This window comes from Ornithorhynchus anatinus, chromosome X1 (assembly GCF_004115215.2).
Source record: "Ornithorhynchus anatinus isolate Pmale09 chromosome X1, mOrnAna1.pri.v4, whole genome shotgun sequence".
Taxonomy (NCBI): domain Eukaryota; kingdom Metazoa; phylum Chordata; class Mammalia; order Monotremata; family Ornithorhynchidae; genus Ornithorhynchus; species Ornithorhynchus anatinus.
Window position 1 is genome coordinate 118,416,289 of NC_041749.1, and position 70,638 is coordinate 118,486,926.

A 70,638-nucleotide genomic window follows, 5' to 3' on the forward strand; every position below is an offset into this window, starting at 1 on the left:
AACAATATACCAGACACATTCCCTGCCCACAACGAACTTACAGTCTAGAGGGGAAGATACACATTAATATGTTACAGATATGTACATAAGTGCTGTGGGGCTGGGAAGAGGAGAAATATAAAGGGAGCAAGTTAGGGTGATGCGGAAGGGAGTGGAAGAAGAGGAAAGGAGGGCTTAGTCAGGGAAGGCCTCTTGGAGAAGATGTGACTTCAGTGAGGCTTTGAATCGGGGTGGAGTCAGCGTCCAGATGGCTGATGCAAGTTTGGACCTTTTTTTTTTAATGCCCTAACCTCCCTATGTTCTTTCAGCATGTTCCCTCTGGTCTCCCTGCCAATGTCTCTCTCACCTAGCACCTTTCCTCATCCCCTTCCCCTCCCAGCATGCTGCTCCCCATCAGCTCACTCCCATCTAACCTTTTCCAATTTAGGAGAAGCAGTGTGGCTTAGTGGATAGAGCACAGGCCTGGGAGGCAGAAGGGCCTGGGTTCTAATTGCGACTCGGCCACTTGTCTGCTGTGTGACTCTGGGCACGTTACTTCACTTCTCTGGCCCTCGGTTACCTCATTTATAACATGGGGATTTAAGATTGTGGGCCCCATGTGGGAACAAGGACTGTGTCCAACCCAATTAACTGGTATCTACCCCAGAGCTTAGAACAGTGCTTGGCTCATAGGAAGTGCTTAACAAGTACCATTATTATTATTATTACTCCCCGTTCCCTGTCCTCCCTCCCGCCCCCCCAAACCTCAGCCAAGCATGGCCTGTGGAACTCTTGATCCATCATGGAAAAGCTTCCCTTCATCCTTGACTTGTTCCCGACCCAGTCACTGCTCCTGCTCACCATTACCAACACCTGTCCCTCCTCAGATAACACTGTCACCCCTGCTGCGCTCTCATTCATTCAGTCTTATTTATTGAGCATTTACTTTGTGCAGAGCACTGTACTAAGCACTTGGAAAGTACAATTTGGCAACAGAGACAATCCCTACCCAACAACAGGCTCATAGTCTAGAAGGGGGGATTCCAAGGGAGATTAATCTTCTCTTCCCTAAAATTAAATGGGAAAGGAAAGAAGTTGGACTTTTTCTTGCACTCCCCCCATTCCTCTTTGGTGCAATCCTACCCCTTCAGTCCTCTTTCCCTGCCTTTGAAGTCCACACTATCCACCCCTTCCACTCATTCCATTACTTGCTGCCATTATTAACCACTCCCTGGCCCCAGCTCCAACTTTCAGAACCACTGGGACCCCTTTTTCACTTTCTTTTTTCTCCATCCTTAGACTTTTGGTGACTTCAATATCCTGACTACTTTCCCACTGCTCATTTCTTCTAACTCTGTCAATCTGCTGTCCTGTGCTGTTTTGTCCCACTTCACCCCCTCACCAACTTGGCCACACACTCGATTTCATCATTGCCCCAACCTCCTGATCTGCCTTGTCTTTCACACATCCCACATCCCACTCCTGCAAATCTTACCTGTCCCCTGATCAGGACCTCCAATCTTTGACGTCGTCTAATTTTCTAAAGTCATCATTCCCCATTTGGTCTCCATACCCAACCTACTTCCTCTCGACACACAAATCCACACACTCAACTCCACCCTCTCAACTAAACTCAATTCCCTCACTCTGGCCCTCCTTTTAAATTTATTTAAATTAATGTCTGTCTCCCCTTCTAGACTAGAAACTCATTGTGGGAAAGGAATGTGTCAAGTCTGTTATATTGTACTCTCCCAAGTCAGTCAATCGTATTTATTGAGCACTTCCTGTACAGCGCTCTGCACACAGGAAGTGCTCAATAAATATGATTGATTGATAGTGTATTAGTATTGGTGGTAGTAGTAGGAGTAGTAATATTAGTAATGATACTAGTAGTAATAGTTGTAGTAGTAATAGTTATAATAATCTTAGTAGCAGTAGTAGTAATAATAATAATAATGTTGGTATTTGTTAAGCGCTTACTATGTGCAGAGCACTGTTCTAAGCACTGGGGTAGATACAGGGTAATCAGGTTGTCCCACATGAGGCTCACAGTTAATCCCCATTTTACAGATGAGGTAACTGAGTTGCAGAGAAGTTAACTGACGTGCCCACAGTCACACAGCTGACAAGTGGTGGAGCCGGGATTCGAACCCATGACCTCTGACTCCCAAGCCCAGGGTCCTTCCACTGAGCCATGCTAGAGAGAAGCAGTGTGGTCTAGTGGATAGAGCATGGGCCTGGGAGTCAGAGGCTCTGGGTTCTAATCCTGGCTCCACCACTTTGCTGTGTGACCTTGGGCAAGTCATTTTAGAGAAGCAGCGTGGCTCAGTGGAAAGAGCCCAGGTTTGGGAGTCAGAGGTCATGGGTTCGAATCCAAGCTCTGCCACTTGGCAGCTGACTGTGGGCAAGTCACTTAACTTCTCTGTGCCTCAGTTCCCTCATCTGGAAAATGGGGATTAAGACTGTGAGCCTCATGTGGGACAACCCGATTACCCTGTATCTACCCCAGCACTTAGAACAGTGCTCTGCACTTAGTAAGCACTTAACAAATACAAACAAATACCATTATCATTTCACTTCTCTGGACCTCAGTTACCTTGTCTGGAAAATGGAGATTAAGACTGTGACCCCCATGTGGGACAGGGACTGTGTCCAACCTGATTTGATTTTATACATCCCAGCGCTTAGAACTGTGCCTGGCACATAGAAAGCATTTAACAAATACCACAGTTAGTAGTAGTAGTTGTAGTATTGAGAAGCAGCGTGGCTCAGTGGAAAGAGCACGGGCTTTGGAGTCAAGGCTCATGAGTTCGAATCCCAGCTCTGCCACTTGTCGGCTGTGTGACTGTGGGCGAGTCACTTCACTTCTCTGTGCCTCAGTTCCCTCATCTGTAAAATGGGGATGAAGACCGTGAGCCCCATGTGGGACAACCTGATTCCCCTGTGTCTACCCCAGCGCTTAGAACAGTGCTCGGCACCTAGTAAGCGCTTAACAAATACCAACATTATTATTATTATTATTAGTTATAGTAATAGTAGTTGTAGTATTTCTGCTAGCCATACGGTCTTCGAATCAAAATCACTAGCCTAATGGCCAAGAGTTGATGTCATCCCCAAGAGTCTTTAAGTCCTGGGTCTCCACAGTTGATTTTACTTGGGAGCTGTACCAGCTGGCACCCAGTGAGGCCTGAAAAGCATTTTGAGGGACAGCAGATTCCCATGAATCTAAGGAGAGAGGCAGGGTCCCAAAAAGCACTCAGTTGGAAGACAAGGAAAGCCTCAGAGGGCCCAACTCCCAGCAGCCCCCAGCTAGGAGCAGCCACTCTGTCACTAGTGTGTGAGAGAAGGGTACACACACTGCTGTCTAGCCCTGATTATTCAGTAAACATTTAAAGATGCGCTGGAGGCCACCATCCAGGATTGGCCAACTGTAGCAGCCAACAAATACCTTGCCTTCCACAGGGATGGACAGTTCCTTAATCACCTCTGGCAGTAGAAGACATTGGCCCCACACTACTGTTGGAAATGATGTAGGCCATGTGGGCCCTGGCCCTTTGAGACTCTCCTCCTGTGCTGTAGGGTCTTGAAAGGCTATGAGAGCAAATGGATGAAGAGATGATAGAAAGTGTGGGGGAAAGAGATGACCAGAGGCTTACCAGGAAGAGACCTTCTCTGTTTGCAGCACTTGCTTGCTGGGGACTGACGAAGAAGGAGGGAGCGGGTCCCACTTGAGGATGGGGAGTGGGATGTCCCTTCCATCTATATGCAACTTCTTCTCAACCTGAAAAAATGAGGAAAACAGAAGGGAGAGGAAAGGAGTCAGAGAAAGGGGAGAAGATGCAGCTTCACCTTTAGCTGTAAGAAATTTCCAGCTTCTTCCCTACTCCCCCACTCTGCAGCCAGGCTCCTTTCAAAGCTGCTACCACCTCCACATCTCAGACCAGCCGCTGTTCCAGGTACCAGGAATCAGGTTTGTCCAGCTGGGATTGCTCAGTCCCATCAATGAGATTCAGGCACAGACCCTTCCCTCAGGCCCCCAGCAGCCTCCCGCCTTCCCAGAGACCCTTGGGCCAAATATTCAGGCTATGACCTAACTCCAGTCCACACTTTTCAAAGTTGGTTTCTTCGTTGGCCTATTTGCCGCTGGAACCCTTCTCCCAGAATCCCCTGCTCCCAGTCAAGAATGTTCCAGTGGATGGAGTTGTAGTAATTATAGTATTAAGTACTAACTATGGGCTAAGCATTAGGGTAGATCAGATCAGATGCAGTTCCTGACCCACATGGGGCTTACAATCTAAGAGGGAAGGAGAACAGGTACTGTATCACATTTTGCAGATGAGGAGGCTGAGGCCCAGAGAAGTGAAGTGACTTGCCCATAAAGGGCACACAGCCCGTATGTGGCAGAGTTGTGAGTAGAAATCGGATCTCCTGACTAGAGACTAGACTAGATGAACTTTCCAGTTGAATCAGCTTCATGGACTGCCATTAGGATGCTAACAAAATAGCACATTAAAAGTCTGGGCCTTGCTGTAATCAAGCTCATACAATAGAAGTGGCTGGACACAGGAGAACTGCATGAGAGGGTGTGGATGGCTCAGTGCAAACCAGTACCACTAATGCAAATACGGCACAGGCATATCCCCTGCTGGTGGTAAGACATACCTTGCCCTTCTTCACCACTGTTGTCGGAGCACTGCTCACCTGAATGACAAGGGGCCAGAAACAGTGCCCGACTGCATTTTCATCGATCCAAGGGGCAAAAGATTCTTCCTCTCACTGACAGTTTCACCACTGGCAGGTTACAGGCCCTTCAGGGGAGAGATTTCTCTCCAAAAATGCAGAGCATTATTAAAGACAGTGAATTGAAGATCACAGTCTATACCTTGCCTGGAAACTTTAGCTGATAATGGAAGAAAACATTGGTTTTTCTGGCAGTTTTCTTCAGAATGAATGTTAGAGGCCTAGCAGTTGAAAGTGAGCTACCTACACCTGGAAGACAAGAGACCCCCTGTTCCTTTCTCCCACGCTAGCATGGCACAGTGGAAAGAGCCCGGGCCTGGGAGTCAGGAGACCTGGGTCCTATTCCTGGCTCTGCCACTTCCTTGCAGTGTGATGTTGGGCAAGTCGCTTCACTTCTCTGTGCCTCAGTTGCTTCATCAGTATGTACTTAGTTTATGCAATTAGTTCTGTGGCCTTTGGACATTCGACATTAGCCCCACTCTCAAGCCCACAGTATTTATGTCCATATCTTTAAATCATATATTGTAAATGATTTATTTATAGTAATGTCTGCCTCCCCACTCCAGACTGTAAGCTCCTTGTGGGAGAGGAACATGTCTACCAACTCAGTTGGATTGTACTCTTCCAAGTGCTCTACATACAGGAAGCATTCAATAAATACCATTGATTTATTGATTGAATGAGTGATCTTTTTCAAGGTCAGGCATGGGGAGATTTAGCACCTACTAAGTAGTAACATCCTTTCTCTGACTCAACAGGAAAGTCAATTCGGCAGGATGGAGTTTCAGGCACCTTCTCACTGAATTCAATTAGGAGGAAGTTGCAATGTCTTCAGAAATTGCATTCATTCTAAACGTTTCCCCTTCAGCAGGGATCTGAACCTTGGTCTGAGGAATTCGACTTCCCAACTTGTAGATGAGAAGTTGTGAACTCTCAAAACCCTTGGCACTGTTTTTGAAATGCAAAGGGCGACCTCGCACTGTGGATCAGCACCCACAGTGAGCAGAAAATGAAACTGAACCGCTCAAAAAACCCACAGCCCCTGTGTGATCCCCGCTGACTTTGCTGAAACTTGCACTTGATATGTGAAGCACTCTGTCTGAAATCATTAATCCAAAAACAATCACAGAAAGAAAGCTTAGCTTTCCAAGCAACCATCCAGAAAAAGAAAAGTCAGTTAATTAAACAAATCATCAAGCTATCTCCACAATGGCTCTCTCTCTTTGAAGTCCACACAAGAGGGGAGGAGAGAAAAAAAATCTCATCAAGGGGTATAATCATAACAACCCCAAAATAACTTGCACACATTTCCAGAGACTCACCCAAATGCATTCCCTTTTGAGGGAGGTAGCCTTTCTGTGGCTTCAGAGGCTCCCATGGCAGACCACCCTCTACAAATTTCCTCCATTGCCTGTTTTGTAAAATAATTCAAAGAACTCAACTTGTAGAAAAATAACCTTGCATTTGTCTCTTTATGTGTAACTTTGATGAATTTTTCTTTGGTGTTTTGGAAACATTTGGGGCATACTTTTGGGGTCTCTTTAAGTCTTACCTCAATAGCCCAAACTCACAACCCCAGTTTATTATTGCTATTATCATTACTAATAATTGTAATATTTGTTGAGCTTCTACTCTGAACATAGCACTGTATCAGGTGCTTGGGAGAACACATGATTGAAACAATAAGCATGGTCTAATGGAAAGCGCATGGGACTGGGAGTCCAGAGACTTGGATTCTAGTCCCAACTCTACCACTGCTGTGAGACCTCGGGTGGATCACAACCTCTCTGACCTTCAGGGTCCTCCTCTCTAAAATGGGGATCCCTGTTCTCCCCACTTGATTGTAAGTCCCATGTGGGACAGGGACTGTGTCCTGTTTTGATTAGTTTCCCAGTGCTTAGTAGTATTTTGGCATAAAGGGAGGACATAATAAATACCTTTCAATTCAGAGCTTACTGACCAGTTCAATCAACCAATTAATCAATGGTATTCATTGAGCACTTACTATGTGTAGAGCACTGAATGAAATGCTTGGAAGAGTACAGTATAACAGAATTGGTAGACACATTCCCTGCCCACAAGGTGCTTAGAGTCTAGAGGGGACAATAGATGTTGATATAAATGAATAAATTATGGATGAATGAATGATGGTATTTGTTAAGCACTTACTATGCATCAGGCACTGTTGTAAGCACTGGGGTAGATACAAGCTAATCAGTGGGACATACTCCCTGTCCCACATGGGGCTCACAATCTTTATCCCCATTTTGCAGATGAGGTAACTGAGGCCCAGAGATGTGAAGTGAGTTGCCCAAGGTCACACAGCAGACAAGTAGCAGAACTGGGATTAGAGCTCAGGTCCTTCCCAGGCCTGTGCTCTATCTGCTGTGGGGCTGAGGGTTAGGTGAAATTCCTCTCTTCCAATTCTCTTCTTGACCCCCTCCAATCTGGCTTCTGTCCCCTTCACTCCACAGAAACCGCCCTCTCAAAGATCATCAATGATCTCCTTCTTGCCAAATTCAATGGCCTTTACTCCATCCTAATCCTCCTCGACCTATCAGCTGCCTTTGACACTGTTGACCACCCTCTTCTCCTGGAAACCTCATCCAGCCGTGGCTTCACTGACACTGTCCTCTCCTGGTTCTCTTCTTATCTCTCTGGCCACTCACTCTCAGTCTCCTTCGTGGGCTCCTCCTCTGCCTCTCACTCACTAACTGTGGGAGTCTCAAGGTTCAGTTTTAGGTCCTCTTCTATTCTCCATCTACACCCACTCCCCTGGAGAACTCATTCGCTCCCAGGACTTCAACTACCATCTCTATGCAGGTGATACCCAAATCTACACCTCCAGTCTCACATTTCCTCCTGCCTTCAAGACATCTCTACTTGGATGTCCTTTTGTCACCTCAAGCTTAACATGTCCAAAACAGAACTCCTTATCTTCCCACCCAAACCGTGTCCTCTCCCTGACTGTTCCATCACAGTAGACAGCACCCACATTCTTCCTGTCTCACAAGCCCGTAAACTTGGCATCATCCTTGACTTCTCTCTCTCATTTGACAACATATTTAATCCATCTCTAAATGCTGTTGGTCCCACCTTCACATCATCGCTAAAATACACCCTTTCCTTTCCATCCAAACTGATACCAAGTTAATACAATCACTCATCCAATCCCACATCGATGACTGCATTAGCCTCCTTGCTGACCTCCCAGCCACCTGTCTCTGCCCAATGCAGTCCATATTTCATTCTGCTACCCCGATCATTTTTTTACAAAAGTGCTCAGGATATGTATCCCCACTCCTCAAGAAACTCCAGTCGTTGCCCATCCATCTCTGCATCAAACAAAAACTCCTCACCATTGACTTTTAAGCACTCAATCACTTTGCCCCCTCCTATCTCACCTCGCTGCTCTCCTACTACAACCCAGCCCAAAACTTTGCTCCTCTAATGCTAATCTTTTCACTCTATCTCGATCTTGTCTATCTCGCCACTGACCCCTTGCCCACGTCCTCCTTCTGGCCTGTAACCTTCTCCCTCCTCAAATCTGACAGACAATTACTCTCCCTCCCTTCAAAGCCTTATTGAAGGCACATCTCCTCCAAGAGGCCTTCCCTGACTAAGCCCTCCTTTTCTCTTCTCCCACTTCCTTCTGTGTCACCCTGACTTGCTCCCTTTGTTTATCTCCCCTCCCAGCCCCACAGCACTTATGTACATGTCTGTAATTTTTTTATATTAATGTCTATCTCCCTGCCTCTAGACTATAAGCTCATTGTGGGCAGGGAATGAATCTGTTATATTGTTATATTGTGCTCTCCCAAATGCTGTGCTGTGCACGGTGTGTACGGTCCTGTGCATGCCTGTCTACTTGTTTTGTTTTGTTGTCTGTCTCCCCCTTCTAGACTGTGAGCCCGTTGTTGGGTAAGGATTGTCTCTATCTGCTGCTGAATTGTACTTTCCAAGTGCTTAGTTCAGTGCTCTGCACAAAGTAAGTGCTCAATAAATATGATTGAATGAATGAACAAATACGATTGAATGGATGAATGAAAGTCATCCAGTACATGTGTGCACACAGATGAGGGCAGATTCTGTCAATCAATCAATCAATGGTATTGATTGTAAGCATGATTGATTGATTAAGCACTTACTGTGTGCAGGGTACTGTATTGCGCACTTGAGAGAGTACAGTAGCTTAAAGTACATGTCATCGAGTCCAAAGGACAAAAGGTAGGCTAAGACAGTTACTCTAACACAATTAGAACACATCTTTAAAAATTGATCAGGAAAGGATATTGGAGTTTATGAGATTGCTTATTCCTCTAGGTGCCAGCATTCAGTCTGTTAAATTCTGAACGGAGTTCACAGTCATTTCTCTAAAGATCATGCTGGAAACAACTGCAAATTCAGAATTAAAGTAATCCGATCTGGGTGTGATAAAAAGCATGGAAAACAGGTTTCAGACCTTGAGAGTGAAATGAAATTTAATCCTAGCTAAATTTCTCCGACGGAAACAAGTTGTTTTAATAGCATTTGGAACATGTATTTTTTTTTTAAAAAACCCATCTTATGGATTCCCAGTAACCTGCCACTTCCTCCATCACTTGGGGGACTGTCCAATTCATCTCTTTTCCTAATGGAGCCCTGATAATGCCAACACTGGAAGTGTTCCTAGCCATTTCTATTGCATCTCTACTTCAAGCAGCTCAAAGTACTTAGAGACTTTATCCCATTAATTCCCACATCATCCCTGTAAAGAATGGAGCAACTTCATTCACCGTACACAGTAGTGCACCAGGCCACCACTCTGGATCATCATTTCCCATCTGAACTGTGAACTCTGATGTTTTCATTGGTAGGTGAAGATACGGGAATGTCAATAAGCAAGTGGACTGACTGATGGAGGTCAGAAGTGTGGGTTCAGCCTTCATCCTGGGTCCTCGGACTGTCAAGATTTTTCCCCAACTGGCAACCCCAGGTGGGTGACCACCCCCTCACCCCTCAACCCCATAGTCAATTGCCTTGCCAGCCCCTCCCCCACAATTACCCCCCACCCCAGGAACATCAGTCCTGTTCAGGCTAAATCTTGCCATGGCTGTTTCCAAAACCCTCTCTTCTCACCCTAAATCAAAGTCTGGGGAGGCAGCCAGGTCTGATGGTGATTGATGATTATGGTATTTGTTAAGTTCTTATTATGTCTCAAGCACAGTTCTAAGCACTTGGGGTAGGTACTGTTTTTGCAGGTCGGACACACAGTCCTTGTCCCACATGGTGCTCATGGTCTAAGAGGGATACTACTACTCCTCATATCAGTAAAATTAAAACAAAGATACTTCCCAACATCCAAATTCCCTCCCCCTTCAAATTTGCCAGACCACTGCTTTCTCCACCTTCAAGGCCCTCCTGGATTCCTACCTCCTCCAGGAGACATTCCCTGATTAATTTCAATCACTAATAATAAAAATAATTGTGGTATTAGTTAACCACTTACTATGTGTCAGGCACTTTACTAAGCACTGGAGTAGGTGCAAGGTAATTGGTTTAGATGCTCAGTGGAAAGAGCATGGGCTTGGGAGTCAGAGGTCATGGGTTCTAATCTCGATTCCCTCACTTGTTAGCTCTGTGACTTTGGGCAAGTCACTTAGCTTCTCTGTGCCCCAGTTACCTCATCTGTAAAATGGGGATTAAGGCTGTGAGCCCCACATGGGACAACCTGATTACCTTGTATCTACCCCAGCGCTTAGAACAGCGCTTGGCACATAATAAGTGCTTAACTAATACTATCTTCATTATGATAGAAGCAGCGTGGCTTAGTGGAAACGGCACAGGTTTAGGAGCCAGAGGACGGGGGTTCTAATCCCAGCTCCTCCACTTGTCTGCTTTGTGACCTTGGACAGGTCACTTAACTTCTCTGTGCCTCATCTGTAAAATGGGGATTAAGACTATAAGCCCCACGTGGGACAACCTGATTACCTTGTAAACTACTCCAGCACTTAGAACAGTACTTGGCACATAGTAAGCGCTTAACAAATACCATTATTATTATTATTTTATTATTATTATTATTATCCTACAGAGGGCTCACAGTCTTAATCCCCATTTTCCAGATGAGGTAACTGAGGCACAGAGAAGTTAAGTGACTTGCCCAAGTTCACACAGTGGACAAGTGGTGGAACCGGGATTGGGACCCAAGTGCGTCTGACTCCCAGGCCCATGTTCTATCCACTAGACTATGCTGCATTACAGGTTGTGCCACTCTCATAGCCTTCCAGCCTTTGTATGACTATACTTATTCAGCAACCATGGTTGTTGTTAAGTGCTTACTATGTGCTAAGCACTGGGGTAGATGCAAGATAAGCAGGTCAAATCCTGTCCCTGTCCCACATTGGGCTCACAAGTTAAGAAGGATACTACTACTACTCATGCTAGTAAAATTAGAATAAAGATACTTCCAAACGTTCAAATGTGATTCCCTAACCAATCTGGCACAGCATCCTAGTTTTCTCAAAAGAGCTCATAGGTAGTCTCTCTCAGTTCTCTCATCTGTAAAATGGGGGATTACATTATCTCTCCTAGTTAGACAGTGAGTCCCATATGGGACAGGTGCTGTGTCTAACCCTTCGCCCATAGTAAGGGCTTACCCAAAGTAATAATGATAATAATAATGATGATGATGATATTAATAATAATAATGATAACTCAAGGTTGATTCTCCTTAGTGCCCATCTGGTATTTTGGCCAGGAGAACAGCAGTTTCCTTAGATTCGGCTGTTCGCGGCAATCAGCCTGTCAGTTGAACCCATTAGGAAACAGAAACTTATTGGCATGGGAAGGAGTTAGGGCAGATAGTGTACCTACTTACTCTGTTGTACTCTCCCAAGTACTTATTACAGTGCTCTGCTCACAGCAGGAGCTCAATAACTAGCATGGATTTTTTTTGAGAGGGTGAAGTTGCGGTGTTCAACTCAAGGAAAATAGCCTATTATAGTGACCTGCACTTAGCAATGATTTAAAAGTGGCTGTAATGGACCAAGCATTCCACTTTTGGAGTTTACCAGATCGATCCTGTTCAGTCCTGTGGAACTGGACTAGAAGATAAGCCTACTTTTGTTTGATAATTTTGCTGTATGAACTCAAGCCCCGAATTTTGTTTTGATATACCTCTAATTCGAGCTGTGCTTTTACTGAATCTAATTTCTGTGGAACTAATTACTTGGGAAAAGGTCACAGATGTGCTATGAGTCTTATTCAGCTAGAAAGATATCAGCACTGTGTGATATTACCTCAGGTTCTGCGAAGATATCCAGACAGATAGAATAAATCATCAGCACACACTGACTCTCCCATTTAGTAATTAGAATGGAGAAAATTCCCGACATAATTATTAATAGGGGTGATTTCTGAATGGGCCAGCGTGTGAAAGAGACCATTAATATGTGCCTGAATTCAGTCAGACAGCAGGTTAGAGGGTTATCTAGTGAACTACAGGTTGGGTGGCTACTGTTCTCTCAGGGATGAAACAATTATGTTTCATTTCACAGAGAAAGGCTGCAGGTGGTGAGGCCAGAACAGAAATTTAAACAAACGAATTGAAGCACAAACTCCAATGATGAGGGGCATCGGTGAACCCCTGGGAGACCACAGTCATTGACAGATTTGCTATTCGGCGATGGCTCTCCTCCTCCGCAGACCCTGGGGATGGGTCCGGGGAAGAACAGGGAACTGTGTCCAACTCTGCAAATTGCAAATGTGACCCCACAACAGAAGGGGATCTTGACATGTCGAGGGGGGTTTGGGCATGTGTTGCCCTTATGGATCAAATCACATGCAAATCCAGTTCACTCTTGATGCCATCATCTCCAAATGAACATGCTAACCCCCCTCAAATATAAACAAGCCCCCCAGTAGATAATTTCTGATTTCCAAGTTGGGATCAACTTTTAACCAGTACATGTAAGCAATGGAGAAAGTGTGTGTGTGTGTGTGTGTGTGTGTGTGTGTGTGTGTGTCTGTGTGCCTATTGAGGAAGTCAGGAAACTTAGCCTTTCACAAGTTTTACTTGGCAACTTGACTGACTCTTCTGGCCATTAACCAAAAGCGACCCTATGTGTGAGGATGATGGTGGGAATGACGATGATGTTGAGGATGCTGATGATGACAAAGGTGCAGAAGAATCTCCTACTGAAAATGATGGACAAGCCTTGTTCCTGAGCCTTGAGGATGGAGACCCTGGGTGGAGGAATTGGTGACAGTGCCGGTGGTCTGGCCAAGGCCGCTTGTCCTCTCCGGTCCCTGCCGGTTGTGTTCCCACTGGGCCCTAGAGTGCAACTGGTGAGCAGGCTGGCAGGGGAGCAGCACACTGTGAAGTGACTAGGTGTTTTTTCACATGCAGGACCCATTTACGGCCAAAGTGACCCCAGTACAGTGGGATAATACAGCAGGCAGTTGCCATGGTAGCCACGGCGGTCTTTGCCATCCACATCAGGCAGCTATTTTTTCACAATTTCTGCTGAATCTTTCCACCTCATTGAACATCCTAGATGTACATATCCATAATATCTATATATTAACATCTGTGTCCCCCTCTGAGTCTAAGTTCATTGTAGGCAGGGAGAGAGAACACATTTACCAACTCTGTTATATTGTACTCCAAGAGAAGCAGCACTGCATAGTGGTTACAGCTCGGGCCTAGGAGTCAGAGGGTCATGCGTTCTAATCCCAGCTCTGCCACTTGTCAGCTGTGTGACCTTGGGCAAATCACTTCACTTCTCTGCACCTCAGTTACCTCAACTGTAAAATGGAGATGGAGACTGTGAGCCTCATGTGTCCAATCCGATTTGCTTGTATTCACACCCGTGCTTAGTACAGTGTCTGCCTAGTAAGAGATTAACAAATACCTTTTATCATTATCATTATTACTAGTCTTCTAAGCGTTTAGTGCACACAGTGAGGTTTCAATAAATACCATTGACTAATTGATTGGTTCTTTGGTCAGAAACTTTCAGCACTGGGGGCAGAGACTGTCATATCATTTTTTTACTCATGGGTGTCCAGTTCTTTCACTGCTAACCCACTGATGTAGATGCTACTCATAGGGGCCACCTTACAGATGGTAGCAATTGGCAACGGAACCTATGTGGTTTAAAGAGAAAAAAGATGGCAAGTGGCCATTCTCATGGGCTTCTTTCACTCATGAACCAGTGTTGGATGGACCATGTACTGCGTTGGCTTCCTATAGAGTGGTAACAGTCATATCTTTTCCTGAAAAACAGGGTCAGTCCCGGCCATGAAAATGCTTCAGCAGCTCACGAATAGCATCTCTTCAAACTTGCGATCAACCCATCAGAAGGGAGTCAAAGTTCACAACTCGAGGGTATAATAATGATGGTAATAATGATGGTAGTTGTTAAGTACTTACTATGTGCAAAGCACTGTTCTAAGCACTGATATGCTTGTGCATGTGTGCTTCATACATTCATTCAATCATATTCATTGAGCGCTTACTGTGTGCAGAGCACTGTACTAAGCACTTGGGAGAGTACAATACAGCAATAAACAGACACATTCCCTGCCCACAACAAGCTTACAGTTTAGAATGGGGGAGTTTATGGTCTAGTGCTTATTTGATTATTGTCCATTCAATTTAATGTGGATCACCCTAGGTGTGCATATTTTTATGTCTGTCTTTCCTGTTGGAGGCAGGAATGCTTCATCCCCTGCACTGTAGTTTCCCAAGCACTTATTACAGAGTTTTGCACCCAAGTGCTTGCTCAAGAAATGCCATGATGACTCCTGCTATTGCAAGATGATGGGTAAAGGGTTTCAAATTGGCCCCCTATGAAGTGGGGCATGTCAGCGGTGCAGCGTGATGAGATTGAGGTGCCAGCTTTCCTTGAGAAATGGATCCCTGCACTTCATATGCATCTCTTTTTGTGGCCTAAATCAGTGTGTGGAGCACTGCACTAAACACCCGGGAGAGTACAATAGCACAGAGTTGGTAGACACATTCCCTGCCCACAAGCAGCTCACAGTCTAGAGGGGGAGGCAGACACTGATATAAATAAATCTATTATGGATATGTACATAAGTGCTGTGGGCCTGAGGGAGGGGTGAATAAAGTGAGCTAATCAGGGCAATGCAGAAGGAAAAAGAGAAAAGGAGGGTTTAGTCAGAGAAGGGCTCTTGGAGGGAATGTGCCTTCGAAGAGGATTTGAAGGTGGATTTGAAGGTGAGAATAACAATAATAATAATAATGTTGGTATTTGTTAAGCGATTACTATGTGCAGAGCACTGTTCTAAGCGCTGGGATAGACACAGGGGAATCAGGTTGTCCCACGTGGGGCTCACAGTCTTAATCCCCATTTTACAGATGAGGTAACTGAGGCACGGAGAAGTTAAGTGACTTGCCCACAGTCAGCTGACAAGTGGCAGAGCCGGGATTCGAACCGATGACCTCTGACTCCAAAGCCCATGCTCTTTCCACTGATGGGCCTGGGAGTCAGAAGGATCCACGTTCTAATTCTGGCTCCGCTGTCCGCTGTGTGATCTTGGGCAAGTTACTTAACTTCTCTATGCCTCAGTTAACCCATCTGTAAAATGGGGATTAAGACTGTGAACCCAATGTAACAAAGGGACTGTCTCCAACCCGATTACCTTTTTATCTACCCCAATGTTTAGTGCAGTGCCTGGCACATAGTAAGGACTTAACAAATACCACAATTATTATTATTATTATTAAGGTGGGGAGAGTGATTGTCAGATGTGAAGAGGGAGGGGGAAATTAAGAATGGAATGCAAAGGGGAGGGGGTCACCCCTCCCTGCCCTTCTTCCTGCTCCTTCTTGCTCCTCTGGATGTGACCTCCAGATAGCTCGTGACGTGATTGCAATGCAAAAATGTTTCATTCATTCATTCAATCGTATTTATTGAGGGCTTACTATGTGCAGAGCACTGTACTAAGAGCTTGGAATGTACAATTCGGCAACAAAGACAATCCTTGCCCAATAACGGGCTCACAGTCTAAAGGGGGGAATAATAATAGTTATGGTATTTATTAAGTGCATACTATGTGCCAGGTACTGCATTAAGCGCTGGGGTGGATACAAGCAAATTGGATCCCTGTCCCACGTGGGGCTCACAGTCTCAATCCCCATTTTATAGATGAGGCAACTGAGGCACAGAGAAATTAAGTGGCTTGCCTAAACCCACATAGCAGACAAGTGGTGGAGCAGGATTCGAACTCATGACCCTCTGGCTCTCAGGCCCTGCTCTATCCACTAGGCCATGCTGTTTCCCCAGACTTTTAAGCTAGCCTCCTGAATCATTTTCACGTTAATTTCCCACATTTAGAATGTAAGCTTCTGATGGGTAGGGAACATTTCACTTCTTTGCTTTGTACAGTACACTGCAACAAGTGGATGCTCAATAGATATTACTGCTACTACTACTACTATTAAAACTACTCTAGTTTTCTCCAGCCTATCCCCTCGAAGATTATTCCCCAAACTTCTCTATTAGGCGGGTTCCTGGAAAAATTGTCCTATTTCCTTATAAAATCAGATTTCCCCACCTGCAGATATTTGATTTAAGGTGAATTATTTGCTATCTTTCAGATACAACAAAACTATGGGAAACAGAGGACTTTTAATTTCAGCAGAAAGAAAGAAATTGAATGAAAGAGACATATCCTTCCAGGGTCCCATCACAGCATCTCTTTCTACCGTTCATAAACTAAAGAAAAGTTGTGACATTGTGCAGTGAAAATATGAATAAAGAATGCTCCTTTTACTTAGCATTTGTATGACTCTTAACAAACATTAGCTAATTAATTTTCACCCCACCTAGAAAGGTAAGCCTTGCACCTCTTATTATCCACATTTTACAGAAGTTGGAACTGAAAAAATCTGAAGTGCCTATCAGAAAGGTTAAATGACTTGCCCAAGGTCACACAGCAAGTCCTTTGAGGTAAATGGAATTGGAGTGAAGATGCTCAGCTTTTCAGAAAGAGACAGTGTGGACCAGAGAAAAGAGCACAGGACTGGGAGTCAGGAGACATGTTTCCAATTTCAGCTCAGGCATTTGCCTGCTGTGTGACCTTGGGTGTGTCACTTAATTTTTCTGGCCTCTCTCCTCTGTAAAATGGGGACTAAATCCTGGTCTTCCCTTCCCCTTAGATTGGGAGCCCCATGTGGGAGTGTGACTGTGTCTGACCTGATTATCTTGTATCTCCCCCAGCGCTTAGTACAGTGCTAGGTATATAGTAAGTGCTTAACCAATCCCACATTTTCCTAGGCACAGAACATTGAATGATCTCATTCTAAAGACCTGCTCCCTAAACACCCCCCTACATTCACTTGTCCAATAATGTAGGGATGATATTTTTGACAAAACCTGCATTCAGGAAAACCAGAATTACATAGTCCGTGCATCTTGACTGATGTCACACACCATTCCATTCCATTCCACCCAGGCAGACAGGTATTCTTGGCACATAGAATACCTATCTGGGTTCTATTCAAGACACCTCATGGAAGCCCTCACTATGAGAGACACAGCTCTACTTGTGAAAAAAAAAATCCAGGAGCAGGTGGGTACTCGAGAGTCATTTAATAAATAAGTGTTGAGGAGGAGGAAATGAGGAGACTTCTGTTTCTGACTCTACCTGAACAAGACCCAAGACAATACTGCCTAAGTTTTCTCCTTTTCTCTGGTCTCTTGGAAAAAAGTTGGCTTCTAGTAGTCAATCATTTATTGAGCGCTACTATGTGCAGAGACTGCACCAAGCGCCTGGGAGAGTACAGTACAGCAATACAATCCGGTAACATTTATATTTACATTTTTCAGAAGCCACAAGGCCTTAATGTTACATTATTGTTAGCTGGGGGGTGTGGAGAAGCAGTGTAGCCTAATGGATAGAGCATGGACCTGGGAGTTAGAAGGAACTGGGTTAGTTCAGTCTAATCCCAGCTCTGCCACTTGTCAGCTGGGCTGATCTTGGGCAAGTCACTTCACTTCTCTGTGCCTGTTACCTCATCTGACAAATGGGGATTAAGTCTGTGAACTCCATGTGGGACAGGAACTGCTTGTATTGATCCCAGTGCTTAGTACAGTGCCTGGCACATAATAAGTGTTTAACAAATGCCACCACTACTATTAATCCCGGCATTGCCATATGCCTACTGTGTGACCTTGGACAAGTCAATTAACTCCTCTGTGACTCAGTTTCCTCATCTGCAAAATATAAATTCAGTACTTGTTCTCCCTCCCACTTAGACTGTGAGCCCAGTGTGGGGCAGGGACTGTCTGACCTGATTATTTTGTGTCTACCCCAGCATTTAGTAGTCAATCAGTCAGTGGTATTTATTGAGCCCTTACTAGGTGCAGAACACTGTACTAAGCACTTGGGAAAGTACAACAAAGTTGGTAGATGGCAATCCCTGCCCACAGGGAACTTACAGTCTACAGGGGAAGACAGACATTAAAATAAATTGCAGATAAAGGAAATAGAGTATAAGGATATTTATAGACGTGCCATGGGGCTGGGAGGAATATCAGAGTGCTTAAGGGTACACAGCCAAGTTCATATTCAACAAGAGGAAATGAGGGCTTTAGTCATGGAATGCCTTTTGGAAGAGGTTGATCAATCAATTAATGGTATTTATGGAGTGACTGAATGCAGAGCACAGTATAAGCACTTAGAAGGGTACAGCATAATACCCTTAGAGAAGCAGCATGGCTCAGTGGAAAGAGCACGGGCTTTGGAGTCAGGGCTCATGAGTTCGAATCCCAGCTCTGCCACTTGTCGGTTGTGTGACTGTGGGCAAGTCACTTAACTTCTCTGTGCCTCAGTTCCCTCATCTGTAAAATGGGGATTAAGACTGTGAGCCCCACGTGGGACAACCTGATTCCCCTATGTCTACCCCAGCGCTTAGAACAGTGCTCGGCACATAGTAAGCGCTTAACAAATACCAACATTATTATTATTATTATTATAATAGAGTTGGTAGACATGTTCCCTGCCTACAAGGAGCTTCGGTGTAGAGAATGTGATTTTAATAAGGCTTTGAAGGTGGGGAGAGTAGTGGACTGTTGAATATGAAGGGGGAAGGAGTTCCAGGCCAGAGAGAGAGCTCACCGCACCCAGCTAGCTCAGTCGGTAGAGCATGGGACTCTTAATCCCAGGGTCGTGGGTTCGAGCCCCACGTTGGGCGGTCTGGTTTTTGTCTCCCCCGATTAGACTGTAAGCCCGTCAAACGGCAGGGACTGTCTCTATCTGTTGCCAACTTGCTCATTTCAAGCGCTTAGTACAGCGCTCAATAAATACTATTGAATGAATGAATGAAAGGGAGGATGTGGGCAAGAGGTAGCTGGCAAGATAGATGAGTTCGAGGTATGGAGAGTACATTGGTATTTTAGAACAGAGTGTGCAGATTGGGTTGGAAGTCATTGGTAGCAGTAGCTGGTAGTAGCAGTTGTTATATAGTAAGCACTTAACAAATACCATAATAACCACATAATAATATTATTGCTCATTGTGGGCAGGGAATGTGTTTCTTGTTGTACTGCACTCTCCCAAGCACTTGATACAGTGCTCTGCACACATTAAGTGCTCAATAAATATGATTGAATAAATAATTTAATATTATTGATAATATTATTTTAAATATTTAAATATCTGTATTCCCCCGAAGAATGTAAACTCCTTGTCTGCATGGATCACGTCTACCAACTTGTATTGTGTTCAGTCAATCAATCAATTGATCATTTTTATTAAGTACTTACTGTATGCAGAGTGTATTAAGTACTTGGGAGAGTACAATATAGCAGAGTTGGAAGTCACATTCCCCCCCCCACAATGAGCTTATAGTCTAGAGGAAACATTATACTGTGTTATTATCATAGTAATATAATATTATGATAATAATTATTATTAAAGACAAAGCTATAAAGAGGTAGAAGCCATATTTCATTGATATTCGTTTGGGAAAAAACAAAGTACTAAATCACCTGCTGCATAAGATCACGCACAAGTATAACAAAATTATTTTTTATTAGAGAGGGAGAGGAGAGCCTTATCCGTCCTTATCTAAAGATGGAAAATTCCTCTTCCCATCTAATTACACCTCATTCCGTTTTTTTTTCCCAATATCAAAGTTGTAGTAAACCATTGACTGAACCCACGCTGGGTTCACTATAGTGTACCAAGTGCTTTGGTGACTACAAAACAGCAAGAGATGCCCACCAGGAGATTACATTCTAATGAAGTAGTTTACAGAGATAATGCTGAGAAAGAGCTGGATTCGAAGACAACTACCACCACTGGCATTTCTCATGGATTTTTTTTTCCCCTTGATACAATTGGCTGCAAAGGTATTAGTAAATATATTTATTGAGCACTTACCGTGAGCAGGGCATTCTTCTAAGCCCTTGGGAGAGGACAATACAGTAGAGTTGATAGACATGATCCCTGCCCACAAGGAAATGGCTCCTGAAATATGACAAAGTCCTCTGCCTGTTGAATAGTCCAACTTCCTTTGTTGTTCTGCTCAGTAGCAGCTCATTCATTAGTTAACTTTGGTCGTGGGAGAGAGGAGCCTGTGACTCTCTGTGCATTTCTAGAACAGGCAGGCTGGGGAATCATGAGAAACCTGGGCACAATATGCAGTCATGAAAAAAGATGAAGTTTTTTTGTTATTTGATATTTGGGGAGCAATTCCTCAAAATCATTAGTATTCAGTGCCCTTGGCCCTCACTAGTTGATGATTCAGAAATAAACCATTTTTGGTTCAGGCACCATAGTTTAAGTGACTAGACTCCTAATTGCAATCAATCAATCAATGGAGGGCATTTATTGAGTGCTTATTGCATACAGAGCACCATACTAAGCCCTTGGTAAAGTAATAATAGGAACTGTGGTCTTTGGGGTAAATGCAGGATAATCAGGTTAAACATGGTTCCTTATCCCACATGGGACTCACAGTCTAAGTAGGAAGGAGACCTGATATTGAATCCCTATTTTACAGATGAAGGGACTGAGACACAGAGAAGTTATATGACGTGCTAAAGGCCACCAAACAGGCAAGTAGCAGAACTGGGATTAGAACCCATATCCTGTAATTCCCAGGCCCCTGCTCCGTTCACTAGGCCACACTGCTTCTTACAATACTATGGAATTAAAATAGAGTACAGTAGAATCAGTAGACATGATCTCTGGCCTCAAGGAGGTTGCAATCTAGTAGGTAAACTAGATGGATTAGCCATCAAGCAGTCAATCAATGTTTTTTTATTGAGGGTTTACAATGTGCAGAGCACTGAACTGCACTGCAGAGAGTACTGCAGAGCACTTTGGAGAGTACAATACACTACAGTCAGTAGACACAATCCCTGCCCTTAAGAAGCTTTCACTCTAATGGAGGGGCTTACAATCTTGGAGACGGAAAAGAAAGCAATATATAAAGGGGAGGAAGGAGAAAATGGATAGGGGAAAGGCCCATTTCATATCTAGAACCTAAAGGACAGATTTCCAGACTCTTCCCAGCAGAATTAAGAAGACTAAATTACTCCAGCAAGTGGCTTTAGCCCAGTCAAGTTCTCATCTGAGCTGAAATGCAGATTGCATCTTTCGATGTTTTCAAACAATGCCACTGTTGTTTTCCGATAATTTCCTAAATGGATTGCCAGAAAACCCGATTTGGGAACCGCCACCAAAAGCAATGATTGCAAAACCGCCTATTGGAGGAGTGGAGCGGAGCGCAAACCACTTGGTAATCAAACGATAAAAGATTGATTTCCTCATCCGTGCTTCTCAGGACCGACAGACAGTCAACTTAGTGGAACATTAGCTCTTCAAATTGCTTTTAATTACAGGCCTGGAAATAAATATGCATCATTAGCATTCTCAGGTTGAATACAAGGGGATACTTCCAATTCTGTAAAGGCACTTTTCCAAAGGTGATTTATACACTCATTATATGCTATTGCCTTTAACATGTAAATTAGTAATCAAATATTTTAACTGGGTGAAGAAAAATAATTTGGCTAACTACTGTTAGCAGCCTAAATCAGAGTCATAGGGTTTCAAAAGTCTAATTGGTGAGTTTTGAAAAAAAAATCTTTCTAAAGGGCATATTGGTACATTTTTCAAGTTTTCAAATCTTCTAACAACATCTGAATGCATATGAAATATATTTGGAAGCTAAATCAAATTGGTGACAAAAATGTTTTAGTATGCTTAATTTAACAAACTTCTTTCTCATTATATGAACTATTAGAATGAGAGAACTTTAATTAACTTATTGGATCTTTGGTCACATGTGTGAAGTGATAATCTATCATTTTAATAGGCTGTTTTATGAGAATATTTTTTATAAATGCTTTAGAGAGTGAACCAACAAATTAATTTCTAATAATTCCCTATTCATGGAATACCTCAAATATTATCCATCAAACTCTGCTGTTTAATTACACTTCTGTAAATGTACATGCTGAAGAAGCAAATATCTTTTTTATTAATCTCAAATTTTATTCTTCTTTTATTCCAAATAATTTTGGGCAAACAAGCAATTTTACTTAGATTTAATAGCTACTGCTGAACCCTAGATGAACATTTGAACAGAAATCCGATTATTCATGTCTGAAATAGTGAGAACTCTCTGTCCTTGGGAAGTCTGGTTTGGAAACTGTTGAGCCGTTTGACTCTGCTCACTGACATATGGAGTTGATGAGGGAGGGATGAAGAATGGGGAAAGACCTAAGAGAAGTAAAATTGTTCCCATCGGTCAATCATTCAATCAGTGGTACGTACTGAGTGTGCAAAGCACTGTGTTAAATACCTGGAAGTGTATGACAGAACTGGTAGATGTGATCCCTGCCATCAGGCAGGGACTAGAGTTTATAGTTTACAGTCCAATGGAGCTGACAGATATTAAAATCAATTACAGGTGGAGAAGCAAACTAAGTATAAGGATGAATACTGTGGAGAACTACCAACTTGTCACTATGAGCAGGGAAGCGAATAGGAGGCAGGGATTTTAGAGGAAGGAAGATTGGGAGTGGGGAGGATTCAGAGAAGGAATATTCATTCAATAGTATTTATTGAGCGCTTACTATGTGCAGAGCACTGTACTAAGCACTTGGGATGAACAAGTCGGCAACAGATAGAGACAGTCCCTGCCGTTTGATGGGCTTACAGTCTAATCGGGGGAGATGGACAGACAAGAACAATGGCAATGAATAGAGTCAAGGGGAAGAACATCTCGTAAAAACAATGGCAACTAAATAGAATCAAGGCGATGTACAATTCATTAACAAAATAAATAGGGTAATGGAAATATATACAGTTGAGCGAACGAGTACAGTGCTGTGGGGATGGGAAGGGAGAGGTGGAGGAGCAGAGGGAAAAGGGGAAAAAGAGGGTTTAGCTGCGGAGAGGTAAAGGGGGGGTGGCAGAGGGAGTAGAGGGAGAAGAGGAGCTCAGTCTGGGAAGGCCTCTTGGAGGAGGTGAGTTTTAAGTAGGGTTTTGAAGAGGGGAAGAGAATCAGTTTGGCGGAGGTGAGGAGGGAAGGCGTTCCAGGAGCGCGGGAGGACGTGGCCCGGGGGTCGACGGCGGGATAGGCGAGACCGAGGGACAGTGAGGAGGTGGGCGGCAGAGGAGCGGAGCGTGCGGGGTGGGTGGTAGAAAGAGAGAAGGGAGGAGAGGTAGGAAGGGGCAAGGTGATGTAGAGCCTTGAAGCCTAGAGTGAGGAGTTTTTGTTTGGAGCGGAGGTTGACAGGCAACCACTGGAGTTGTTTAAGAAGGGGAGTGACATGCCCAGATCGTTTCTGCAGGAAGATGAGCCGGGCAGCGGAGTGAAGAATAGACTGGAGCGGGGCGAGAGAGGAGGAAGGGAGGTCAGAGAGAAGGCTGACACAGTAGTCTAGCCGGGATATAACGAGAGCCTGTAGCAGTAAGGTAGCCGTTTGGGTGGAGAGGAAAGGAATAGGGCAGAAAGCCACCAGTCTGGGTCTTTTCAGGCTTGGCGGGGAAACTCTCAGTTCTCGTCAGTGGGCTGGGGCTGGGAGGACCACAGGAGATTATGGTTCACCCAGCTGTGGGGGCTGTGGCCGCCATCCCGTCCATGGAGAGCCTCCCAGGCTCCACGCTGCAGCGGACCTCGGGACTCTGGTGTGGCAGGAGCTGCTGCCCGTCAGTCCACCACTGCCTCTTCACCCACTGGGCTGGAGCAGGGCGCGATGGGGACCCTCATGGCTTGTGGGCCTGACAGCGGTCTCTCTCATTGGTGGAGGGCCTCGGGACCACATTGTCAAAGGAGCTGCAGGGCCCCATGCTGCCCTTGAGGAGCTCGTAATCTAATGGGAGAGACAGTGAGGTACAAACCCTTTGTCGGGAGAGGGAACAAAAGAGATCTCAGGGGGAGTAGCAGAAATGCAGAAAGATGAAGATGGGGAGAGCTTGGGGTCTGGCAGATTTGACGGGGGAGAGGAGCTTCCAGACAGGGGGAGGCATGGGAATGGAGTCGGAACCCGTTCCACTTGACCAAGGACTTTGGGTGGAGTGAAGTACCCCAGCTGGGAAGGAGCCAGTGAAGACAGTGGGGCTCCAAGATGGGGAAGCTCGTGGGCAACCTTGCAGACAATTCATCCAACCATCCAACCATCCATCGCTCGATCACTCAATTCCTCTTCCTCACTCCACTGCGCCACTCCTTGCTCCCTTTCACTGTCTCTCACTGCCTCTGGCCAGACCCCTCAGGGGAACCTAGAACTGAGTCTTGCAGGACACCCCCTGCTTGGAGATGAGAGGTCAGGGAGGAGCCAGCAGGTGAAACTATAAAGGAGCAGTCTGAGAGGCAGCAGAAGGACCACATGGCAGATCATAGAGAACATGGCCTATGATTCATCCCCTTCTGCTTCTTACCACAATCTGTGCGGGTCCCCGGTGGAGGAAACCACACAAGACACTGTACAGTGGGGCCTCTAACCTCTGCCCCTGTCACAGGAGTCAGCTCTGGAGGGAGGGCCTGGGTGACCTTGGCCCTCCGCCCCCACCATTGGATTCAGGTCCCAATGAAGTGCCTGGGCGGCCTATGCCCTCTGTTCTCACCACAGAGTCCAGCGGACAGGAATGTTTCTATCAACTTTTGTTGCATTGTACTCTTTCAAGTGCTTAGTACAGTGCTTTGCACATAGTAAGCTCTCAATAAATACCACTGATGATGAATGGACACAGACTGACCCTTGGGCCCTCCCTCAGTGGCAAGAGTGTGGCCTGGAGAGACTACTTAAGAATTATGCTCTGTCCCAGTATTCTCTACAGTACACGTCTCTGGGAGTTAACTCTACCCTCTCCTCTACCTGGCAAAATTATTTCTCCATCCTTATTAACTCCCATACCCCTTGCCCTTGCCAGTTGTTTCAAATATTTAAATCCTTCCTCAAACTCCCTGTCCTCTGGCCTCCTCTAACTCTTGTCCCTAATGACCTGGACAGGTACTTTATTGAGAAAGTTGAAATCATCAGACGTGAGCTCCCTAAAATCTCCTTTGCTCCTCTCCAATCCTTCCCTCTGCCTGCCCTTTCTTCGACTCTCCCATTTCTCCCAGCAGTCTCTGGAGGAGAACTGCCTTCTCTCAAAATCTACTCCCTCTACCTGCACATCCAACTCCATCCTTTTACACCTTAACAAAGCACTTTTCCCATCCTGTTTTCCCTTTCTGACTGCCATCTTCAACAGTTTGCTCTCTAATGGCCTTTCCCCTTATTGCTTTCAAACATGCTCATGTTTCTCCTATCCTAAAAAAAAAAAGCCCTCTCTTGACCCCATGGCTCCCTCCAGTTATCGCCCCACCTCCCTTCTACCATTCCTCTCCATACTCCTTGAATAAGTTGTCTACATCTGCCATCACAGTTCCTCTCTTCCAAATATCTCTTTGATCTCCTCCATTCTGGCTTCCTCCCCTTTCATTCCACAGAAATTGCCCTCTCAAATGTCACATTTGATCTCCTTCTTGCTAAATCCAACAACCTCTACTCCTTCATAATCCTCCTCGACCTCTCAGCTGCCTTCAACACTGTAGACCATCCCCTTCTCCTGGAAACATTATCCTACCTTGACTTCACTTACTCTGTCCTCTCCTATCACTCTGTCCACTCATTTTCCATCTGCTTTGCAGGCTCCTCCTCCTCTACTTGCCGCTGCCTAACTGGTTCAGTTCTGAGTCCCCTTCTATTCTCCTTCTATACCCACTCCCTTGCAGAAGTCATTTGCTCCCTTGGCTTCAACTACCATCTCTGTGCAGATGATTCCCAAATCTACGACTCCAACCCTGATTTATCTCCTTCTCTGCAGTCTCGCTTTTCCTCCTGCCTTCAGGACATCTCTACTTGGACGTCCCACCGACATGTCAAATTTAACAAGTCCAAAACAGAACTCCTTATCTTCCCACCCAAAATCTGTCCTCCTTTGACTTTCCTGTTATTGTTGACAGCACCACCATCCCTCCCGACTCACAAGTCCATAACCTTAGCATTATCCTCTACTCCTGGCTCTCACTCAACCCACATATTCAATCTGTCACTAAATCCTTCACAACATCGCTAAAATCCACCCTTTCTTCTCCATCCAAACTACTACCAGATTACTCTAACCACTTATCCTATTCCACCTTGACTACAGCATCAGCCTCATTGCCGACTTCCCTGCCTCCTGTCTCTCCTGACTCCAGGCCATACTTCACTCTGCTGCCTGGATCATTTTTCTACAAAAATGTTCAATCTACATTTGCACACTCACAGAAACTCTCTTTTCATTGGCTTTAAAGCACTCCATCATTTTGTCCATTCCCCCCCCCCACACACACACACACTCACCTTACCCCCCTGATTTCCTACTACAACCCAGCCTGCACATTTCACTCACTTAATGCCAACCTACTCACTTTACCTGGATATCATCTACTTGACACCGACCTCTTGCCCATATCCTGCTTCTGGACTGGAACACCTTCCCTTTTTATATCTGACAGACAATCATTCTCCCCACCATCAAAGCCTTACTGAAGACATATCTCCAAGATGCCTTTCCTGACTAGGCCCTCATTTCCTCTTCTCCCACTCCCACCTGTGTCACACTTGAACTTGGATTTGCTCCCTTTATTCCGCCCTCTCTCTGCCCCATAGCACTTACATACATATCTGTAATTTCTGTATTTACATTAATGCCTGTCTCCTGTAAGCTTGCTGTGGGCAGGGAATGTGTCTACAACTTTCCCAAATACCTAGAACAGTGGTCTGCACACAGTAACTGCTCAATAAATACAACTGATGGATTTATTATTACTACTACGAATACTAATACTAGTACTAGTACTACCTCTACAAACACTACAAATACTAAAACTACTACTATTAGTACTACCACCGTTACTAATACTACTGCTAGTCTTACCAACTAGTACCTCTACCACTACAAATATTCCTACTACTACCCATTAAACACTTGATATTCACCTCACAGCACTTATATATATATCCATAATTCATTCATTCATTCATTCATTCATAGCAATGTCTCTGTCCCCCTCTAGTCTCTAAGCACCATCTGAGCCAGGAATGTGTCCACTGGCTCTGTTTTATTAAACTCGGCTAACTGTTTAATTCAGGGCTCTGCATTCAATAAGTGCTCAATAGTTACCTTTGAGTGATAGACGGATTGATTTTTTTCTGTATTTTCTGTCTGGGCTCCTGGGACTCAGCTGAGCCAATCTGGGTCTCGTCAATATTTCCCCGGCCAGGTCTGCCAGGCTGCACTCTGGCCTAATTCTCCATGACCCAGTGCTCACTGCTGACACCTTGAACACCTCCTTCTCCTCATCTGGAAACACCATCAGGCCTCCGCTTTGCTGACCCAACACTCCGACTCCCACGCAATCCTCCTGAAGCCTCTTAGACTGCTCCTTGGCAGTTTTATCAGCTGGCCTCTCCCCCACCTCTAGTCCCGGAGCTGGGAGTGTCCCACAAGGCTCTGTTCTGGGTCTCCTGAGTGGTCTGGCCAGAGGGGGAGAGACAGGGAAAGAAGGAGGGGTAGAGTAATCGAGGGATGGATGGATGGATGCATGCCTGGGAAGATGGATGGAGAGATGGATGGATGGATGGATGGATGGATGGATGGATGGATGGATGGATGGTGGATGGGTGGATGAATAGGTGGATAGATTGACTCCAAGACTCTCCACCAGCTTTCCCATCTTAGATCTCTACGTTCTTCATGAGCTCCTCCCCAGCTGGTGCATTTTTTTAAAATGGCATTTTTTAAGCACTTATTGTATGCCAGGCTCTGCAATAAATACTAGGTAGATATAAGATAATTGGGTGGGACATAGTGCCTGTCCCACAGAGGACCCACAGTCTTAATGTCCATTGAACAGATGATGTAACTGAGGCATAGAGAAGTTAAGTGACTTGCCCAAGGTCACACAGCAAATGGTAGACCCGGAACTTCACTCCACCTCAAGTCCACTATGAAGTAGAATGTGTTTTCCACTGGCTGATGGCTGACCCCTCGCTCCCATGCCTCCTCCTCTCTGGAAGCCCCTTGGCCCCCACCCCCCACCATCACATCAGCCAGACCCCAAGTCTCCCAATTTTCATTTTTCCGCATTCTTGCTACACCCGTTGAGATCTCTCCTGCTCCCCCTGTAGACAAAGAATTTGTGTCTCCCCATCTCTCCCACTGGATTACAAGCTCCTCAAGGCCAGCTCAAAGTCCTAGAACTCCTTCAACACTGGGGCCCCGAGGACCTCCACTGGCCAGAGATACCTTGCCCGGCCCCCACACCCTGAGCGGTCCCTTCGTGCCTGACTCTAACACAGTGGGAGAAGATGCCCAGCAGCTCCTGCAACACCCATTAATCAATCGATCCATCAATCCATCCATCAGTGGTCTTTGTTCAGCACTTGGTGCTCAGCACTCTACTAAGCATTTGGGAAAATACAAAACTACACCTGGTAAACACAATCCCTGCCTTCAATGAGTATACAGTCTATAGGGGGAGACAGACATTAAAATAAACTACTGACAAGGGAACTCACTGTGTATAAGGTTATTTACCTAAGTCTCAGGGGGCAGTGAGGGATGCGGGTGTGGGGAGTTCCCAAGTGCTTAAGAGAGTATGACTAAAAGCATGAGTGAGACAAGCAGGGGGATGACAGTTTAGTTCAGGAAGGCTTCCTGGAGGAGATATGATTTCAGTGGGGCTTTGAAGATGGGGAGACTGTTGGTCGATCAGATTTGTATGGAGAAGGAGTTTCAGGCAGGAGCGAGCATGTGAGCAAGGGGGTGTAGGCAGGGGAGGTGAGAGCAAGGGCCAGTATTTAAGTTGATGTTGGAGGAATGAAGTAAGCAGGCTGGTGAGTAGTGAAAGAGATGTGAAGAGAATTAAGAGGGAGAGCTGACTGCATGCCTTGAACCCGACAGTAAGGAGTTCCTGATTGATGTGGAAATTGAAGGACAGCGATTGGAGGCACTTGAGGAAAAGGGAAATGTGCATAGAATGTTTTTTTTTTTAAAGATAATCCAGGCAACAGAGTGAAGTATGGACTGCACAGGGGAGAGGCTGGAGGCAGGGAAGTCAGTGAGGAGACTGATGCAGGGTCCGAGCCAGGATATAAGTACTTGAACCAGCATGGTAGCAGTTTGGATGGAGAGGAAGGAACAAATTCTGCATCTGGGCTTGTGAGAGAGGAAGGATGGCAGTGTTTTCTACAATAATGGGGAATTCGGTGGGGAGAAGAGAGTTGGGGAGGGTCCCGAGGCCCAACGTCCCCTGGAACCTGGCATGCACTCCCCCAGGACCATGGTGCCGACAGCCCCCATAAGCCGGGTGAAGCAGAATCTGCAGCGCTCCCCCCGGCCCTGGCCCCCTGACTAGGCCTGAGGGTTTCCCACCAAATCTGAAAAGACCCAGGCAGGTGGCTTGTGTGAGCTGGTGGAAGGAGCCCAGGCCTGGGGATCAGGAGACCTGGGTTCTAATCACAGCTCCATCACGTGCCTGCTCCATGTGATGTTGCTCAAGCCAGTGCTCAAGCCAGCTGAGTTTCCTCATCTGAAAATATGGGGCTTAAATACCTGTTGTTCTGTCCCGGTCTAGACTGTGAGCTCCAAGGGGGACAGGGACTCTGTCCCATCTGGTTTTCTAGTATCTAACCCATGTGCTTGGTGCATGATAAACGTTTTAAAAAATACAGTGTGGCCTATGGGAAATAGCGTGAGCCTGGGAGTCAGAGAACCTGGGTTCTAATCCCGGATCTGCCACTCACCTGTTGTGTGTAACTCTGGCCAAGTCACTTCACTTCTCTGTGCCTCAGTTTCCCCAACTGTACAAATCACCTTGTATCCCCCCAGGGCTTAGAACAGGACTTTGCACATAGTAAGTACTTAACAAATACCATCATTATTATTATTATTATGGGGATAAAATACCTGTTCCCCCTCCTACTATATTGCACTCCCATGTGAGATAGAGAATGTGTGCATCCTGATTAGCTCATATCTACCCCAGTGCTCAGAATAGTGTTTGACACATAGTAAGCGCCTAACAAATAGCATTATTTTATGATCATTACTATCACCCCAACCATCATTATTATGCAGGTCTACTGCCTCTTGGGAGCTTGTCCCCCCCTAGTCCTCCTCCCCACTTTTGGCTTCCATGCTGACAATAAAGATTCAGCACTGATATTTCTGGAATGTTTTTCCTTTCATAAAATGGTGAGAACAACATCTTTCTACCAATATACAATAAAATTCAAAGCAAATTCAATAACATTATAGTTGGGAACCCCGGCCACCGACCTCAAAGTACAACGAAGACAAGAGTTAGGTGATGGGGAAGCCGGGGAGGGAGAGGTAGGGGCCATGTGAGTGTCCCATCTCTTGACACCCCTGAACACCAGCTATCAAAACAGGTCCCAAAGAGGGTAGGGGAACTCTAACTCCTTATAGCTGGGGCAAACAGGAATATGGGTTGAGCCTAGAAAGAAAAGGCTTCTGGTTTCTCCTAGTGGGTGTGGCAGGCTGGGGATGGGGTTGGAGGGTGGCCCTGGCAGCGACTGTGCCCTGGGTCACAGGTGTTCTGAGCGGTTAAGATGGGTGAGTCAAAGTGCTGCAGTGGGAGACAGCGGGGACAGACTGGCATCTATTGTTTAGGTCGGCTGGAGGGACAATTGCGGGTATTCAGACTGCTGGACTCGCTTCTCAGCTGCTGAGGTCTTCTCATCCTGGGAGAAGGAGGAGAGGGTGTTGGCCACTGGGAGGACCATGTGGCCTGCACACTCCCCCTACCTCAGGGAACCTCTGCCATCAGGTTCCCTGTGGAGAACAGGGCGGGAACAACCCTGGGATCATACCCTGTGGGGGGCGTCGTGGCCAAGGTGGTGGCCGGAGTCTGCAGCTCTACATTGGGTGAGCTGCTGTCCAGCGGGGAAGTTGTAGAAATCTCCTGGTTGCTGTCAGGTGGACGGCCGGCTGGCGGGTAGGGAGAGACAGGCCTGAATTGCCCTACCCAGCACAGAGCAGCCCCCTCCCTCCATGCCAACGGGGAGAGTCGGAGCTCTCAGCCCTGGTCACCAGGGCCCAAGGGGTAAGGTGTTTGGGATTGGGGTTCTGGGTACTGTATCAAGGGTTTGGGGGAGAGGGGTGCTTCACCTGGGACGCTGCTAGAGCCAAAGGAAATACCGCAACTAAGTAAATCCCTCAGTACTCTTGATGGAATCCTGGACCTTCTTCGTTGTCGTTTCTTCCCTTCACGGCAGCGGCCTTGGTTTTTGAGCACCTCATGCAACTCCCTGCAGAGAGAAAGGTCAGAGATGGGTCGGTGGGGGATGGGTGAGCCTTCCACCACTCCCCTAACTCCAGACCCCCTGTGGCCCAAGCCCAAGGCCGAGACACTGCCCTTCCCCAGGCTACCCAGACTCTCTCGTCCCCTGCTCTGGCCCAGGAAGGTCTCCATCGGTGGCAGGTCAAGTTCTGAAAATCCCTTCCCCAGCTTTCTCAATGAACTTTTGCACCTGCCTTCCTCGAGCATTTTTCTTCCTCTCCTAATGGGTGAGCATTTCTAGACCACACTGGGGTGAGTACATCTCTACCCTAACCAGATTCAAGAAAATACTTAGCAAACCCAACGATGTTCCAAGCGGGGGTGGCCCTGTGGCCCTGGCCACCAACCTCAAATGGCAATGTTAGAGACAAGGAAGGGGAGGGGGGTCGGAAGGGGTCGGGGGGGTGGGTAGAGAGGAGGGGGAGCCCAGAGCCAGATATGTTTCCCTTCTTCCGCCCCCCAACCCTCAACCTCAAACAGAGAAATGACCAAAACGGCCTCCTAATACAGCACCCAGGGTAGAAGGAACCTCACCCATTTGTTCCTCCTCAGTCTCAGTGACCCCCATCTGTCCTGGAGCAGCCCTTACCTGATCCTTGCTTTGCACACGTCAGGAGGTTGCGGGACCACTTTGTAGCCTATGACTTGGGCCGGGTTTTCACTGCCTTGGGCTGGCCCCGGTCCAGTGGTGCTTGCCCTGGGGGAGGTGAGATAGGATGTGGGGAGCTGGGATGTGGGGAGCTGGGAAAAGAACCAGCTCATCGCTTCCCCCCCTCCCCCTCGTTGGTAGCCCTGTGGGGAACAGGACATATCTATCCTGGGGCCGTACCCTGTGGTGCTCGTGGGGGGCAGGATGGCTGCCCTGGGGTGTGGATCCGGCAGTTTCTTGGAGGCCACAACTTCTGTGGATGAGTCATTCATGTCCGCCAAGGTGGCATACTGAACCTTTCTTTTCAGGTTTATTCGTTGGCCTGGTTGGGTGAAGGCACAGAGAGAGACCTGAATCCTCCTTACCCAGCCTAGGGGGCTGCCCTTCCCACGCTGCCGACTGGAGACAGGAGGTGTTCTCGATCCAGATGATTGTGGCCCAAGGCACCTGGTGTGGGGATGGTGGGGGCTGGGAGATGGGCGGGGGGGGTGTGTGTGTGTGTGTCTCACAACGTAGGCCAAGGAAGCCGGGATCCCCAGCAATTTCTAATGCATCCAGGCGGTACTCGGCTGGGACCCAGGTACCGTCCTGCAAAATGTCGATCTCTTCACAGTCAATTTTTTCATGGGTGATAATATGGAGGATGATGGAGAAATACCTGCAGAGAGAATGGTCAGGGACAGATCAACGGGGAATGGGTGTTGGGGGGCAGTCAGAAGAAAGGGGTCAGTGAAGAGAGATCAGAATTCATACTCATCTACGACGAGGTTTCGATAGAGAATCTCCTGGTCACAGATAGGACACCTCCAAGTTTCCTCCTCCTCGTTCCTCTGCAGAAACAGGACGGCGTCAAAAACTTGGATGTGGCTGCAGGATACCGCACAGCAGGGCAGGGAAACAAGTCCCTGTCCCAGCTGGGTGGACAGGATGGGGAGACAGTGGGTTATCCACCATGGGACTCAGCCCCCCTATATCGGGCCTCAGACACTCACTCACCTTCCTCACCCAATCCACAGTCTCTTTCCCTTTCCCCACCCCCAACCCTGGGTCCTAGCCTCCTCCACACTCTTGGGACCCCACCCGGACCCACCGGGCACAGGAGGGAGAGGCGGAGCCTTCTCAGGCCAAAAGAAGGATCATGGACTGCCGGCATCACCTCCCTGACTGAAACGGAGAGAGGAGATTGCGGGGTCGGCTCAGCCCAAGTGGCCACGGGCTCAGCACAGGTGAATGGTGGCAGTGCCCAGGAATCAATCAGTGGGCTTGCAGACCAGGGGACTCTCCTCTTTGATTCATTTGTTCATTAAATCGTATTTATTGAGCACATACTGTGCGCAGAGCACTACATTAAGCGCCTCGGAGAATACGAAGTAACAATAAACAGACACATTCCCTGCCCACAGTGAGAAGGGGATAGGGGTGGGGAAGGGCCAGAGGTGGACGGGGGAGTCATTTACTCGGGGTTCTGGAGGAGGGTGGGGTGGGACGTCACTCACTCATGGACAGCGTCCTGTAGGAAGGGAATAATGTCTTGCTCTTCAATCGCTGCACTAACTTCTCAGCAGTAAATTGCTTCACCAAGCACACGGACATGGCGAAGTCCTATAAGGTTAGGGAAGGGGCTTGAGAGAGTGGTCAGTTCTTTTTCCTCTACAAACCTCCCCCCACCCCCCACTGCCAAAACCAACCTCCGCCATCCTCATTCCAGCCATACTCACCCGCATGTCACTCAGTGACCAAAGGAGCATGATACCATTGGGTGCTATCCACAGGACGGCTGTAATGTTTACCACTGGCCTCCACCTTTGGGGTGTGGATGGGGGTCAGGGGCCAGGCAGTTCACTCTACATGAACGAGCATCCACCTCCTCCCCTTTTCCTCCCCGAGCCCCCAACTCAGTATGGGTTTGGCCACTCACAGGTGGAAGACATAACTGCCCGTTGTCGATGATGATCAACTGCTGAGGATGACAGTCTGGTTGAGGTCCCTGAGCGTCCCATAAACCAAGCCTGTGGGGTGAGGGGGTGGCCGGTGGCAGGGGAAGAACCCAGTCAGCAGGGAGGACCAAAGTGGACCACCACCGCACCTCCCTCCAGGAGCTCATAGGGATGGAGCAGATTAGAATCCACCCCAGTGCCCTTCCATCTCCCCTCTCCACCAACCCATCAGGGACCCCAGTGACGGGGAGGCGTGGTCCTACCGCAACTGCACCCGGAAGGTGCTGTCTCCTGATTCGAATTCACTGCAGATATAGAAACCGTGTGGAAAGAAGTTGGTGAAGAGGGTCCCCCAGAGAGCTGCCCCCTCTCCGCCAAGGGTGACCCAATCACACTGGTGGCAGCTCTCTACACCCGGAGTTATTTATCAGGGAACCTGGTCAGGGAGAAACATGGCTGCAGGTGAGGGGAGGAAGCAGTACATGGTGGAGACCATGCCTGGATGTTCAGTGGGTGAGGGGGGAGGGACTGGAGGTAATCCCAGCTGCTCCGTTGGGCATCACGGTTACCTTCCAATGACTATCGCATCGAAGTGTTTCCTGCTGGTCGTGAAACTCAGCTCTGCCATCTTTAATTGTTCAGTGTCCCTAGACACTTGAGACACAAGCACAGGGACAATACACTTGGATCTGTGCCCTTTGGGCAGTTGATATTCATCCCACCCTCAGTCCCACAGCACTTAAATACATAATCTGTAAATCAGACATTTATATCCTTTCATTCATTCAATAGTATTTATTGAGCGCTTACTATGTGCAGAACACTGTACTAAGCGCTTGGAATGAACAAGTCGGCAACAGATAGAGACAGTCCCTGCCCTTTGATGGGCTTACAGTCTAATCGGGGGAGACAGGCAGACAAGAACAATGGCAATAAATAGAGTCAAGGGGAAGAACAACTCGTAAAAACAATGGCAACTAACAGAATCAAGGCGATGCACATTTCATTAACAAAATGAATAGGGTAATGAAAATATATACAGTTGAGCAGACGAGTACAGTGCTGAGGGGATGGGAAGGGAGAGGGGGAGGAGCAGAGGGAAATGGGGGGAAAAGAGTGTTAAGCTGCGGAGAGGTAAAGGGGGGGCGGTGGAGGGAGTAGAGGGAGAAGGGGAGCTCAGTCTGGGAAGGGCTCTTGGAGGAGGTGAGTTTTAAGTAGGGTTTTGAAGAGGGGAAGAGAATTAGTTTGGCGGAGGTGAGGAGGGAGGGCGTTCCAGGACCGCGGGAGGACATGGCCCAGGGGTCGACGGCGGGATGGGAGAGATCGAGCGACGGTGAGGAGGTGGGCGGCAGAGGAGCGGAGCATGCGGGGTGGGCAGTAGAAAGAGAGAAGAGGTAGGAAGGGGCGAGGTGATGGAGAGCCTTGAAGCCTAGAGTGAGGAGTTTTTGTTTGGAGCGGAGGTTGATAGGCAGCCACTGGAGGTGTTTAAGAAGGGGAGTGACATGCCCAGATCGTTTCTGCAGGAAGATGAGCCGGGTAGCGGAGTGAAGAATAGACTGGAGCGGGGCGAGAGAGGAGGAAGGGAGATCAGAGAGAAGGCTGACACAGTAGTCTAGCCGGGATATAACAAGAGCCTGTAGCAGTAAGGTTGCCCTTTGGGTGGAGAGGAAAGGGCGGTTCTTGGCGATATTGTAAAGGTGAAACCAGCAGGTCTCGGTAACGGATAGGATGTGTGGGGTGAACGAGAGAGACGAGTCAAGGATGACACCGAGATTGCGGGCCTGAGAGACGGGAAGGATGGTCGTGCCATCCACGGTGATAGGGAAGTCTGGGAGAGGACCGGGCTTGGGAGGGAAGATGAGGAGCTCATCTTGCTCATGTTGAGTTTTAGGTGGCAGGCCGACATCCAGGTGGAGACATCCTGGAGGCAGGAGGAGATGCGAGCCTGAAGGGAGGGGGAGAGGACGGGGCAGAGATGTAGATCTGCGTGTCATCTGCGTAGAGATGGTAGTCAAAGCCGTGAGAACGAATGAGTTCACCGAGGGAGTGAGTGTAAATGGAGAACAGAAGAGGGCCAAGAACTGACCCTTGAGGAACTCCAACAGTTAAAGGATGGGAGGGGGAGGAGGCGCCAGCGAAGGAGACTGAGAATGACCTGCCAGAGAAGATAACAGGAGAACCGGGAGAGGACGGAGTCCTTGAAGCCAAGGTGAGATAAGGTATGGAGGAGGAGGGGATGGTCGACAGTGTGAAAAGCAGCAGAGAGGTCAAGGAGGATTAGAATGGAGTAGGAGCCATTGCATTTGGCAAGAAGGAGGTCATGGGTGACCTTAGAGAGAGCAGTCTCGGTAGAGTGGAGGGGACGGAAGCCAGATTGGAGGGGGTCCAGGAGAGAATGGGAGTTAAGGAATTCTAAGCAGCGATTGTAGACGACTCGTTCTAGGATTTTGGAAAGGAAGGGTAGTAGGGAGATAGGGTGATAACTGGAGGGGGAAGTGGGGTCAAGAGTGGGTTTTTTTAGGATGGGGGAGACGTGGGCATGTTTGAAGGCAGAGGGGAAGGAGCCCTTGGAGATTGAGTGGTTAAAAATAGAAGGTAATGAAGGGAGGAGGGCAGGGACGATGGTTTTAATAAGGTGAGAGGGAATGGGGTCCGAGGCGCAGGTGGAGGGGGTGGCACTTGCGAGGAGGGAGGAGATCTCCTCTGAGGATACTGCAGGGAAGGATGGGAAAGTAGGGGAGAGGGTTGGTGGGGGGGAGAGGAGAGGCGGAGGGGTGACTTTGGGGAGCTCAGACCTGATTGTGTTGATTTTTGTGATGAAGTAGGTGGCCAGATCATTGGGGGTGAGAGATGGGGGAGGGGGAGGAACAGGGAGCCTAAGGAGAGAGTTAAAGGTCCGGAACAATTGGCGGGGGTGACGGGCATGAGTATCGATGAGGGAGGAGAAGAAGTTTTGCCTGGCGGAGGAGAGGGCAGAATTAAGGCAGGAAAGGATATATTTGAAGTGTGTGAGGTCGGCTTGGTGCTTGGACTTTCGCCAGCAGCGCTCAGCAGCTCGAGCATAGGAGCGTAGGACGCGGACAGAGGAGGTGATCCAGGGCCGTGGGTTAGTGGAGCGAGAGCGGTGGAGGGAAAGTGGGGCGAGAGAGTCTAGATGAGTAGAGAGGGTGGAGTTGAGAGCGGAGACCTGATCGTCGACAGTGGGAAGTGAGGACAGGGCGGCAAGGTGAGGAGAGATGCTATTGGAAAGATGGATGGGATCGAGAGAGCGGAGGTCTCTGTGGGGCAGTAGCGAAGATTTGCAGGGGGAGGGAGTGTGAGAGATGAGGCAGGTGAGAAGGTTATGATCAGAGAGAGGGATTTCAGAGTTGGTGAGGAAGGAGATAGTGCAGCGGTAGGAGATGACGAGATCGAGGTTGCGACCGAGTCGGCGAGTGGGCACGGTATGGTGGAGCAGGAGGTCGGCAGAGTCGCGGAGGGATAGCAGGCGGGCGGCAGAGGAGTCATCGGGTACATCCATATGGATGTTGAAGTCTCCGAGGATCAGAGTGGGCAGAGAGAAGGAGAGAAGGAAGGTGAGAAAGGGGTCTAGGTGGTTGAAGAAGTCGGAGGTGGGACCAGGAGGGCGGTAGATGACAGCGACAAGTATCTGGAGGGGGTGGTAGAGGCGAATGATATGGGCTTCGAAGGAGGGGAAGCAGAGGGAGGGCGGAGGAGGGATAGTGCAGGAAGCGGCAACGGGGTGAGAGGAGGAAGCCGTCGACTCCTCCCTTACCGGTGAGTCTGGGGGAGTGGGAGAAGGAGAGGCCTCCGCTGGAGAGAGCAGCGGCGGAGACCGTGTCTTCGGGAGTGAGCCACGTTTCTGAAAGGTCTCCTCCTCTAGAAGGTAAGTTCCTTGTAGGCAGGGAACCAACCAACTTGGTAGAGTTTACCAACTCTACTGTACTATACTCAGTACAGTGCTCTGCACACAGTAAGCATTCAATAAATACTTCTGATTGATTGACTGATAAGGATGATTGTATGTACGTGTATGTTTGTGAGAGTGTGGGGGGATGTGTGTCTCTCTCCCTCTCTCACAGGCCAGCCCAACAGGTCAGTCCTGTTCTCCTAGACCCCAGTCCCATCCCAGTGACGAGAGTTGTGAGTCTCTTTGGGGAGGAGACAGGAGACCGAAGGCAGGCCAGTTAGGGTCAAGAAGGCACGGGGGTAGACTGAGGCACAGCGAGCGCAGACCGCTGGGGAGATGCCCAGGAGTGAGGGAAAGCAATCCCATCAGGGTTTGTGGGGGGATGAGCGGAGGCCGGGTGGCACTGGCCCACCGGAGGGGGGTGGGGGGAAGGGCAGGGGGCAAGGGGACCGCGGCCTCACACAATTTGGTTGGTTTCAAAAATTCGATGCAGACGGGGAAGAATGTGAGCTCCTTCATCCTGACGACGGGGCCTTCGGTGAAGATCTCACTCTCCTCTGCACTCATGGTTGCGGAGGGGGTCACCTTCACCTTCGGCTGGGGCTGTGGGAGCAGCGGTGGCAGCAGGAGCAGAGGAAAGGCCGGGTGGGAGTCAAGGGATGCCAGGTCAGGAGGGGCAGTGGGGGCCCTTGTCTCGCCGCCCGCCCCCCGCCGCTGGGTCCCCCAAGCCCCGACTCTACGGGATGGTCCTGCGGCGCACTGCCCCTTCAGAGACCCCCAGCTTTATTTTGCAAACCATGAGGCCGGGGCCGGGGCCGGGCCCGGGGGGGGCCGGAGAGGGGGCGGCCAGGGACCCGGAGAGACAGCTCTCTCTTCCGCCTCGGGGCAGCTCCGGGGATCCGGCGCCGTCGGCCTTCGTCCTTGGGACTGAGAAAGATGACTGGGTTTGCGGGAGGGCCGAGGCCGTGGCGAGGGGCGTCGGGGGAGGGCGGACACCTCGGGGGACCTTTCGACGGCGCCTTAGGGCGGAGAAAGTCTCTCACGTTGGGGGGAAAACCATCCTTCCCCTCGGACCCGAGGCGGCGAAGCCCCCGGCGGGGCGTCGGCCTCCTCGGCCGTTGGCGGGCGTCACGTGACCGTGTGGCGGGAAGGCGCGGCTCTCCCGAGGCCCCGCCCCTCGGGGCCCCATTGGCCGAGAATCCCAACCGCCGGCTGCCCGGCCAATCCGCGCGGGGGCGGGAAGGGCGGGCCAGGGATGGGGCCGCCACTCCAGCTCCTCTCCGAGGGGGGCAGGGGCGGGGGCGGGCGCTGCTCTCCGAGGGCCCCGAGGGGCCCCGCCGTTGCCCCACGACTTAGCCTTGTCGGTTGGCGCCCGCTGTCACGTGGCGGTAGAGAAGGACGCGCTGCTCTGTCGGGCGTCTCCTCCAGGGGGAGCTATTTGCACGGAGTGTCAATCAGCGGGAGCTCAGCCAATCCCTGGCGAGGAATGGGTCGGGAGGCGGGTCTGCCTCCACCTTCTCCCCCCCCCCACCCCTTTTACCACCTCGCGGGCTAAAGGAGAGGAAGAAGATAGAGGCGGGCGGGCGGAGGCAGTAAAGAGGTCCTGTCCATGGAATAAGGCTGGGGCGTCATACACATTCATTCATTCATTCACTCATTCATTCATTCAGTCAATAGTATTTATTGAGCGCTTACTATGTGCAGAGCACTGTACTAAGCGCTTGGAATGGACAATTCAGCAGCGTGGCTCAGTGGAAAGAGCACCGACTTGGGAGTCAGTCAGAGGTCGGGGGTTTGAATCCCGGCTCCGCCACTCGTCAGCTGTTTGACTGTGGGCAAGTCGCTTAACTTCTCTGTGCCTCAGTTACCTCATCTGTAAAATGGGGATGAAGACTATGAGCCTCACGTGGGGCAACCTGATTACCCTGTATCTATCCCAGCGCTTAGAACAGTGCTCTGCACATAGTAAGCGCTTAACAAATACCAACATTATTACAATTCGGCAACAGACAGAGACGATGCCTGCCCGATGACGGGCTCACAGTCTAATCGGGGGAGACAGATGGCAGAGCAAAACAGTACGAAACAAAAACAAGACAACATCATCACGATAAATAGAATCAAGGTGATGTACACCTCATTAACAAAATTAATAGGGTAATAAATAATATATACAAATGAGCACCGTGCTGAGGGAGGGGAAGGGGGAAGGGGGAGGAGCAGAGGGTGGAGGGGGAGCAGAGGGAAAAGAGGGGAGCTCAGTCTGGGAAGGCCTCTTGGAGGAGGTGAGCGCTCAATAGGGCTTTGAAGAGGGGAAGAGAGTTAGTTTGGCGGAGGTGAGGAGGGAGGGCATTCCGGGACGGCGGGAGGACGTGGCTCAGGGGTCGACGGCGGGATAGGCGAGAACAGGGGACGATGAGGAGGTGGGCGGCGGAGGAGCGGAGCGTGCGGGGTGGGCAGTGGAAAGAGAGAGGGGAGGAGAGGTAGGAGGGGGCAAGGTGATGGAGAGCCTCGAAACCTAGAGTGAGGAGTTTTTGTTTCGTGCGGAGGTCGATAGGCAACCACTGGAGGTTTTTGAGGAGGGGAGTGACAGGCCCAGAGCGTTTCTGCAGGAAGATGAGCCGGGCAGCGGAATGAAGAATAGACTGGAGAGGGGAGAGATGGGAGGAAGGGAGATCAGAGAGGAGGCTGACACAATGATCCAGCCGGGATATTATGAGAGCCTGTACCAGTAAGAGAGCTGTTTGTATGGAGAGGAAAGGGCGGATCTTGGCGATATTGTAAAGGTGAGACCGGCAGGCGTTGGTGACGGATTGAATGTGTGGGGTGAATGAGAGAGCAGAATCAAGGAGGACACCAAGGTTGCGGGCCTGGGAGACAGGAAGGATGGTCGTACCATCCAGTGACAGGGAAGTCGGAAGAGGACAGAGTTTGGGAGGGAAGATGAGTAGCTCAGTTTTGGACACATGTCCCGGAAGCTTTGGGGGTAGGGGGCTGGTGAACGTGTACAGTGGGCGGGTGCACGAGCGTCTTTGTGTATGTGTACAGAAAGAGGAAGACGTATTGAAGTCGGCCCCCGTGAAGCCCCCAAGCAGACACGGACATGCAGAAAAGCCTCTGATGACACCCGGGGCCGCTCTGGCGGGACAGTCCTGATCGCGGGCAGGAGCCCCGTTTCTCCCCGCCCCCCCCCCACCCCCCAGCATCCTCCTGCCTGAAAACTGACTGTCCGCAGGGAGCAGGGGACTCAATCATCAAACGATTCATCAATCGATCAGTGGTATTTATGGAGCTCTTATTGCGTGCAGAGCAATGCATTAAACACTTGGGAGAGTACAGTACATCAAAGTTGGTAGACACAACTGTGAGTTCCATGTGGGTCAGGGACTGTGTCCAAATTGACTAACTTGTATCTGCCCCAGCGCTTAGAACTGTGCTTGACATGTACTCAGTACCTAACAAATATAATGATGATAATAATAATAATTAGAAAAATTAGCTTACATTCTACAAGAGGAGATAGAAAATATAAATAAATCATCAATGAATCAATCGTGTTAATTGAGTGCTTATTGTGTGCTTGTACTAAGTACTCAGGAGACTACAGTACAGTGGAGTTGGTAGACACATTCTCTGCCCACAGATCATCTCTCCTGTAGTTTTTGCCATCCCCCCGCCCGCCCCACCATCTCTAACCCGAGGGAAAGCCCAGGGTGATTCCTCTGCTGTGTGGATGGGCGATATAAAGTGTGAATGTCAAGTGTGCCAAGGCGGTGGGTGGACAAAGTTGGGAGCTAAACCAACCTCCCTTACCTATTCCCTTGGTGATCTCGCTTGCTCCTACTCATATTTGTGGTTCATGGGGCTTTCTCCAGCATGGCCGCTTGTGACACATTCCTTGCCAGGGATTTTTTTTTTATTATTATAATTATTATGTTGGTATTTGTTAAGCGCTTACTATGTGCCGAGCACTGTTCTAAGTGCTGGGGTAGACACAGGGGAATCAGGTTGTCCCACGTGGGGCTCACAGTCTTAATCCCCATTTTACAGATGAGGGAACTGAGGCACCGAGAAGTTAAGTGACTTGCCCAAAGTCACACAGCTGACAAGTGGCCGAGCCGGGATTCAAACCCATGACCTGTGACTCCAAAGCCCGTGCTCTTTCCACTGAGCCATGCTGCTTCTCTAAGCACTGGGGTAGATAGAAGGTGTGTGTCCATGTCCCTCATGGGGCTCACGTTATTGATTCAGCAACTGTAGTTTGAGATTCTCGTCCATTAAGTCCCCCGTGGGAGGGGCCTGAGGAGAGGGACACTTCTCCCTCCCTTTCAGTCACGTGGCAGTTTGCGACGACTCTGTACCTGGTTCCAGCTGACCTGGGCACAGGGGCTTTTTCCACTGAGAAAGGTAGGGTTTCATTTCCATAGTGAATGAGACTTTGGCCTCCAGAGCAAGTGGGGCTTTGTTCTCAGTCCCTCCGGGCAGATGGGGCTGCTTCCATCCCCGATAGCTCTGAGTCTGAGGACCACAGATGTCTGTAAAGGGAGGGGAACAAACCCCACAATCTTCGGGCCCTCCCCTGGCACCTTCTCTTCCTTCTCAGGTCACTGGGGTACGGGGTGTCACCCCACAGCTCAAATCTGATGTGTTCTTGTCCCCCCTCGGGTGCCTTGTAATAAGAATGGTATTTATTAAGCACTTACTTTGTGCCAAGCACTATTTGCTCATTCAATTGTATTTATTGAGCACATACTTTGTGCAGAGCACTGTACTAAGCGCTTGGGAAAGTACAGTGCAGCAGTAAAGAGAGAGACAATCCCTGCCCACAGCGAGCTCATGTTGTTCTAAGTGCAGGGGGAGATCCAAGGTAATCGGGTTGGTTACAGTCCCTATCCCACCTGGGCCTCACAGTCTTAATCCCTATTTTACAGATGAGGTGACTGAGTCACAGAGAAGTGAAGTGATTTGCTCAAGGTCACACAGTCAAGTGGCAGAGCTGGGACTAGAACCCAAATCCCTTTACTCCCAAGCCCATGCTCTTGCCTCTAGGCCGTGCTGCTTTATAGACATGCTGGATATGAAGAGGGAGGGCATTCCAGGCCAGAGGCAGGACGTGGGTGAGAGGTAAGTGGTGAGATAGGCTCAACATCATCAGTTTACATGCCACATATCGGAAGATCAAGCCTTTCCCATCAGCTGCTAAAATGTTCAAATGGGCTGTAAAAGACCAAATACCACCTCCCAATTTCTCCATCATTATAAATTGTACCAATTCCACCTGACCTTCCACTTGGAATCCACCCTCTTGAGTTACTTCAAGATGCCTCCTTCTAGTCTCCCAGGTTCCAATCTTTCCCTGCTCCAATCTAATGGGCAGAATCAGTTGTCCTTCTCAGCTGATGTCTGATGCTGCTACTCCCATGCTCAAACATTCCATGGGCTCTCCGGGTTTGCTAGTATCAAATCCAAACACCTAATCCTACCCTTCATTGCTCACTAATAACTGGCCCCTTACTTTTCTGCCTACTGTGTTGTGCATCCTTCCACTTCCCTCTTGGTCATTAATGAAGCAGGGAAGCAGCGCTGCTTAGTGGATAGTGCACAGGCCTGGGAGTCAGAGGACCCAGGTTCCAAACCTAGCTCCGCCATGAACCTGGTGTCTCTGTCTATCTCAGTTCCCTCAGCTGAAGCTTGGGAATTCAATACCTGTCCTCTCTCCTCCTTACACTTTGAGGCCCATGTGGAACCTGAATATCTTGAATCTACCCCAGTGCAGTACAGTACAGTTCTTGTCATATAGTATTCAATAGTATTTATTGAGCGTTTACTATGTGCAGAGCACTGTACTAAGCGCTTGGAATGAACAAGTCAGCAACAGATAGAGACAGTCCCTGCCCTTTGACGGGCTTACGGTCTAATCGGGGGAGACGGACAGACAAGAACAATGGCAATAAATAGAGTCAAGGGGAAGAACATCTCGTAAAAACAATGGCAATAGAATCAGATAGAATCAAGGCAATGTACAATTCATTAACAAAATAAATAGGGTAATGGAAATATATACAGTTGAGCAGACGAGTACAGTGCTGAGGGGATGGGAAGGGAGAGGGGGAGGAGCAGAGGGAAAGGGGGAAAAGAGGGTTTAGCTGCGGAGAGGTGGGGGGGGGTGGTAGAGGGAGTAGAGGGAGAAGAGGAGCTCAGTCTGGGAAGGCCTCTTGGAGGAGGTGAGTTTTAAGTAGGGTTTTGAAGAGGGAAAGAGAATCAGTTTGGCGGAGGTGAGGAGGGAGGGCGTTCCAGGACCGCGGGAGGACGTGGCCCAGGGGTCGACAGGGGGATAGGCGAGACCGAGGGACGGTGAGGAGGTGGGCGGCAGAGGAGTGGAGCGTGCGGGGTGGGCAGTAGAAAGAGAGAAGGGAGGAGAGGTAGGAAGGGGCAAGGTGATGTAGAGCCTTGAAGCCTATAGTGAGGAGTTTTTGTTTGGAGTGGAGGTTGATAGGCAACCACTGAAGGTGTTTAAGAAGGGGAGTGACATGTCCAGAACGTTTCTGCAGGAAGATGAGCCAGGCAGCGGAGTGAAGAATAGACTGGAGCGGGGCGAGAGAGGAGGAAGGGAGATCAGAGAGAAGGCTGACACAGTAGTCTAGCCAGGATATAACAAGAGCCTGTAGCAGTAAGGTAGCCATTTGGGTGGAGAGGAAAGGGCGGATCTTGGCGATATTGTAAAGGTGAAACCGGTAGGTCTTGGTAAAGGATAGGATGTGTGGGGTGAACGAGAGAGACGAGTCAAGGATGACACCGAGATTGCGGGCCTGAGAGACGGGAAGGATGGTCGTGCCATCCACGGTGATAGGGAAGTCTGGGAGAGGACCGGGCTTGGGAGGGAAGATGAGGAGCTCAGTCTTGCTCATGTCGAGTTTTAGGTGGCGGGCCGACATCCAGGTGGAGACATCCTGGAGGCAGGAGGAGATGCGAGCCTGAAGGGAGGGGGAGAGGACAGGGGCAGAGATGTAGATCTGCATGTCATCTGCATAGAAATGGGAGTCAAAGCCGTGAGAGCGAATGAGTTCACCATGGGAGTGAGTGTAAATGGAGAACAGAAGAGGGCCAAGAACTGACCCTTGAGGAACTCCAACAGTTAAAGTATGGGTGGGGGGAGGCGCCTGCAAAGGAGACCGAGAATGACTGGCCAGAGAGATAAGAGGAGAACCAGGAGAGGACGGAGTCCGTGAAGTCAAGGTGAGATAAGGTGTGGAGGAGGAGGGGATGGTCGACAGTGTCAAAGGCATCATAGAGGTCAAGGAGGATCAGAATGGAGTAGGAGCCATTGGATTTGGCAAGAAGGAGGTCATGGGTGACTTTAGAGAGAGCTGTCTCGGTAGAGTGGAAGGGACAGAAGCCAGATTGGCGGGGGTCCAGGAGAGAATGGGAGTTAAGGAATTCTAAGCAGCGATTGTAGACGACTTGTTCTAGGATTTTGGAAAGGAAGGATAGTAGGGAGATAGGGCGATAACTGGATCTGCGTGTCATCTGCGTAGAGATGGTAGTCAAAGCTGTGAGAGCGAATGAGTTCACCGAGGGAGTGTGGCATAGTAGTAGTGTGGCATAGTAGTAGTGTGGCATAGTGGATACAGCATGGGCTTGGTAGTTAGAAGTAGTGGGTTCTAATCCTGGCTCCACCACATGTCTGCTTTGTGACCCTGGGCAAGTCACTTAATTCATTCATTCATTCATTCAATAGTATTTATTGAGCGCTTACTATGTGCAGAGCACGGTACTAAGCGCTTGGGATGAACAAGTCAGCAACAGATAGAGACAGTTCCTGCCGTTTGATGGGCTTACGGTCTAATCGGGGGAGACGGACAGACAAGAACAATGGCAATAAACAGCGTCAAGGGGTAGAACATCTCGTAAAAACAATGGCAACTAAATAGAATCAAGGCGATGTACAATTCATTAACAAAATAAATAGGGTAACGAAAATATATACAGTTGAGTGGACGAGTACAGTGCTGTGGGGATGGGAAAGGAGAGGTGGAGGAGCAGAGGGAAAAGGGGAAAATGAGGCTTTAGCTGCAGAGAGGTAAAGGGGGGATGGCAGAGGGAGTAGAGGGGGAAGAGGAGCTCAGTCTGGGAACGCCTCTTGGAGGAGGTGATTTTTAAGTAGGGTTTTGAAGAGGGAAAGAGAATCAGTTTGGCTGAGGTGAGGAGGGAGGGCGTTTCAGGACCGCGGGAGGACGTGACCCAGGGGTCGATGGCGGGATAGGCGAGACCGAGGGACGGTGAGGAGGTGGGTGGCAGAGGAGCGGAGCGTGCGGGGTGGGCAGTAGAAAGAGAGAAGGGAGGAGAGGTAGGAAGGGGCAAGGTGATGGAGAGCCTTGAAGCCTAGAGTGAGGAGTTTTTGTTTGGAGCGGAGGTCGATAGGCAACCACTGGAGTTGTTTAAGAAGGGGAGTGACATGCCCAGATCGTTTCTGCAGGAAGATGAGCCGGGCAGCGGAGTGAAGAATAGACTGGAGCGGGGCAAGAGAGGAGGAAGGGAGGTCAGAGAGAAGGCTGACTCAGTAGTCTAGCCGGGATATAACGAGAGCCCGTAATAGTAAGGTAGCCGTTTGGGTGGAGAGGAAAGGGCGGATCTTGGCGATATTGTAGAGGTGAAACCGGCAGGTCTTGGTAACGGATAGGATGTGTGGGGTGAATGAGAGGGACGAGTCAAGGATGACACCGAGATTGCGGGCCTGAGAGACGGGAAGGATGGTCGTGCCATCCACGGTGATAGAGAAGTCTGGGAGAGGACCGGGTTTGGGAGGGAAGATGAGGAGCTCAGTCTTGCTCATGTTGAGTTTTAGGTGGCAGGCCGACATCCAGGTGGAGACATCCTGGAGGCAGGAGGAGATGCGAGCCTGAAGGGAGGGGGAGAGGACAGGGGCGGAGATGTAGATCTGCGTGTCATCTGCGTAGAGATGGTAGTCAAAGCCGTGAGAGCGGATGAGTTCACCGAGGGAGTGAGTGTAAATGGAGAACAGAAGAGGGCCAAGAACTGACCCTTGAGGAACTCCAACAGTTAAAGGATGGGAGGGGGAGGAGGCTCCAGCGAAGGAGACCGAGAATGACCGGCCAGAGAGGTAAGAGGAGAACCGGGAGAGGACGGAGTCCGTGAAGCCAAGGTGAGATAAGGTATGGAGGAGGAGGGGATGGTCGACAGTGTCAAAGGCAGCAGAGAGGTCAAGGAGGATCAGAATGGAGTAGGAGCCATTGGATTTGGCAAGAAGGAGGTCATGGGTGACCTTAGAGAGAGCAGTCTCGGTAGAGTGGAGGGGACGGAAGCCAGATTGGAGGGGGTCTAGGAGAGAATGGGAGTTAAGGAATTCTAGGCATCGATTGTAGACGACTCGTTCTAGGATTTTGGAAAGGAAGGGTAGTAGGGAGATAGGACGATAACTGGAGGGGGAATTGGGGTCAAGAGCGGGTTTTTTTAGGATGGGGGAGACGTGGGCATGTTTGAAGGCAGAGGGGAAGGAGCCCTTGGAGATTGAGTGGTTAAAAATAGAAGCTAATGAAGGTAGGAGGGCAGGGGCGATGGTTTTAAGAAGGTGTGAGGGAATGGGGTCCGAGGCACAGGTGGAGGGGGTGGCACTTGCGAGGAGGGAGGAGATCTCCTCTGAGGATACTGCAGGGAAGGATGGGAAAGTAGGGGAGGGGGTTGGTGGGGGGGAGGGGAGAGGCGGAGGGGTGACTTTGGGGAGCTCAGACTTGATCGTGTTGATTTTCGTGAGGAAATAGGTGGCCAAATCATTGGGGGTGAGAGATGGGGGAGGGGGAGGAACAGGGGGCCTAAGGAGAGAGTTAAAGGTCCGGAACAATCGGCGGGGGTGACGGGCATGGGTGTCGATGAGGGAGGAGAAGAAGCTTTGCCTGGCGGAGGAGAGGGCAGAGTTAAGGCAGGAAAGGATAAATTTGAAGTGTGTGAGGTTGGCTTGGTGCTTGCACTTTCGCCAGCAGCGCTCAGCAGCTCGAGCATAGGAGCGTAGGAGGCGCACGGAGGAGGTGATCCAGGGCTGTGGGTTACTGGAGCGAGAGCGGCGGAGGGGACTCACTTACTTCATCTGTAAAATGGAGATTAAGACTGTAAGGCCTATCAGAGGAGATCTCCTCCCTCCTCTCAAGTGCCACCCCCTCCACCTGTGCTTCAGACCCCATTCCTTCTCACCTTATAAAAACTCTCGCCCCTTCCCCCCTCCCCTCCTATCCAACGGCTTCTTCCCCTCTGCCTTCAAACATGCCCACGTCTCCCCCATCCTAAAAAAACCCTCTCTTGACACCACTGCCCCTTCCAGTTATCGCCCTATCTCCCTCCTACCCTTCCTTTCCAAACTTCTAGAGTGAGTCATCTACACTCGCTGTCTCGATTTCCTCAACTCCAACTGCTCCTGGCCTCCCTCCAATCTGACTTCCGTCCCCTCCACTCCACCGAAACCACCCTCTCAAAAGTCACCAGTGACCTCTTTTTTGCCAAATCCAATGACTCCTACTCTATTCTAATCCTCCTCGACCTCTCAGCTGCCTTTGACACTGTCGACCATCCCCTTCTCCTCAACCCGTTTTCCAACCTTGGCTTCACGGAATCTGTCCTCTCCTGGTTCTCCTCTTATCTCTCTGGCCGCTCATTCTCAGTCTCCTTCACGGGCTCCTCCTCCCCCTCCCATCTCCTAACTGTAGGGGTTCCTCAAGGGTCAGTTCTTGGTCCCCTTCTGTTCTCCATTTACACTCACTCCCTTGGTGAACTCATTTGCTCCCATGACTTCAACTATCGTCCCTATGTAGATGACACCCAAATCTACATCTCCTCCCCTGTTCTCTCTCCCTCCTTCCAGGCTCGCATCTCCTCCTGCTTTCAGGACATCTCCACCTGGATGTCCACCCGCCAGCTAAAACTCAACATGTCCAAGACTGAGCTCCTTATCTTCCCTCCCAAACCCTATCCTCTTCCTGACTTTCCCCTCACTGTGGACGGCACTACCATCCTACCTGTCTCACAAGCCCGCGATCTTGGTGTCATCCTTGACTCCGCTCTCTCATTCAACCCACCCATCCAATCTGTCACCAAAACCTTCCGGTCTCACCTTCACAAAATCGCCAACATCTGCCCTTTCTTCTCCATCCAAACTGCTACCTTGCTGGTACAGTCTCTCATCCTATCCTGACTGGATTACTGTATCAGCCTCCTTTCTGATCTCCCATCCTCTTGTCTCTCCCCGCTTCAGTCTATACTTCTCTCCGCTCCCCAGATTATCTTTCTACAGAAACGTTCTGGGTATATCACTCCCCTCCTCAGAACCTCTAGTGGTTGCCTATCAACCTTCGCATGAAGCAAAAACTCCTCACTATTGGCTTCAAAGCTCTCCATCACCTTGCCCCCTCCTACCTCACCTCCCTTCTCTCCTTCTCCATCCCAGCCCGCACACTCCGCTCCTCTGCCGCTAACCTCCTCACTGTACCTCATTCTCGCCTGTCCCGCCATCAACCCCTGGCCCAGGTCCTTCCTCTGGCCTGGAATGCCCTCCCTCCTCACATCCATCAAACTAGCTCTCTTCCCCTCTTCAAAGTCCTACTGAGAGATCACCTCTTCCAGGAGGCCTTCCCAGACTGAGCCCCCCCTTTTCCTCTGCTCCTCCTCCCCTCCCCATTGCCCCTACTCCCTCCCTCTGCTCTACTCCCTTCCCTTCCCCACAGAACTTGTGTATATTTGTACGTATTTATCACTATTTTATTAATGATGCGTATATATCTATAATTCTACTTATCTATTTTGATGGTATTGATGCCTGTCTACTTGTTTTGTTTTGCTTTCTGTCTCCCCCTTCTAGACCGTGAGTCCGTTGTTGGGTAGAGATTGTCTCTATCTGTTGCCAAATTGTACTTTCCAAGCACTTAGTACAGTGCTCTGCACACAGTAAGCGCTCAATAAATACGATTGAATGAATGAATGAATGAATATGGGACAGGGACTGTGTCCAACCCAATTTGCTTGTATCCACCCAGTGCTTAGTATAGTGCCTGGCACACAGTAAGTGCTTAACAAATTCCAGAATTATCATTAACAAACACCACTATTATTATTACCATTTTCTGATAAGACCAGCAACTTTTAGATTCCTGAGGTATTTTATAAATACTTCTGAAAATTAAAATTATTTGCTCAGTCCATTAATTAAATCCTTAATTTTAAAACTTTTTAATCCTGGGTAATCTATGTCCCACAGCTCCACTCTGCTTTCCCCATCCTGTGTTTTAGGGGGAGGAGAGGAAGGACAAGGGTGAAGCGGAGGGGAGAGCAGGGGAAGGAGTGGAATTCTATACCTTTGAGATAGGAGAGCAGAAACATTTTTGCTTTGTTTCACCCATGACAAAAATCAACAGGTGTGCGTACCATCTTAGTCTATATAGTTTTAAAGTTACACACGCCCTAGAAAAGGCTCAAGGAGGGAGAGAGGGGAGAAGTAATGATGTGGGGGAGGAGATAGGAAACAGTAACTAGTCACCTTAGTACTAGGACACAGTGTAACCCAGTGGAAGGAGTAGAAGCCGGGGAGTCAGAGGACCTGGGTTCTAAAGCCAGCACTGCCTATTGAGTGACCTTGGACAACTCACTTGATTTCTCTGGGCCTCTGTTTCCGCATCTAAAAAGCAAGGATCATCATAATAATCATCACTCGTATTTATTGACCACTTACTGTGTGCAGAGCACTACACAAAGGACTTGAGAGAATACAATTTAACAGAGTTGGTTGACACCTTCCCTGCCCACAACGAGCTTACAGTCATAAGAGACAGATATTCATATAAATGAATACATTACAGATCTGTACATATGTGCTGTGGGGCTGAGGGTGGGGAGAATACCAAGGGCTTAAAAGGGTACAGATCCAAGTGCATTGAAGAATCTAATACCTGTTTTCCTCCACGGGACAGGGATTGAGTCCCATCTGCATATGAGAACAGTGCTTAGTGCTTAGAACAGTGCTTGGCACATAGTCAGCACTTTACAAATACCATCATTATTATCACTATTATTCTATACTGTGTCAACCCCCATAGCTTAGTCCAGTCCTGGGCACATAGTGAAGCGCTTAACAAATACCACAGTTATCATTATCATTACTCTCTTACAACTCCCACAAGAGCAGTAGCTAAAATGTCAAGTCCAGTCATGCTGCAGTGAGCCAGTGCTCCTCCCTCTTCAGCTGCCCACTACTACCAACTCAGTAGCTTGGGGAAGAGGAAGAAGTTGAAAAGTAGATTAAGCAACAGCTCTATACTATGAGGAGAGAGGGAGAGAGAGAGAGAGAGAGAGAGGGAGAAAGAGAGAGAGAAATGGAGAGAGGGAAGAGGAACCAACTTCATTCATTCATCACCACCATATCTTCTTCAAGTGCCGGCGAGTCATTTTCAATCCGTAGTGACTCCATGGACACCCCCTCTTTGGAACATTCCATCTTCTGTCATGAGGGCATTCTGGTATGTGTGTCAGTAGAGTTTTCTTGGTAAAGATATGGAAGCAATGGCCTTCTTTCACATAGTAAAACTCTGTCTCCACCATTGTCTTTGGTCAAAGTTTTGATCCTTTTGACTCTTTGCCATGCCGCTTCTGCCCAGAACAGATGAATCGACTTTTTCTGACGCTTTGGCTTGGGCCTTGCCATTCTGGGTCGTCTCTATATGGCTTAGCTCTAAGCTTCATCAGCGTACAAAGACTCGTCTGCCCCAATAAGGCATCAAATCATAGGAGAGCGCTACCAGTACTCTTCTATATTAAGGCAAACAAATGAAAAGTTGTTTGTTTTTTTATGTTTTTTTTTACTGGTATTTGTTAAGGCTTTACTGTGTGCCAGGCACTGTACTAAGCACTGGGGTAGATACTAGCCATTCAGGTTGGACATAGGCCTAGTGGATAGAGCATGGTCTTGGGAGTCAGAAGGACCTGGGTTCTAACCCTGGCTCTGCCACCTGTCTGCTGTATGAAACTGGGCAAGTTACTTAAGTTCTCTGTGCCTCAGTTTCCTCATCTGTAAAATGGGGACTAAGACTGTGAGCTCCATGTGGGTCATGGACTGTGTCCAACCTGATTTGCTTGTATCTGCCCCAGTGCTTAGAACAGTGACTGGAACATAATAAGCACTTAACAAATACCATAATTACTATTATTATTATTATCATGTACCATGTGAGGCTCATAGTCTTAATTCCCTTTTTACAGATGAGGCAACTGAGGCACAGAGAAAGTTGAGTGACTTGCCTAAGATTACAGAGCAGACAAGGGGCACTTCAATCTAATGATAACAATTATTATGGTACCGCTAAGCACTTACTATGTTCATTCATTCAATAGTATTTATTGAGCACTTACTATGTGCAGAGCACTGTACTAAGCTCTTGGAATGTACAATTCGGCAACAGATAGAGACAATCCCTGCCCATTGACGGGCTTACAGTCTAATTGGGGGAGACAGACGGACAAAAACAAGACAACTTAATCACGATAAATAGAATCAAGGGGAGGTACACCTCATTAACAAAATAAATAGGGTAATAAAAATATATACAAATGAGCACAGTGCTGAGGGGAGGGGGAGAGAGGGGGAGGAGCAGAGGGAAAGGGGGGAAAGGGGGCTTAGCTGAGGGGAGGTGACAAGGAAGCAGAGAGGGAGCAGAGGGAGCAGAGGGAAAAGGGGAAGCTCAGTCCCCTTTGGATGGAGAGGAAAGGGTGGATCTTGGCGATATTGTGAAGGTGATGGGAAGATTTGAATATTTGAATATCGTCCACATAGAGGTGGTAGGTGAAGCCATGTGAGCGAATGAGTTCTCCAACGGAGTGGGTGTAGATGGAGAATAGAAGTGGACCCAGAACTGAACCATGAGGGATACGCACAGTTAGGGGGTGGGAGGCAGAGGAGGAGCCTGAGAAAAAGACTTAGAATGAGCGGTCGGAGAGATAAGAAGAGAACCAATAGAGGACAGCGTCAGTGAAGTCAAGGTTGGGTAATGTTTCCAGAAGGGGGTGGTCGACAGTGGCGAAGGTAACTGAGTGGTCGAGGAGAATTAGGATGGAATAGAGGCCATTGAATTTCATTCATTCATTCATTCATTCAATAGTATTTATTGAGCGCTTACTATGTGCAGAGCACTGTACTAAGCGCTTGGAATGTACAAATCGGCAACAGATAGAGACAGTCCCTGCCCTTTGACGGGCTTACAGTCTAATCAGGGGAGACAGACAGACAAGAACAATGGCAATAAATAGAGTCAAGGGGAAGAACATCTCATTAAAACAATAGCAACTAAATAGAATCAGGGTGATGTACATCTCATTAAACAAAATAAATAGGGTGATGAAACTATATACAGTTGAGCGGATGAGTACAGTGCTGAGGGGATGGGACGGGAGAGGGGGAAGAGCAGAGGGAAACGGGGGAGAAGAGGGTTTAGCTGCGGAGAGGTGAAAGGGGGGAGGTAGAGGGAGCAGAGGGAAAAGGGGAGCTCAGTCTGGGAAGGCCTCTTGGAGGAGGTGAGCTTTAAGTAGGGTTTTGAAGAGGGGAAGAGAATTAGTTTGGCGGAGATGAGGAGGGAGGGTATTCCAGGACCGCGGGAGGACATGGCCCAGGGGTCGACGGTGGGATGGGCGAGACCGAGGGACGGTGAGGAGGTGGGCAGCAGAGGAGCGGATCGTGCGGGGTGGGCAATAGAAAGAGAGAAGGGAGGAGAGGTAGGTAGGAAGGGTCAAGGTGATGGAGAGCCTTGAAGCTAAGAGTGAGAAGTTTTTGTTTTGTGTGGAGGTTGATAGGCAACCACTGGAGGTTTTTAAGAAGGGGAGTGACATGCCCAGAGCGATTCTGCAGGAAGATGAGCCAGGCAGCGGAGTGAAGAATAGACTGGAGCGGGGAGAGAGAGGAGGAAGGGAGATCAGAGAAAAGGCTGACACAGTAGTCTAGCCGGGAATTTGGTGAAAAGGAGATCATTGGTGACCGTTGTGAGGAGTGAAGGGGACGAAAGCCAGATTGGAGGCGGTCAAGGGGAGAAATGGAAGAGAGGAACTTGAGACAGCAGGTGTAGATAGCCTGCTCAAGGAGTTTGGAGAGGAATGATAGGAAGGAGATGGGGCAATAACTGGGGAGAGCCAGGGTATCAAGGGAGGGTTTTTTTAGGATAGCGAAGACATAGGTATGTTGGAAAGTGGTTTTGAAGAAGCCATTAGAGAGTGAATGGTTGAAGATGGCAGTTAGGGAGAGAAGAAAGGAGGAGGAGTGTTTTGACTAGGTGCGAAGGGGTGGGGTCAGATGTGCAGGTGGAGGGGGTGGATTTTGAGAGTAGGCAGGAGACGTCCTCGAGAGATACTGCTGGGAAACATGGACTTAACCAGAGTATGTAACTGTCCTTCCTCCTGATACATAGCAGGACGGGAAGCCGGAGGGGGGTTTTCGGGTTTTTTATGGTATTTGTTAAGTACTTACTATGTGTCAAGCACTGTTCCACTTGCTGGGGTAGATACAGGTTAATCAGGTCGGTCATGGTCCCTGTAGCACTTGGGACTCACAGTCTAGGTAGAAGGGGCTGGAGATATTGCATCCCCATTTCACAGTTGAGGAAACTGAGGCACAGAGAAGATAACTGATTTGCCCAAGGTCACCCAACAAGCAAGTGGATTAGAACCCAGGTCCTCCGCCTTCCAGGGCCCTGCTTTTCCCACTAGGCCACACTGCTTCCCAGTTCTGCCCAGTTTCCCCCTGCTCCTGGTAAAGGCTTCCACAAAAATGATCCTGGATGATCCTATTTGCTCATTGCATCTGTCCAGGTGCCTGGGGATCGTATGCCACATGCCACTGCCCATCCATCTCCAAATTTCCATTCACCTCCCAATTAGGGGTCCCCTTCTATTCTCCATCTATACTCACTCCCTGGCAGAATTCAGTTGCTCCCATGGTAGTTGAAACTATCATCTCTATACGAATGATTCCCAAATCTACAACTCCAACCCTGATCTCTCTCCTTCTCTGCAGTCTCGCACTTCCTCCTGCCTTCAGGACGTCTCTACTTGGATGTCCCACCGGCATGTCAAATTTAACAAGTCCAAAATAGAACTCTGTCATGAGCTCCACCCGGGGATTGCTCCCCCACAATATCAGGCACTCGACCTATGAGCCCTTAACCAGGAATTTGACTCCCTTATTAATTCGGGCGCTCAAATAACCTGTCAAAAAGTAAAACCAAACACCAATGTTTCAGTGAAAAGCTTTACTTTAAACTAAAGCTGGGGTTAGGCATATATGCATACACACACACAAAGCACAACACCTATAGTTACCAATCCAACTGGTTTTCCCCAAGTCTTAGGGAAGATGATAGTTTCAAGGAGTCAGACTGCCCGCAGCTCGGAGTTGTCCTGGTTCAAATCTTAGGTGCTGGGCCGCGGCAGCTGTAGGCATCTCAATGCATGGCTTAGGTGGTTCCATGCCGGGCAAACCGGGCAAACTGGGCCAAGTGGGCCAACCGGGGAAAGAGGGCCAGTTCTTTCCCCTTTCGTCCATTGTTTTTGGGGAATTGCAGCAGGGATACTGCTCAGGATTGCCTGCTGTCTTCTGCTCGTTAGCTCGTCACCTTACCCGATAAACCAAAGAGGAAGGCGGCTCCTCCCCCGGGGTTTATCCACCCATGCTCATGGCAGCATCCGGCAGTTCTTTTCCTGCCCAGCAGAGCAATTTAGCCCTTCCTTAAGCCCCCCAGCAAGACAATTCAGTTCCTCTCTTCAAAACTCCCCAGAAAGATAATACAGATTCTCTTCTAAATCGTCCTTTGGCCTTGTTGCTTCCAGGGTCAAATAATGCATGATGGAGTTACTTTCGCCTTGTTGCTCCCAAGGTCAAATAATACAAAATGGAGTCACTCTTGCTTACCACAAACTCCTGATCTTCCCACCCCAAACATGTCCTCCCGTGACTTTCCTGTTACTGTCGACAGCACCACCCTTCTTCCTGTCTTACAAGTCCATCACCTTAGCGTTACCCTCGACTCCTCTCTCTCACTCAATACACATATTCAATCTGTCACTAAATTCTGTTGGTTCAATCTTCACAACATCGCTAAAATCCACCCTTTTGTCTGCATCCAAACTACTATCATGTTAATCTAACCACTTATCCTATCCTGCCTTGACTACAGCATCAGCCTCCTCACTGATCTCTCTGCCTCCTGTCTCTCCCCACTCCAGTCCATACTTCACTCTGCTGCCCGGATCATTTTTCTACATCCAGTCCATATTTGCACACTCCTCTGGAACCTCTGGTGGTAGTCCATCCACTTCCCCACCAAACAGAAACTCCTTCTCATTGGCTTTCAAGCAGTCAATCAATTTCCCCCTCCTACCATACCTTATTGATTTCCTACTACAACCCAGCCCCCACACTTCACTCCCTAATGCCAACCTACTCACTGAACCTGGATCAAATCTACCTCATGGCCAAACTCTTGCCCATGTCCTGCCTCTGGCTTGGAAGGCCTTCCCTCTTCGTATCAGGCATTCACTTTCCTCACCATCACAGCCTTAGTGAAGGCACATCACCTCCAAGAGGCCTTCCCTGAACTAGGCCCTCATTTCCTCTTCTCCCACTCCCTTCTGCATTATCCTTGAACTGGGATTTGCTCCTTTACTCACCCCTCCCTCCACCCTACAGCACTTATATACACATCTGTAATTTATATATTTACATTCTCGTCTGTCTCCCCCTCTAGGCTGTAAGCTCATCATGGGTAGCAAATGTGTCTACGACTCTGTTATATTGTACTCTTCCAAGTACTTTCAACAATGGTCTTCACACAGTAACTGCTCAATAAATACAATTGATTGATAGATTACTACTACTACTACTACCACTATGAATACTACTAATAATAATGTTGGTATTTGTTAAGCACTTACTGCGTGCAGAGTGCTGTTCTAAGCACTGGGGGAGATACAGAATAATCAGGTTGTCCCATGTGAGGCTCACAGTCTTCATCCCCCTTTTACAGATGAGGTCACTGAGGCACAGAGAAGTGAAGTGACTTGCCCTCAGTCACACAGCTGACGAGTGGCAGAGCCGGAATTTGAACCCATGACCTTTGACTCCCAAGCCGAGCTCTTTCCACTGAGCCACGCTGCTAGTATTACTACTACTATTCCTACTACTAACACTACAAATGTTAAAACTACTATTATTACTACTACCACGTTACTAATACTACTGCTAGCATTACTATTCATTCAATTCATTCAGTCATATTTATTGAGCGCTGACCGTGTGTAGAGCACTGGACTAAGCGCTTGGAATGTACAATTCAGCAACAGATAGAGGCAATCCCTGCCCAACAACGGACTCACATTCTAAACGGGGGAGACAGAAAGCAAAACACTACTGCTACTATTATTATTGCTTCCACTACACTGCAACTACCCCTATTACTCGACTCTGTCTGCCTCAACCCATTAAACATGTGATATTCACTCCACAGTACTCATATACATACCCATAATTCATGTATTTATGTATGCATGTATTTATATCAATGTCTGTCTACCCCTCTAGTCTCTAAGCTCCATCTGGGCCGGGAATGAGTTCTGTTCTGTTGTATTAATAATAATACCAATAATAATTATGGTATTTGTTAAACACTTACTCTGGGCCAGGCCCTGTACTAAGCACTAGGGTGAATACAAGCAAATGGGGTTGGATACTGTCCCTGTCCCACATAGGGCTCACAGTCTCAATCTTCCTTTTACAGAAGAGGTAATTGAGGCATAGAGAAGTGAAGTGACTTGCTCAAGGTCACACAGCAGACAAGTGGCAGAGCTGGCATTAGAGCCCATGATCCTCTAACTCCCAGGCCCGTGCTATATCCACTACACCCAAGCGCTTAGTCTAGTGCTCTACACTCAGTAAGTGCTCAATAGCTACCACTGAGTGATAGATGAATTGATTTTTCTGTATTTTCTGTCAGGTCCCCCCAGACTCAGCAGAGCCGATCTGGGTCTCTTTGGCATTTCCCCGGCCAGGTCCTCCGGGCTGCACTCTGGCCTAATCCTCCTTGATGTGGTAGCCGCTGCTGGCACCGTGGACCATGGCCTCTTCCTCCTCCTTCTCCAGAAACACCATCAGGCCTCTGCCTTGCTGACACGATGCTCAGACTACCACACAGCCCTCCTGCTGCCTCTCGCACCTCTCCTTGACAGTTTGCCTGCTCCAGGTGACCTTGCACAACCCACCTGAGTTTCCTCATCTGAAAATATGGGGATTAAATACCTGTTCTCCTGTCCCGGTCTAGATTGTGAGCTCTTTGGGGGATAGGGACTCTCTCCCATCTCATTTTCTGATATCTAACCCATGTGCTTGGTACATGATGAACGTTTAAAAAAATACATTGTGGCCTAAGGGAAATAGTGTGGGCCTGGGAATCAGAGGATCGGGGTTCCAATCCTGGCTCTGCCACTTGGCTGCTGTGTGACCCCAGTCAAGTCATTTCACTTCTCCGTGTCTCAGTTTCCCCAGCTGTAAAATAGGGATGAAATACCTGTTCTTCCTCCTACTAGACTGTTAGCCCCATGTGAGATAGGATATTTGTGTGGCCTAATAATAATAATAATTGTGTTTAAGTGCTTACTGTTTGCCAAGCACTGTTCTAAGCACTAGGGTAGATGCAAGGTAATCAGGTTGGACACAGTCCCTGTTCCACATGGTCCTCCCACTCTTAATCCCCATTTTACAGATGAGGGTTTCCTACTCCTCAAGAAATTCTGGCAGTTGCCCATCGACCTCCGCATCAAACAAAAACTCCTCACCATTGGCTTTAAAGCAATCAATCCCCTTGCCCTTGCCTACCTCAACTCACTACTCTCCTACTACAACCCAGCCCACACACTTTGCTTTTCTAATGCCGGCCTTCTCACTGCACCTCAATCTCGTCCATCTCACCGCCGACCTCTGGCTCTCATCCTGCCTCTGGCCTGGAACGCCCTCCCTCCTTATATCAGACAGACAATTGCTAGAAACTCTCCAGGTGCGACCCTGAAAGAGGAATTTTGTTGGTACCATTATTATTACCCCAGTCATCATTATTATTCAGGTCTACTACCTCTTTCCCCTCTCAGGACCGCACCTGAAGAGTTTTCTGTACTCTATCAGTCTCAGCTATGGGAGGGAGAGTAAAGCATAGGCATAACCATTCCTAGTTTGGGCAGTGTCTAGCAAGTGGAAGGCAATCTGCTACAAGTCAAACAAAACTCACCTGTTCGGGGAAGCAGCAACATGGAAGAGAATCTAGGGCAGAGACTCAAGTTTACTATGCAGAAGGAAGCAATGGTAAACTACTTCCGTATTTTTACCGAGAAAACTCTACAAATACACTACCAAAGTGATTGCAGATGGAGGTGGGGCATTCTGGGAGAGATGTGTCCATGAAGTTGTTATAAGTCAAAGATGAATCAACAGCATAAGACAAGACAAAACTACTTCTTTGGAGCTTGTCCCTCCCAACTTTTGGCTCCCATGCTCACAGTGAAGAGTCAGCACCGGTATTTCTGGAATGTTTTCCATTTCATAAAATGATGAACATTTATTGAAAATAGCTGGGGGAAAACAACTTCTTTCTGCCAACATATAACATTTAAGCAAGTTCAATGTTATAATTGGGACCCCTGGCTACCAACGACAAAGTAGAACGAAGAAGTGAATTAGGGGATGGGGAAGCTGGGGAGGGAGAGACGGGGGCCACATGAGCATCCCCTCTCCCATCACCCCTAAACACACGTTAACAGAACAGGTCCCAAACATGGCTGCCTAGAGTGGGCCCGTGAGTCAGAGGACCTGGGTTCTAATTCCAGCTCTGCCACTTGGCTGTTGTGTAACCCTGGCCAAGTTACTTCACTTCTCTGTGCTTCTTTTTCCCTAACTGTACAATGGGGATGAAATACCTGTTCTCTCTCCTACCGACTGTAAGCCCCATGTGAAATAGGGAATGTGTGTGACCTGATTAGCTTGTATCTACCCCAGCCCTCAGAATAGTGTTTGACACATAGTAAGCACTTAAGAGCATTATTTTATTATTATCATTACTATTACCCCTATTATCATTATTGTGTAGGCCTACTACCTCTTTGGAGCTTGTCCCTTCCTAGCCCTCCTCCCCACTTTTGGCTTCCATGCTCCCAGTGAAGATTCAGCACTGATATTTTTGGAATGTTTTTCATTCCATAAAATGGTGAAAATTTATTGAAGACAATGGGGTGAGAACAACTTCCTTCTACCAACATACAATAAAATTAGAAGCAAATTCAATAACATTATAGCTGGGGCCCCCAGCCAGGCACCTCAAACTGTAATGAAGACAAGAGTTAGGGGACGGGGAAGCCAGGGAGGGAGAGGCGGGGGCTACATGAGTGTCCCCTCTCCTGACACCCCTGAACACAAGTTATCAGAACAGGTCCCAAAAAGGGTGGGAGGACACTAACTCCTTATAGCTGGGGCAAACAGGACTATGAGTTGAGCCTGGAAAGAAAAGGCTTCTGGCTTCTGCCAGCTGGGCTTGGCGGTGGGAGGCATTCGGAAAAGAGGCCTGGGGCAGGGGCTGGAGCTGGGGCTGGGGCTGGAGGGTGGCACCGGCAAAGGCTGTGCTCCAAGTCATAGGTGTTCTGAGGGGTCAAGACGGGAGACTCCAAGTGCTGAATAGAGGGAGAGAGTGGGGAGCTATTGTTTAGGTCGGCTGGAGGGACGTTTGCGGATATCCAGACTGCTGGACTCTCCTGCCGGCTGCTGAGGTCTTCTCACCCAGGGAGAAGGAAGAGAGAGTGTTGGCCACTAGGGGGACCAGGTGGCTTGCACCCTCCCCCCTCCTCAGGGCCCCCCCCCCCCACCTTAGGGTCCCCTGTAGAGACCAGGGTGGGAACAATCCTAGGGTCATACCCTCTGGTTGGCGTCGACACCGTGGTAGCCAGAGTGTGCAGCTCTACACTGGACGAGCTGCTGTCCATCGAGGCAGTGGTAGAAGTCTCCTGGTCGCTGTCAGGTGAAGGGTCGTCTGGCAAGGAGGGAGAGAGAGAGAGAGACCTGAATCCCCCAACCCTGCTCAGGGGCCTCCCCCTCCCATTGTGCCATAGGGGAGGGTCCAGGCTCACAGTCCTGGTCACCGAGAGCCAAGGGGTAAGCTGTTTGAGATGGGGGTGCTGGGGACTGTATCCAAGGTGTGAGGGGTAGGGGGTGTCTCACCTGGGACATTGCTGGGTTCAGGGGGAGAACTGCCACTTACATAAATCCATCAGTTCTCCTGATGGAGTCCTGGACCTTCTACGTCGTCGTTTCTTCCCTTTAGGTGGGCAGTTCATTTTGAGCATCTCACTCATCTTCCTGCAGAGGGAAAGGTCAGAGGGGTCGGCAGAGGATGGCAGAGCCGTCCACCGCTTTCCTAACTCCAGAGTCCCTGTGGCCCAACCACACGGCAGGGACGCAGCCCCTCCCCTGAGCTACCCAGACTCCTGTTCACCCCAGGTCTGGCCCCAGGAACGTCTCCATCGGTGGCAGTGCATCTTCTGAAAATTCCTGTCCCCTCTGTCCCAGCTCTCTCGATTAAGTTTCTCGCCTGCCTTCGTCAAATGTTTTCCACTCTGTTAATGGGTGAAAATTTCTAAACAACACTGGGGTGAGAACACCTACACCCTAACCAGATTCAAGAAAATTCTTAGCAAATCCAATGATGTGCGAAACAGGGGTCCTGGCCACCTACCTCAAACTGCAACGTTAGAGATGAGGGAGGGGATGGAGCTTGGAAGGGGCAGCGGGGTGCAGAGGAGGGGGAGCCCAGAGCCAGATCTATTTCCCTGTTCCTGCCCCCGTGCCCACACCTCCGAACACAGAACCTAGCGGAACAGGCTCCTAATACAGCACCCGGGGTGTGTGGGGAACCTCAGCAACTTGTTCCTCCCCAGCCTCAGTGACCCCCATCCATCCTGGGGCAGCCCTTACCTGACCCTCTCGTACCACACGTCTGAGGAGTACGGTAGGTGCACGTACACTACGTCTTCATCCTGGTTTTCATTGCCTTGGGCCGGCTTCTGTTTAGCGGTGCTTGCCCTGGAGGAGGCGAGATGGGAGCTAGGGGCCTGGGGGAGGGACCAGCTCATCGCTTCCCCCATCACCTTCTGGTATCCCTGTGGGGAACAGGGCAGGTGAATCCTGAGGCCATACCCTGCGGTGTCCATGGAGGGTGAGATGGCTGCCCCGGGGTGTGGACTCAGCAATTCCTTGGAGGTCTCAACTTCTGTGGATGAGTCACTGACCTCCCCCTCGGTGTCAGACTGAATCTCTTGGCCTGGTTGGACAAAGTCCAGAGAGAGAGAGACCTGAATCCCTCCGGCCCAGCCCAGGGGGCTGCCCTTCTCACCCTGCCGGCTGGGGACAGGAGCTGCTCTCCGTCCAGATGATGGTGGCCCGAAGGACCTGGCATTGGGATGGTGGGGACCGCGGTCTGGGCTGAGGGGTGGGCAGGGGTGGGGGCAGGCAGGGGTGGGGGCGGTGTCTCACGGCCTCGGCCAAAGAAGCTGGGATCCTCAGAGATTTCTAATGAATCCATGCAGTACTTGGCCGGGAACCAGGTCCCATCTGGCAGCATGTCAATCTCTTCACAGTCAATCTTTTCACGGGCGATGAAACAGAGAACCTTGAAGAAGTATCTGTAGAGCGAACGGCCACGGAGGTCAGCAGGGAATGGGCGGTCGGGGGGAGGCAGAAGAGAGAGGTCAACGGAGAGCGATCAGTGTTCATACTCATCAATGACGAGGTTTCGATAGAGAATCTCCTGGTCACAGATTGGACACTTCCAAGTTTCCTCCTCCTCGTTCCTCTGCAGGAACGGGACAGCATCGAAAATCTGGATGTGGCTGCAGGATACCGCGCGGCAGGGTATGGACACAAGTCCCCATCCCAGCTGGGTGGACGGGAGGAGAGAGAGTGAAAGGTCGGTGGGAGGAGGGGCCACTGGACCACCCACCAAGGGACTCACCCTCCCCCAACAATTTTGGGCCTCAGACACTCACCCACCTTCCTTGTCAATCTACGGTCTCTTTCCCTTTCCCCACCCCCAACCCAGGGTCCTAGCATCCTCCACACCCTCAGGGCCCCACCCGGACCCACCGGGCACAGGAGGGAGACGCGGAGACTTCCGAGGGCAAATGCCGGCTCACGAACTGCCGGCATCACGTCCCGGACTGAAACGAAGAGAGGAGATCTTCGGGGTTGGCCTAAGCTGCCGCGGGCTTGGCATGGGTGAGGGGTGGTGGTACTCGGGAATCAATGGTCTACTGACCGGGGGCTCTCTTCTTTGAGAAGGGGAAGGAGCGGGGAAGGGCCCAAGGTAGACTGGGGAGTCATTCACTCCGGGTTCTGGAGGAGGGTGGGTGGGAGGGAGGTCACTCACTCATGTACACTGTCTTGTATGAGGGGAAAAAGGCCTTCTTCTTCAACTGCTCCACTAACTTCTCTGCAGTAAGTTGCTTCACCAAGCACACAGACATGCCGAAGTCCTGTGGGGGACAGGGCGGGAGCTTGAGAGAGTGGTCAGTGCTTTTTCCTCCACACACCTCCCACCGCCCCCCACTGCCACCCCTGCCATGCCCACTCCAGCCGTACTCACCCGTGTGTCATTCAGTGACCAAAGGAGCACGACACCATTGGGCACTTCATCAGAGGGGTGCACAAGATGAGTGATATCCACTGGGCGGTTATAGTGTTCACCGTCGGCCTCCACCTTGGGGGATGTGGATGGGGGTCAGGTTCCAGGCAGGTCACTCTATGTGAGCGAGCCGCAACCTCCTCCCCCCTTCCCTCCTGAGCTCCAACTCGAACTCGGTATCAGTTTGATTACTCACGGGTGGAAGACATAACTTCCCGTTGACAATGATGATCAATTGCAGAGGAAGGCAGTCTGGTTGAGGGCCTCGGGTGTCCCATAAACAGAGCCTGTGGGGTGAGGGGGTGGCCGGTGGCAGGGGAGGAACCCAGTCAGTGGGGGGGACCATCAATCCCTTGCCACCGCACCACCCTCCGGGAGCCCCTGGGGACAAAGCAGCCGAGAATCCACCCAGTCCCCCTCCCTTCCCCCTCCCTACCGACCCACCAGGGACACCACTGAGGAGGAGGGGTGGTGGGGTGGTCCTACCGCAGCTGCACCCGGAGGGTGTTGTCTTCTGATTCGAGCTCACTGTGGACATTGAAACCGTGTGGAGAGGAATTGATGAGGAGGGTCCCCCAGAGAGCTGTCCCCCTTCCCGTCCCCCCCGACCCAATGACGGTGGTGACCACTCTCAACACTCAGGGTGATGTACCAGGGAACCCAATTGGGGAGAAACATGGCTGCTGGTGAGGGGAGGAAGCAGAACATGCTGGAGACCATGCCTGGCTATATAAGGGGTGGGTGGGGAAAGGGGATTAGGTATATTCTCAGCCCCTGTGTGGAGCATCACGGTTACCTTCTACTGGATTTCCCATCGAAGTGTTTCCTGCGGGCCATGAAACTCAACTCTGCCATCTTTAATTGCTCAGTGTCCCTAGACGCTGGGGACACAAACATAGGGACAATGCCCTTGGATCTGTGCCCTTTGGGCATTTGGTATTCCTCCCACCCTCAGCCCCACAGCATTTGAGTACACATCTGTAAATTATGTATTTGTATCATCTGCTTTCCCCTCTAGACTGTATGCTCCTTCTGGGCAAGGAATGTATTTTCCACCTCTGCTGTACTGTACTCAGTACAGTGGTTCTGCACACGGTAAGCACTCAAAAAATACCACTGATTGATTGATAAGGACGTGTGTGTGGGTGTGTGTGTGCCTGCCTCACAGGCCAGGCCAAGAGATCAGTCCTGTTCTCCTAGACCCCAGTCTCATCCCAGTGACGAGAGTTGTGAGCCCCTTTGGGGAGGAGACAGAAGACCGAAGGCAGGCCAGTTAGGGTCAAGAAGGCATGGGGGTGGACTGAGGCACAGTGAGCGCAGACAGCTGAGATGCCCAGGAATGAGGGAAAGCAATCCCATCAGGGTTTGCAGAGGGATGAGTGGAGGCCGGGTGGCACCAGCCCACCGGAGGGGGGTTGGGGGGAAGGGGACCATGGCCTCACCCAATTTGGTTGGTTTCACGAACTCGGCGCAGACGGGGAAGAACGTGAGCTCCTTCATCCTGATGACGGGGCCTTCGGTGAAGATGTCACTCTCCTCTGCGCTCATGGTTGCGGAGGGGTCGGTGTCGGGGTCCCGCTGTCCTCGCCCTCGGCTCCGGTCCGGTCCTGGTGCGGTGGTGTGTGGTGGTGTGCGGGGTCGGGCGGGGCTGTGGGGGCGGCGGGCGGAGCGGGGGGGTCCCGGGCCCCTCCTGGCTGCCGCCGGGACCCGCGGGGCTCTGCCCCCTCCCACACCCCGCCTTTCCCACCCCAACACGCGACGCCCGGACCGGAACACGGGGGGAGGGGTACGGGGGGGCACGGAGAGGGGCACGGGGGGAGGGGCACGGGGGGGGGGAAGGGCACGGAGAAGGGCACGGGGGGAGGAGGGCAAGAGGACACAGCTCGCTCGCTCTTCTCCCGCTGGGGCCTCGCCCTCGGCGCCGTCCAGGAGAAGGGCGTGTGGGGGAGGGCCGAAGGAGGGAAGGCGAGGGGCGTCTGGGGAGGGCGGACATCTCGGGGGGCCTTTCGACGGCGCCTTAGGGTGGAGAAAGTCTCTCACCTTCGGGGGGAAAAACCGTCCTTCTCCTCAGACCTACTGCGGAGAAACTCCACGGCCGTTGGCGGGCGTCGGCCTCCTCGGCCGTTGGTTGGCGTCACGTGACCGTGTGGCGGGAAGGCGCGGCTCTCCCGAGGCCCCGCCCCTCGGGGCCCCATTGGCCGAGAATCCCAACCGCCGGCTGCCCGGCCAATCCGCGCGGGGGCGGGAAGGGCGGGCCAGGGATGGGGCCGCCACTCCAGCTCCTCTCCGGGGGATTGGCGGGTGGGGAAGGCGCCCCTCTCCTCGGGGGCCCGAGGGACCCTGCTCAAGGGTCAGGTGAGTCTGCTCAAGTTCATACAGTGGCAAGTGGCAGAGCAGCTTTTCCTTCCGGGCCGCCACGTGACAGTCGGCGCCAAGTGACGAAGCAGTCCCTCGGGTCCCTCCTGAGACCAGGCCATCTTGAGATTTAGCTTCGTCACTTGGCGCTGACTGTCACGTGGCGGCCCGGAAGGAAAAACTGCTCTGCCACTTGCCCACTGTATGAACTTGAGCAGACTCACCTGACTTCCTCAGGCCTCAGTTACCTCTTCAGTGAATGGGGGATTAAGACTGTCATGGCCTGTGTCCAAACTGATTAGCTTGTATGTACCCCGGAGCTTAATACAGTGCCTGGCACATAGTAAGTGCTTAACGAATACCATAAAATGACAAAAGAGCCCTTTGGTGACCAAGTCCGGCAAAACCAGTATTCTCCCCAAGTGAATGCCGTTTTCATCCCCCTCACCTCTTCCAGCTGGAGACTCTGCAACTCATTGGAAATGTTTACGATGGAGAAGTACTGGGTTTCTCAGAGAATTTGACCAACTAGATCATCATAGGGGGCCACAACTGGTGCAGGCACTGGGGCAATGGCATCGAGTGTCTAGTGGTCGATAATTAGTCTCCATGTCCCATTGTTGTTTTTTTCACTGACCACGCCTCAGTTCATCGGTGAGTTGCAGGGCCCCACGTAACCCCTCTGCTCGGGCTCCTTCGGCACCATTCCCACCTGCTCACCTGTCTCGGGGGAAATGTGATACTGTCTCTGGGGTTTTGGCCATTCTTCCTAGAAGATGATGGGTTCTTCAGGTATCAGTCCTACCGCCAGGCTATCCTGGGGCCAGCTGTCGATATCCTCCCAACTGGCTGACACAATGCCAAGCCTCCATGACTTCACAGAATCAAGAGATTGACAGCCATCAATCTCCCCCCACCCACCACCACCAAGCCCAGTCAGTTGGACCTGGGACCCCATCCCAACAAGTAAGGTTTGCCCAGTCGGGTAGTGTTTGCTTCAAGGATGGGGTGTTTAATATGGCTAACCAGTTCCGCTCACAAATCAGCCTACTACCCCAATGAAAACCACTCCCCTTGTAACACAGAGCAAGTTCAGGTTATGGGGGTTTAGGAGGGAAAAAGTGTGTGTGAGCAGCTAAAGATGAATTCAATAGGCTCACCTAATCAACAGGTAGGGGTGGCAAAAGTAAGCTCCTTGAGGACAGGGATAGTCTCAAACTCTATCGTACCCCCCCCCCAGCACTTAGCACAGTGCTCTGGACACAACAAACTGTAAGTTCCTTGAGGGCAGGGATCATGCTATTTCTAGTGTACTCTCCCAAAAGTGTATTACAGTGGCCTGCACACAGGACACTGTAAGCTCTATGAGGGTAGGGATCATGTCTACTATCACTATTGCTCTCTCCCAGACTCTTAGGACAGTGTTCTGCACATAGTATGTGCTCAATAAATACAATTGATTGAAAGACAGCAAAGTAAACTTACCTCCAGTTTTCAACACCTGTTGTATAAAACTTACCTCCAGTTTGCAACACCTGTTGCATAACACCCACACTTGTCATACTCCACTGACAGACACCTGCAAAGACAGCCATATTCTTAGATAACTACTGTGGAAAGATATTGGGACTAGAAGCCAGACAACCTGCGATCTAATCATTTTTTTAATATTTTTTTCATTTGGTGTGTGTGCGTAGTATTGGTTAATTGTTTACTAACTGCCAGACACCTTCTGAGTGGTGGGCAGATACCAGCTAATCAGATTGGACACAATCCCTGTCTCACATGGGGCTCACAGTCTTAATCGCCATTTTGCCAGATGAGGTAACAGAGGCCCAGAGCAGTACATTGACTTGCCCAAGGTCACACAGCAGACGTAGGAAGCAGTGTGGCTCAGTGGAAAGCTCACGGGCTTGGGAGTCAGAGGTCATGGGTTCGAACCCCGGCTCTGCCACTTGTCAACTGTGTGACTGTGGGCAAGTCACTTCACTTCTCTGGGCCTCAGTTCCCTCATCTGTAAAATGGGGAAGAAGACTGTGAGCCTCGCGTGGGACAATCTGATTACCCTGTGTCTACCCCAGCGCTTAGAAGAGTGCTCTGCACATAGTAAGCGCTTAACAAATACTAACATTATATGGAAGATCTGGGATTAGAACCCAGATCCTTCTGACTTCTAGGCCCATGGTCTATTCATTCATTCATTCATTCAATAGTAATAATAATAATAATAATAATAATGTTGGTATTTGTTAAGCGCTTACTATGTGCCGAGCACTGTTCTATGCGCTGGGGTAGACACAGGGGAATCAGGTTGTCCCACGTGGGGTTCACAGTCTTAATCCCCATTTTACAGATGAGGGAACTGAGGCACAGAGAAGTTAAGTGACTTGCCCACAGTCACACAGCCGACAAGTGGCAGAGCTGGGATTCGAACTCATGAGCCCTGACTCCAAAGCCCGTACTCTTTCCACTGAGCCACGCTGCTTATTGAGCGCTTAATATGTGCAGAGCACTGTACTAAGCGCTTGGAATGAACAAGTCGGCAACAGATAGAGACAGTCCCTGCCGTTTGATGGGCTTACAGTCTAATCGGGGGAGACAGACAGACAAGAACAATGGCAATAAATAGAGACAAGGGGAAGAACATCTCGTAAAAACAATGGCAACTAAATAGAATCGAGGCGATGTACATTTCATTAACAAAATAAATAGGGTGAGCAGACGAGTACAGTGCTGCGGGGATGGGAAGGGAGAGGGGGAGGAGCAGAGGGAAAGGGGGGAAAAGAGGGTTAAGCTGTGGAGAGGTGAAGGGGGGGCGGTAGAGGGAGTAGAGGGAGAAGGCGAGCTCAGTCTGGGAAGGCCTCTTGGAGGAGGTGAGTTTTAAGTAGGGTTTTGAAGAGGGGAAAAGAATTAGTTTGGCAGAGGTGAAGAGGGAGGGTGTTCCAGGACCGCGGGAGGACGTGGCCCAGGGGTCGACGGCGGGATAGGCGAGACCGAGGGACGGTGAAGAGGTGGGTGGCAGAGGAGCGGAGTGTGCGGGGTGGGCGGTAGAAAGAGAGAAGGGAGGAGAGGTAGGAAGGGGCAAGGTGATGGAGAGCCTTGAAGCCTAGAGTGAGGAGTTTTTGTTTGGAGCGGAGGTTGATAGGCAACCACTGGAGGTGTTTAAGAAGGGGAGTGACGTGTCCAGATCGTTTCTGCAGGAAGATGAGCTGGGCAGCGGAGTGAAGAATACCACTCTGCTTCTCATCTGACTAGTCCTGACTCAGTTTTCTCCTCTGAAGAATGGGGATAAGGTACCTGCTTTTCCTTTCTCTTAGACTGTGAACCCTGTGGGAGACAGGGACTGAGTCCAAACTGTCTATACCATAACTCTTAGCAAAGGTTAGTACTTATAAAACATCTTGATTGTTATTTAAAAATCAGAGAAAACATGTATGTGGAAATGATGGATCCAGAACAAAGTAAAGAAAACCTATAATTATACATTTCCAAACCTCATCAAAATTTATTATTGGGACCATTGTCTATTTACAAAATATACCTCTCAATTATCTGTTTATTTACTCAGTGGACGTGTCTCCCAGCAACAACCCTAGGTTGTGAAAATCAGACTGTTTCCCCATGGAATTTCTTTGCATAAAAACTTTAGTGATGCAATGCAAATATCCAAAATAAGTCTGGAGATAAATCCTTACTGGAAAGGACTGATTTGCAAAGCATAAATATGATATTCACAGTGTACAAGGAGGATCCACCAAAAGCAAAAAGTTTGGAGAAGGCAAAACAGCTTACATCATTGATTTTATATAATTGAAGTGATTTTGCATTAGATGTCTGGTTGGTTCTCATGATTATTCCAGATTCCCTCTTTGCTGTTTGTGGCTACTATTAATATCTTAACATCAACAAGAGACTATCTTTGTTTGCACAGAGCAATCAGGCCTGTGGATCTTGCATTGGTCATTTCAGTCACACATCACACATACAGACACACAGAGTGGATTTCACTGCCAATGGCATCTTCTTTGAGTAGAAAGTGTATCTCAATCAATCAACAGAGAAAGAACAGCGGCCTCATGGCCGAGAAGCAGCGTGGCTCAATGGAAAGAGCCCGGGCTTGGGAGTCAGAGGTAATGGGTTTGAATACCAGCTCTGCCACTTGTCAGCTGTGTGACTGTGGGCAAGTCACTTAACATCTCTGTGCCTCAGTTACCTCATCTGTAAAATGGGGATTAAGACTGTGAGCCTCATGTGATTTTACCTTCTGTCTACCTCAGCGCTTAGAACAGTGCTCTGCACATACTAAGCACTTAATAAATACCAACAACAAAAAAAATAGAAAGAGCATGGGCCTGGGAGTCAGAGAACCAGGGTTCTAATCCCAGCTCCGCCACCTGCCTGCACCTTGACCTTGGACAAGTCACTTCACTTCTCTGTGTTTCAGTTACCTTATCTGT

At 49.3% G+C, this 70,638-nt stretch overlaps 2 protein-coding genes and 1 non-coding gene across 4 annotated transcripts; 1 reads left to right on the forward strand and 2 right to left on the reverse strand.

The window, feature by feature from the left end:
• The first annotated feature begins 18,852 nt into the window (after positions 1-18,852).
• Positions 18,853-18,925, forward strand: TRNAK-CUU. The gene has a single exon. It is a non-coding gene; the product is annotated as a tRNA-Lys (tRNA).
• An 11,520-nt stretch (positions 18,926-30,445) lies between these two features.
• Positions 30,446-39,213, reverse strand: LOC103170859 (E3 SUMO-protein ligase PIAS3-like). The gene is made up of 14 exons (XM_029050147.2): positions 38,546-39,213; positions 34,744-34,828; positions 34,438-34,479; positions 34,156-34,246; positions 33,956-34,040; positions 33,734-33,839; positions 33,328-33,401; positions 32,991-33,067; positions 32,747-32,895; positions 32,418-32,559; positions 32,178-32,285; positions 31,417-31,556; positions 31,119-31,236; positions 30,446-30,989 (listed from the first exon to the last, which is right to left on the reverse strand). Exons 5-14 carry the CDS (start codon positions 33,983-33,985, stop codon positions 30,908-30,910), a joined length of 1,026 nt encoding a protein of 341 aa, XP_028905980.1. The 5' UTR covers positions 33,986-34,040; positions 34,156-34,246; positions 34,438-34,479; positions 34,744-34,828; positions 38,546-39,213; the 3' UTR covers positions 30,446-30,907.
• A 21,116-nt stretch (positions 39,214-60,329) lies between these two features.
• LOC103165947 (E3 SUMO-protein ligase PIAS3-like) lies at positions 60,330-65,961 on the reverse strand. 2 transcript variants are annotated; one of them, XM_029051535.2, is made up of 15 exons: positions 65,867-65,961; positions 65,269-65,433; positions 64,623-64,707; positions 64,313-64,354; positions 64,023-64,113; positions 63,788-63,901; positions 63,572-63,677; positions 63,289-63,362; positions 62,922-63,082; positions 62,680-62,828; positions 62,344-62,467; positions 62,122-62,229; positions 61,409-61,506; positions 61,066-61,180; positions 60,330-60,824 (listed from the first exon to the last, which is right to left on the reverse strand). In XM_029051535.2, exons 2-15 carry the CDS (start codon positions 65,372-65,374, stop codon positions 60,803-60,805), a joined length of 1,395 nt encoding a protein of 464 aa, XP_028907368.1. In that variant the 5' UTR covers positions 65,375-65,433; positions 65,867-65,961; the 3' UTR covers positions 60,330-60,802. The 2 variants fall into 2 exon arrangements, with proteins under 2 accessions (XP_028907368.1, XP_039766029.1); XM_039910095.1 differs by having other exon boundaries at positions 60,330-60,922.
• Between the last annotated feature and the right edge of the window lie 4,677 nt (positions 65,962-70,638).

Excerpts from the sequence above, each read along its gene's own strand:
- LOC103170859 (XM_029050147.2), bottom strand. The coding sequence starts at position 33,985 with ATGCTCCTTTGGTCACTGAGTGACATGCGG. Across the intron at positions 32,560-32,746 it reads CGGCTTCCTTGGCCTACGTT|GCCAACGAATAAACCTGAAA; the intron begins GTGAGACACACA and ends TCACCCAACCAG. Across the intron at positions 30,990-31,118 it reads GCCACGACGCCCCCCACAGG|GATGAGAAGACCTCAGCAGC; the intron begins GTATGATCCCAG and ends TCCTTCTCCCAG.
- LOC103165947 (XM_039910095.1), bottom strand. The coding sequence starts at position 65,374 with ATGAGCGCAGAGGAGAGTGACATCTTCACCGAAGGCCCCGTCATCAGG. Across the intron at positions 64,355-64,622 it reads GATGGGAAATCCAGTAGAAG|TGAGCTCGAATCAGAAGACA; the intron begins GTAACCGTGATG and ends CAATGTCCACAG. Across the intron at positions 64,114-64,312 it reads ACCCTCCGGGTGCAGCTGCG|GCTCTGTTTATGGGACACCC; the intron begins GTAGGACCACCC and ends CTCACCCCACAG.